The sequence below is a fragment of the Caretta caretta genome, chromosome 13 (assembly GCF_965140235.1).
Source record: "Caretta caretta isolate rCarCar2 chromosome 13, rCarCar1.hap1, whole genome shotgun sequence".
Lineage (NCBI taxonomy): Eukaryota > Metazoa > Chordata > Testudines > Cheloniidae > Caretta > Caretta caretta.
In genome coordinates this window covers 7,672,953-7,727,201 of record NC_134218.1, presented here as the reverse complement: position 1 = coordinate 7,727,201, position 54,249 = coordinate 7,672,953, and the positions used below count along the sequence as shown (strand labels likewise).

The window sequence follows — 54,249 nt, the reverse complement described above, 5'->3', positions numbered from 1 at the left end:
CCAGATTTACACTGGTGAACTTGACAGTTCCTCAGTTTCAACATAAATAAGTCAATCAAGGTTCATGCTAAACCTTTAGCAAATCAAAGTGGAAACCAAAGACATTCCCATGGGGAAAAAGAGATTTCTGTCCATGAAACGACTGAGCATATGATCAGAAAAGGGAACTCAGAGAAAGTCACTTTATTTTTTTATAGCCACTTTCGATAAAATTGTATTCTAAAAAAAAGAAGGGCGGATAGAGAGAAAAGAACAAGCCTAGAAGCAAACCCACCCCAGTATTGTAGAACTAAAACTAACCCCCGGTACTGAATCAAAATGATTTTTAAAGGGCAGGATCACCCTAGCCTATTTCGCCAGACAATATACAGCTGTTCGTCTCTGCAGCTTGGGACTATGTAAGTAGGCCTGCAACTGCAAAATGGCTTTACAATGAAGCTTAATGCCATCAGAACAAAGTGTAATAAGAGCTCACTCTTTACTACAGCTTTCCCACAATAACAACCCCCTGGGAGAGGAAAGAGGAAGAAAAGAGAATATTAAAACAAACTAACAGAAGGTCCATGCTCATAGTTGGGAGAGACAGGATGAAAGATAATTGTGTTTAAACTGCAGGCTTTACATGTCTGGGGAAGGGGCTCAGATATCCCCACAGTGGTCACAGATTAGCTAGATGCATTTGGGAAGTTGGGATTGCCATTGCAAAAACACACCCTGAGGTTTTCAAAATTGACAAGCCATTTTAGCAGTCTCCATTTTGAGGGGACCAACTTGAGCTGCCTTCAGGGGATCTGATTTTCACAGGGTGTGTGCTCAGCACTTGCCAAAAATCAGGGCTCCCTAAGGGGTCTTGATTTGGGCATGCAAAAGCAGAGGGGCCCAAAATCACCAGGCACTTTGAATACCTTGGCCCATTTTGTTTTCAGTTACAAAGTAGAACCATTATTTTAGCCTTCAAGCATGAAGCGAGTGGCTAAGTATCACATCAGCATGGGTGCAGAGGGACTTCAGGAGACCACAGTGGCACTCACAGAGGATCCCTGTATGAGAAGGGGCAGGCTGCGCAGTGAGACCTCACACCCCTGTGTGTTTGCAAAGCACAGCTCTGCCATGAGCTATGCAGCAGACCCAAGGAGCTGTGTGGCCAGCAGATCTTATGACCTCAGATCTGCTAGCCAAAACCTCTGGAGAAATGTAAAAGAGCAAGCAATGGTTACCCTCTTCACAGATTCTTTGTACACAGCCCATGAACTCAGACTGTTTGCAGGAAGCAAGATTTGCCTTGCATTGCGGGGGAGTTTGACTGGGCAATTCGCAGACTCCTTTCATACTGTTGTTCGGCCCATCCATACGCTGAAAATTAGCATCATGGTTCACAATTTATAAATCCTTATGCAGTATGTGTCACATGTGTTACCATCTGCATTCTAGCATGCACAAATCTGGGAACACAAATCTACACAGTGATGCCAGGCAGCCAACGTCCAGCAATGTAGTGGAGAGGGGAAATCCTACGCCAGAGTAATACGCAGACCTGAACTCCTCTTCTGCTCCTTTAGACACAATCTAGGAAAAAAAGAAATCCAGTGCAAAAGCTTTGTTAAAAAAAAAAATCCCCCTGCTATGCCCATCTGTATAGTCATTTAATTAAAACCAGCCACATTATGACTTGGATGAGCTTTTCCTTATCAATAGCCCATCAGAGATCTGATGCTGTGAGCATAGATTTCTGATGTGCTATTTGACACGGCAGAGTCGGGTAATGCAGTTCTCTGGGGGCAGCTTCCGAGTGACTAACTGACCGTCAAGCTGATTTACTGGGCTTGTTTTGCCAAGACATGTAACAGTTAGGGCTCTATCAAACCAAAATTCACATGTAATGGGCTCTTGGTAGCATAGTTTAAATTATAAGCCTGTTTACCCCTGTTTTTTTGCACTCAGAATGGTTCAGAAAAAAATTGCTTTTCTGATTATACTTTCCCTGTTTGGTCTCTCTCCAAAGGTCACTCCTTTTATTTTTTTACATTTTTAGCCAAATCCCTTTGGCCCTTTTTGAGTTAGACGAGGTTGAAAATCAAATGGATGATTTTCCTTCCAGAAATTCATACTGACCTTCTCTTTGTGGTCTAATGATTGAACAATTCTTCTTGGCACAATCAGAATATGCGTAACAGGCACATGAGAAGGAATGCAGAACAATAAATGTACCTCTTGCACCTACTCTGGCTGCTTTGCAACCATGGAGGGCATCAAATCGAAGTCTTGGTTTTACTCCAGCATCAGGATCAGCTGCAGACAAACCATAATCCTGATCCACCTTTTTTGCATTTGCCCCTGAAAGATTATCTCCATTTGCTTAGACACTACACTGCAGCTGAAATTATTAACCCCTCCCTGCCCTGTATAACCTGATAGTAGATGGGAAATGGAGGGACATTATTTCAAACTCTAATCTGCTCTCCCGCAAGAAGAGACTGCATCTGTATTACCATCAACATTCCCTACAGCTTAGCAGACTTATCCCTTATAACAGGACTGTGATATAACCAACACCATACTCCAGCTGGAGATACACGGGCTTTGGTTTTCCAAAGTACCCTTTACTGAACAGTCGATTGTTAAAGCTCAATATTTATATACAGAGTCTGACCAGCCATCAACCTGTGAAAGGTGGGTTTCAGAATGAAGCCTCAGACACATAACATATATGTGTCACTTCTCCCTTCCCACCCCATAAATCCAATTACATGGCCCAGGCTGGAATCTGCTCCCTCTAGACTAAAGTATGAACATTACACGGGAATTGTATTAACAACTCATCAACATAATGGGAGATTTGGCTGAAATGGAATGAAAACTTGGATTACAGCGATGACTGGGAGCACTCGGCAAACCTTTTAATTACCGCAGTACGCTGGAGCGCCTGAACCATTTTGGGGGCAACAGTTAAATGTATTAAGTGTGTTGGGTACATGTGTGTTCTCAGATGCACCTAACAAGCAAGCTGTTCTACAGTGCTTGTTTCCCTGTTGTTTTACACCCAAGCAACCTGACAACTAGCAACTGCTCAAGCCTCGCTCGTTTGGAGTGGGTTGTATTAATACAGACGTAAAAAGAATGCTGAACAGGGATGTAATATTAAGTTCAGATGAAATGCTATGGCTGGAACACTCGTTTTCCTTCCACAAAGCCGAGGCACCCTCATGGTTTTGCATACACACAGCGACACTAAATCAAGAATCGAAAAAAGATGCAATGTTCCTCTGAATCAGCCGCTTGCTCCTGGAGGCCTGGCTGGCATTGTTGTCGCATGTGAATAAACCCTGCTTCCATCCCTGTGCCTGCACCCTCAGGATTTCAGGCACTCGCTTCCGTTTACTTGTAGCTATTGGTCCCCATCTCCCCTCCTGAAGTTATCATCTCTGACAGCATCGTTTGGGTGGTGAGGAGAATTGGTTGAAAGGTTGAAATTTCAGTGAAAAAAATTCATGCTGATCTTGAATTTCAATGAAAGAAAATAATAAGAAAACAACTGGGACACAATTTTCTTCAAACTGGTTTTCATTTTTTTTTTAAACCCAGCTCTGGTTACAAATTACGCATATTGTTAGCACAAGCTACTGGGTGCGGCTGAAATCCTCCTTTCCAGGCTGTTCACCGGGGCTTCAGCCACAAACAAGAAGATGAATGTGCTTTCTGGCCACAGAACATTTGGCAATTGCTATTTCGACCTCCTCAAAGCAAAACAAACACTGTGTTTTTCCTGCTTTAAGTGGGTTGGCTGTGAGGCTTTGGCTACGGAAGGCAGCATGGCTTAACGGACAGCACATTGGCTAGCTACTCAGGAGATGTGGGGTCTATCCCTGGCTCTGCTGCTGGGTGACCTTTGGCTAGTTATGCCTCCGCTCTATGCCTCAGTTTGCCCTCTGTTAAATGGGTACTTATCTGCTTGTAAAGCACTTTGAGATCTGCTAATGAAAAGCACTATATATAGGTGCTATTAATAACCTGTCAATAAGCCGATGCGCCATGTGTGAAAAATAGCTTGTCAGATGGATACAGAAGAAAGTGGCAAAGACAGAGTGAGGGGCCACTGAGGTGTGTATAAAGAAAGATATACTTGTTTTTAAAAATGAGTAACAAACCCTAAGGAACCATTTCATGTTTTCTCTTCTATCAGGTTCCAAGTCTGGCGTCACAGACTGGTTACATTTGCAGCACCCGATCAGGCTCTGCATCAGATTCACCTATTGACATCCAGGGGAATAATTAGAGAAATTGCAGTCTAGTATTTCTCAGGGACTATCCATGGTGAAGAATGTGCCTAAGTGAAGTGTGATCTAGTGTCAGGCAGATAGAGGACTCCCAATTCCTTTGGAATTATTTATGAGTGAAACTAGATAATATGGTGATAAGGGGCACATAAGTTCCTAGCTAGAGAGAATCAGGATGTGCTAGTCTCAAGCAAATTTCCCAGCTGGTGTTTCTTGCCTTCATCCTGGTCAGGCCCATTTGACATTTAGGGGGAAATTGTCAATAGGATGTCTGGCCAGTTTCTAGATGTGTGCCTGGAATCGTATGCACACACAATGAATCACTTATATTTGCAAAATTCCTGATTTGAGCACACACGGGCACCTTGTATCCACCACAAGTGAGATTTTGCAGCTCCCGTAAAATTGTCTGTGCAAAGTTAGTTTTCAAAATATAGACTTTAAAATCCTTTTCTGGCCACCGAGGTGCAGCTCCTCTGAGCACATATCTGTAGCGTGCTTTCTAGCTTGCTTTTCCTTGCTAGCCCAAACTCTTCCCCTCCAACATTAATTCCATTCAGAATGGGACAGCCAGAAGAACAGGAAGGAAAAGTTTCCGCTCATTAGATGGTCCTAGTGTTATTGCCTGCCTGCCTGGTGTCTCCAAACATACTGGTCTCCCAGGCTTCCTCTCCTGGGTGAATCAAATTCAGCCATGGAAGAAGAAGATGATGGCAGAAGACACAAGTTGGAAGGATGGGTGATTTCAGGAGGCTGACGAGTTAAACAGCTGTTTGCAATTCTGTTCTCCACAAATACTCCTGTGGGCTTTGTCAACAAATAAGCAGACAAATGAATGCCTTGGAACTGCACTTCTTCTACGCTAGGGATAACAATGGCAAAGTGGCTTGTGATGTTATTTAAACACAAGCCAATTTCCCAAGCTAATCAGGACAAACAATGCTCCTGCTCCCTGGATTCACTGAGTGGAAAATATTTTAATGCAGTAACTGGGATGTGTTTTTATAATGGCTAGTTACTGACTGTGCAATCAGACTTGTTTAGATTGCAGGTTGGAACCAGAGCTGTTTGTTGCTATCTGGCAGAAGCGATGAGCCCACGCTCCATAACACAGCCCTACGTGCCCCTTCTGGAGGTCTGGGTTCAGCCAACAGATGCCCCAACAGGGAGTGCCCCTCCAAAAGGGGATTCCCTGCTGCCATTGCAGCTGGGTCATTGCAACCTCATTATGCCACTGAGGGACTGTAACCCGCCTTGTGTATCTGGCCCCTAGTGGCAAGCTGCAATGACTGACTCTCATTAACACTCAGGAGTGTTTGAATGTGGAACTAGTTTCTTACCCCCTGGGTGTGACAGTGTGGGCCAGCCTTTCAAGGGAGTGGGAGTTCAGCCCCACCTGTGCCTAGTTAGCTGCCTCTCAGGTGATGGGGCTAGGAGGCCTGGCTCACATGATTCAGCAGGTAACTGGCACAACGCCTCTCTGGGGGAGTTATAAGGAGCAACCTGCACTTGGTATGAGAGAGGAGCTGGAAGGGGCCTGTAGGGAGCAGGAACAGAAATCGTGGCTGTGAAAGGGGTGGGAGACACACTAGGCAGCGAGTCTGGCTCTGAGAGGGCCATCAGGGACTGCTGAGTTGGGACAAAGGGCCAGAAGATCTACCGTGACTTGAGTTGACCTGCTCTGTGTTGCACAATTGAGAGAATCCTGAAGAAAAAGCCTGAAAACTTACTGCTTCACGGAGCTTGATATGACATGCTGGCTACTGAGTTCAAACACGGGCTCATTCTCCTTTCGGACCAGCTCCGATGGGGCAATGGGTGCAAGTGAGAGGGGAGTTAAGCTCTGTGTTGCTAACAAGACAGGGGCCATTTGGTCCGCCTGCTGTAGATGAATAACTGTATCTGAAATGTCCCAGGGAAGAATAACGGCCTTGCTTTGTTAGGCTGTAGGCATAGTGGGCCAGATCCTGCTCCCATCCAGGTCCATTACAGAGCTCTCCTTGCTATCTGTAATGTAAGATCAAGCTCATATTTTAGAGATTGTCCAGATGACACACAAGACATCTGGTTCTCATCTCACATGGTTCCTCATGGTCTAACTCAAGGGGCTTTAGTGGAATTACTCCCAACTTACATTGTATAAATGAGGTCAGGCTCACTCTCAAAGTCACTGAAACCTTCTTTCAACTCTGTCCGTAAAAATAAACTTGTTTTTAAAGTGTAGACAAATTTCTCTCCTTAAATGTATCCAGATTGAATGGCCAACAAGGGGACTTACTTCTGGAAGAAATGGCCTGGAAAAATCATGCCCAGGACACATGATCATTTGACTACGAGACTGGTTTTCAGTGCACCCCTAGCACAAGCCCCTCCTGTTTGTGCTTGCAAATATAAACCGTGTTCTATGAAAAATTGCAAATGTGCATGCCAAATTAAATGCACAAACCTTAGGGCAGCAGAGCTCTGGCTGTAGCCTGTCCACATTAGAGCATAAGACTTGCAAATTGCTGATAAAGGAACGGTAACAGGAGCATGAGACAGTAATAAGTTGTACCAGGAGAGAGATAAGCAAGTCTTTACGTCGCCATGAGCAGTGAAAGAGATAGAGCAAACGGGACAATACAAAAAAGGTTTTGCGAATGTTTTTATGAATAAACAGGGCTGTATTAAGGCAATCTGGCACCCAAGGCACCCCATATGTGGCGGGGACAGATGGACATGGCCACTACTCAACTGAGCATGGACAGATTGGGGTGGGCTTCTCCCTCCTCCGCAGTGGTGGAGGTGACAACTGGGCCCCAAAGCAATAGCAGTATCCCTGACCCATATGTGTGTGTGGGGGGAGGGGGGGGCGAAGGGGTCTGATTTGCTCTGCTGGCAAGTGTGGCCCAGGCACTTTCCTCCCTAGGTCTGTGGCTGGTGCTTCTCCCTCTGCTGGAGGCTGTCTGCAGACTCAGGCAGATGACATCACTGTACTGCTTACACGCTGATCATGTGTCTAAAAATTTCTTCACATCCTGGAGGGTTAGACTATAGTATTTGAAAATGAAAACTGAGATTCTGATTTCATCATGGGGCCCTATGCATGGGCATTAACCTAGTCCTGCAAAGGGGATATGCTTTCCTGTTACCCAAGTAGACCATGTTCCAGGAGTATTCAGGCCTAAGATCCATCGTTTACCCATTGCTTTACCCATTCCGGCATTGACCATGGTTTCTCTGAGTTCCCATATGGAATATAATTTATGGAAATCTTCACTATTTCTCCTCTACAAACCAATGTCTGGAGAGAAGCACAGCGGCGTTTCTGAGGGACGGGCAACTAGAATTCCATGGACCACGAGCCATTTGGAGCTGGCCTCTGCTCTCAAGAATGAAAAAAGCATTTTTCTGAGAACGTGTGAATCTTAAGAGAATGAGAACCAGAGAAATATTTGATGCTACATTCGGTATTTAGCAATCAGCTAGGTTCAGTCAGAACATCAGCAGACACAGAAAAAATTAAGGGAGCAAGAATTCTCAGTGACAAAATCTTTTCCGTTAGATAAGGGGAAAGGCAGGAACAGAGGCAGGAGATAGGGCACATACAGGGGGAGTAGTGTGAGAGATGCACATGACCATTGATACCACATTCTGCACTCAGGATCTGGCAGACTGGGGATATGGCTATGAACAGGGTTTTCATAACTGGGCTTCTTACAAATAGGAAAAGTGGTTAACACATACCCATTCCTATATGTGAATACTTGGAGGTCTTTCCTATGTTCTAGTCTGGCTGTCCCATCCAAGCAGGCTTCCTAGAGATTTTTGTACTGACATAAACCTCTTATATATGGTGGGGAGGTGGCAACTTATCTTTCTACACGTCCCTGTGTCGTGTTCACTGGGATGTGATGGGGTGGGCCAAAGCCCCCTGGTGCCCAGTCCCCTTAGTCACAACCACACCCTCTCTTCTCCTCCTGTAACATGAGAGCTTCAGATGGAGGATGTCAACTTTGTTTCAGCCACAAGAGCTATTCACCATATTATAACCTCATTTCACTTTCCAGCTTTGGATTTCCCAAAGCTGAACAAACAGGCAAGCTGAGGCAGCAGATGACTGTGCAATTAGCTTGGAAGGAGAAGGCTTGAGCACCAATCAGTTTTGACCGCAAAGCTGTTTTGTAGCCCAAGCATAGGACTGGGATGGGGAGCCCAAGCTGGATGCTTGTGCTTCTCAGGTCCTATTTTTCTCTCACTCATAAAGGTGGAAATAACTCAGCAGAATTCAACTGAGTTATTGGGTGTAAAAACTGATGTGAGAGAAGAAGTCAGCTGTCAGAAAACAAACCTGTAGATTTCAGCAAGAAACTCTTGGTTTCCGGTGTAGAACGCAGCTGTCATTTTCCTGAGATTCTACCAAATATTTCTTTGGGGCACAGAAACAATAATGTGGGGCCAGAACAAGTGCCTATGGAGTTCAATAGAAAACCTCCCATAGAACTGAGCAGGCTTTGGCTTCAGTAACAAACTTTGGATTGGGTTTAGAATGAGATATTTACGAATCACTCTTCTTTTTGGCTTGCTTTAAAACCAAGTGGAGCTAGAGAATTACAGCAGGCTAAAGCAGGTAATTTGGGTGGGTTATTTGGCCCAGACAAATTTCGCAAACCGATTGTTGAACAGCGATTGTTGTGTTGTTGACGTGAATTGTATTATACTTAAAGGGAATTGTACAACAAGATGCAAAAAAGCAGAACACCCTAACTTTTCCTTTGGCCAGAGGCATTGTACTTGGAACAGAATAAATGCCATTATAATGACCTCATCTTCCCTGCAGCTTCAGTATTGTTTTGCAAATGCCAATGCCAGAGGCTGAAAGCGGTGGACATTAGGGTTTCTTGTTCAGCGTGTGTATGTTAAAACGCTACATGGAACTGAAATGGGCGAGAATTTCAATTCTCTTCAGCAGCCAAAAAGATGCCAGTCTTCACCAGCTGAGCATTCCCGGGGCCAGAGGTGACTTAAACCATTTTGCCACCCTCCTCTCAACTGTGCTGGGGGTGAGCTTGCCATAGCTGAAGACTAGGCCCAATGCCCTGGTTTTACCATGCACGATTTACACTTCAGAAGTTATGTTCAAGCAGAAAAGTTAGGGGAACAAAATAATATGTTAGCGCAACAAAGTTACTGATCTCCCAGGGTTTTGTTTTTATGGGTAGAGAATGTCACCCTGACAGCAGAGACAGGTTTATCCCTTGAAGTTACTGGTGCAGTGTACTAGGGTCTGCTTAAGACAAGCACACTTCCATACCGAACCAGCTGACTTACCTGCCTCGATGTAGTAGCCAATGCACAGGGCGATGTCTATTTGCCCTTGGCATAAGATCAATGGTGGCAGAGGAGGCATGCCCCTGAGGTGGGAACACTAGACGCAGTTTGCTGGAAATGTGTAGATGACCATGCCTGACTCACAGTTCAAGCATGAGTTGTATGTAATATTATCAAGTGACGTGACACAATAACCATGTACAGTGTGGCTAGTAGATGGTGCTGAGAAATCATAGAATCAAAGAAGATTAGGGTTGGAAGAGACCTCAGGAGGTCATCTAGTCCAACCCCCTGCTCAAAGCAGGACCAACGCCAACTAAATCGTCTTCTAACGGTTTATGCACTGGGGTTGAGATTAGCAGAAGATGCTAATCAGGAGGCTAACAGTTTCTTGGTGGAGAACATTTTAGATGCTCTGTTATAAAATACATATTGGATAGCAAGAGCAGTCAGTGCAATAAAAATGTACTGCATAGAATGACAACAACTGCAGCTCTCATAAACTGTCAGACATGGTAATCTGTCCTGCTTATAACTAATATGATAGACCAAATGTTCTGACTGTTTTAGCGAGTTAGAAAATCTTATGGGATAGGTCTCAGGATATTAAGGCTCCTAAATTCCACAGAAATCAATAGAAGTGAGGTGCTTAATCACCCTTGAGTATCTTGGCCCATGTATATAGCAGGAAGTGTATGACAGTCGAAATAAATGAAGTTTTCAGAAACCCAATCTAAATTCTATCAGCTCACTCCACTTATTTGATTTTATCTTGTGGAAATCTGATGAATTGAAGAATAGCTTCCCAAAGTCTTATCAGACATTTTTTAGTTTAAACACACATGGTTTTTTTAGGTTGATCAGAATCAGTTAGATGTCGTCCGACTAACTCTTTTGTTTTTTAAATGGACCTGCAGTTAATGCTGAATAGCTGCTCAGCTGGAACAGTGACAGGCATTAACGGTTAATTCGGTGTATAGACAAAGAACCAACTTCTATGAAAAAAGCACAAATCAGTAGAAGAACCAGATTCTCACTCCTGGGGTGGAAAATCTGCTTTTTAATGCATGATTAGTGTTTATTTAGCAACAGGTTAAAACATTCTATTCCCCTTCATTGCATAACACCCATTTCCTATCAAGCAAGCCTTGTAAGTTATTCCTGCATTTTGTACACCTGCATTAAAATTGTTTCACTTACATAACTACTTCTTTAGGATGGGATGGATTTCTCTTTTTTTGCTTCCTAAAATATGTCAATGTCCCTTACCCAGAGTCACATAAATAAGAGCTGTGATGTTGTTCAGTTGAAGGAAGCTACCAGACAACATGTCAGGTTTAAGTATCTGGCCCTTCTGGTGAGGGAGCACTTGCTGGCCCACTGGTTAGGATTAATATCTAGATTCATGATTGCTTCTGGAGTGCCATTCGGGCACCTGTTTTCATCTGATCTTGGTGGTGCAGTATACACCTTTTCTCTTGGATGCAGGTCTTGTGCTGTTTAGTCAGACCTTCGTTGTCACTACGTTGGAGATCTCGATGGCTTGTCTTGGCAGCTGCCTCTGCAGTGGGCATGAGAGTGGTCCAGTGGGTTTCATGCACAACGTGAATCCACTGAGCGACAATTCCCTGTGGGGGAAATCCGCCACGCAACCCCAGGACCCATTTGAATGGCCACCACCTGACTATGCAGATAGTTTGGACACTTGGAGCTGAGGACTCGCTCTCTTAGCCTCACAAACATTTTAACGTGGAGTGAAGCCTCTGTACATCAGCTTTGCTCCATTGCTAGGAATCAGTCCTAAGATGGGTTACAGCTCTGCCTATCTCCCCACTTACTCACCTGCCCACATGGCCTTATTGCTGTCGTAGCTGGGAGTCCAGAGGTCAATAAACACGGCCTCCTTGGACCACCACAGGGAGCACGGTCTGCAGCTGGGCAGTCACCCCCTGGCAGTGTCCCTCTGGTGGTCACCAAAAGTGCACAACAAGGGACTGTCAATAAACAAGCCTCAGCTGATCCCAGCCAGCCTGTCGGCACATAGGGAGAGGAGCCATCCCTGAGGAGCATCCCAAAGCCATATGGGTGCTGTCCTTTGGGATGCACATGCTGTGTAACTTCAAGAAAGTGAAGGGGCTCCACTCCTATTTTATTAATCTAATTAGACAAACAAATGTTGTCAGTGTTCCGCATGTCTAATTCATTAAGCTTATCATTAAACAGAATGCTGCTCACTTTAAGAATGTCTCTTCTCTGCTAGTGCCTCGTTTTCCTTCCGCTGGAAATAGGTCAGCTAACTGGAAGGTTTATATATAAATATGCAAAAATTTATGCCATTATAAAACATTTGGGAGTTTTATTTGCATAGTTTTAGTGACTTGGGAAAAGAGAGCTGAGAATAATTGCCTTGCACTTAGCATTTAGCAACCAAGCATTTGTTTTCTTAATGTTACTGATTAAGAGAGAGATTCTCCCACTGTTACCCATCATTAGTAGCTCTTTACTATAGGAGCAGTGTAAAGATATGTCTTCACTGCAGAGTTACCCTGAGCTCTTACTTGGGTGTTGCCCCTAACACCTCTCCCATCCACACACACAACCCTCTCAGAGTTAAGTGGTGCTTTCGACCTGCGCAAGTTGGCGTGGCCAGGCGTGCAAGACAGAGCCCAAGTTCCGCTTTTGCTCAGGCTGGTAACCTGCCCACTTTGCAGTGAGGACACAGGCTAAACTACTTGAGTGCTGGTAATCCTCCAGTGCCTTCCCACAATTCCCTCATGTACCCAGGAGGGCAGACAAGTTGTCACAATTCATTGGGAAAGAATCATAGAGCAGCACAGCTTACTGCAGAACAAAGACCCATGGGATATGCATGTAGAATCCTAGCAGCATACGTGGGGCCTAGGGCTTTGCAGTGGGAGTGATCACACCTTGGGCTAGGCTAACCCGGGTGCTCATGGCTAACAATCACCCAGGCTAACTCTTCAGTGAGGACGTACGCTAAATATCTTGCACAGAGTGAGCTGAATAAATGGATTCACTGAGATCCAAATCCTGTTCTATGTCAACAAGAGTTTTGCATGACTAAGGCAAGCAGGATTTGACCATGGTTTTCAGCCTAAATTCAACTTCCCTCTTTGCAGGAGCAAAGATTTGTGGGCCCGGTTTGCTACTGCAATTATTTGTGAGCATGATTTAAGTTATTAGTTATAAGTTATATAAGTTAATCAGTACCTGATTTGTGGGTGCAATCAAGTACTTAGACATGAACTGTGCATGCAGTTAACTACCCACATGAATTTGCAGGCACAGAAAGGAAGGACAGTTTAAAAAATTATCTGGCCTATAATATGTAACACTGATTAGTTTGATATTGTCAGGCTGTCCAGAGTGGCTCAAGGGCTTGATACCAACCTCAGGAGAGATGGTTAAGAAGCAGGGCACACACCCCAAATTGGTTGTGAGCTCTATACATAGATTTCACCAACAAAGTATCAAATGTGAACTGCTCAGACACTACAACAACCTTAACATGGAGTCACAGACGGCCCCCTGGAGTCACAGACAGTCCGATCTATCTTGTCTCCCAGGGAAGAGTGCCTTTGTGTTAGGTGATCTCTTACACCAAAAATCACATCATTCAGGTTACTCCCAGTTCCAAAAGATCAGTCACTTACCCCAGGTCAACTGCACTTTAGATCTTACACCAAAGACAATGCTTGTAGTCAATCCTATAATAACTACCTGAAGATGTATTAATTAAGGAAAAATAAATGAGAGTTATTTACAAGGCTAAAGCAGATAAATATACATAAATGAGTTATAGTCTTAGGTTCCAAAAGATGGTAGAAATAATAAGCAAGCTCTATATATGAGGGCTAAGCCAGGGCAAGCACTTGGGATCTTTTGCTTATGCTTAGTAATCCTGGACCCTCAGACTCCAAGCAGCATAAAGATACAGTTTCGTCCAGTTTATTCCCTTCCCCCAGAGTTTAAGCTGATGGTACAAGTCCACATGCAGGTCTCCTCTTCATGGTTGTAGGGGAAGCAATTCGCAAATTCATTGTTCTCTGATGTTTCACAATGGCTCCAATCAGTTTCTATGGGCCTTTTTGGTGGGCAGCACCTAACAGATAAATGCTTCTTTCCTCTTTGATGAGTTACAGAAGCTTACAATGCAAACACACAATATAACCTTACAGCATGGGGTACAAATGTTATAAGTGAGATTAATACATGCAGCACCTTGCAAGCATTTCATAAAGTCTAAACACTACATGCATTTTTATAAATCTAATACCTACCACACAGGTAAGGCAGACTGGTGTCCGGATATGCCTTTGTCAGTGTTCTATTGAGGCCTTGGCATGAGCTGCCACTTGGTTTGCCAGAATCACAGATATGTTCAAAGAAAGGAATGGTCTTATGATAAGAAGCACAAGTCTGAGAGTCAGGAGACGATGGGTCTGTTCCATGGTGCTGTCATCCTGGGTAATTTTGGGCAAATCACTGAACCTCTGTCTGACTTACTCTTCCCACTGTCATGGATGAGGTAATATGTATCTACCCTGCAAAAGGTGTTGTGAGGCGACATTCATTAATGTCTGTAAAGGGCATTGGGATCTTCAGATGGAAGGTGTCATACAAGCGAAACAATTCTAGTTGTTTAATGTTTGTGCCTGGAAACCACAATAGTGGAACTTATAGGGCCTTGTATTAACTTCAGAGGAGTTTTGCTTCAGCACAGACGGTAGGATTTGGTCTTTGATGGTGGAGATAAGGAATAGCACTTCTATGTGAAGGTGGGAACCCTTGGAGGCAATATAAATCTCATACAAAAGAGAATAGGGACATAGAGAAATATGGTAATGATGTCTATTCTATTCAACATTTTACAACTAAAACTCTGACATAATGTTTTTCATTGTGCAACATTCGGAATAGTCATTCAGAGCTCTACTGATCAATCTGAATTGATTAACATTGTTGTGACCTTCTCACCAGACACATATGTTGTAACCCATGTACCATATCAAAAACATGGGGATTGTTTTTTCTGCCTGTTTGGTTGGTTTTTGTTTGGGTTTTTTATTAACATTTATTTAATCCCCAGAAGAAATAAAGTAAAATGTACTTATTCCACAAAGGCTGTGTTTCTTCCTCCTGAAGAGGAAGAAAGTTGAGTTCTGTGAGATCTCTTTCCCATTGGTTTCAACAGTAACAGCGGTCAATGGGCACAACATTTAGATAAGTTAAAGAACTGCAATGTGAATATGAGTTTACTTAGAGATGCGTCCAAGGAACAACATAAGACTCTAGATTGGGAAACTTGGATCTGCAATTTTGGTTGTGCTCAGTCATGATCCAGATTCACATTCCAAACACCAGACAACCCAGATTCAGGACTGTTTGGCTCTGGGAGGATCTATAAACAGTTAAATATGAGTCCAATGTTCATTGATCAGTCCACAACTACAGTACAGGAAATACAAAATGATGTACGTTTCCTTATCATTTATCTCACTGGGGAGAATGAAGAGTACATGGCATTATATCCTCTCTGTAGCCTTCCCTGAATCAGGTGATACACACTGTGCCCACGAAGAAGGTTCCAGTTTAACCCATAATATAAATTTATTGAAGCACCTGGATTTATATTACACTCACACACCAAATGCACATTATTGCAAATGCACATTATTGATACATCTATAAAAATCAAGACAGACACAAATCACTAAGGAAGTATTACAGGGAGCTTAAAGTCTTATAGCTGGGAACAAAGGTCAAAATGTAAAGAGAAGGAAAGGTGGATATATCAGAGCATTGGCATTTTAACCAGTGTCTTCACACTCTGCAGTGTATTTAAGCACTTTGAGATCTGTGGCAGAAAAACACCATAAAAGCTGGGTATATGTGGAAATCCATGGAGAAAAGAGCTATATGAGACCCAAGCATATACTTATTATTATTTATTGTTATTACTACTATTAAAAAGAGAATGTAACAGTTCACATCACTTGTAAGGAGCTTTGAGAGCTGCACTTACACCAAGGATTAATTTGGCTCAACAAATTTATTCCACACCAGCTACCTTCTCAGTTCAGTAGGGATATCCTTTGATTCTTTGCATCTCAGTGTAGAACAGATCTTGTATATGCATTAGGCCAGATGGAAGACAATTTGCCACTGCTGGTTCTGTGCTGATTGCTTGTCCATGTAGATCAGACAGGCTGTGAAGGATACCACCTGGGGTCATTGAATTACAGAATTCAGAGTTTCTCCATATGACTAGGTTTGGGTAATGGTGAAGGCAGCAGCTGGAGCCCAAAGCCGTGGTGTTCACGCCCGTGGTATTGCACCCAGCCACTCGGAGTTCCATTCAGCAGGGAAAGAGGTACTACATTTTACAGCTGGTTCACCAGGACTGAGTCTGTGCATCATTGCATTGTGATGCTGGGGTGACTAAAACCACCATCATGTCATGGTGTAGTGGGAAGTACTAGCCCAGGAGGAAGCCTCTGCGCTCGAAAAGCCCCTTCCCAGAAAACCTGTAAGAAGGGAGAACCTTGGTACTTCCTCATAGTCAGACCAGAAAAGACTCACTCTCTGGGATCCCATCCCAGAAACCAGGATGAAGGAGAGGGATGCTCCCATCCATGCATGTGAATAAGAGAAAAGCTTGTGCTATCAGATCCCATCTCTGTGGATGATCTACAGGTGTCTGTGCTCTGAGAATCCATCCCCTAAGCAGAGAACAGCTGCTTCCTTGTGCATGATCCCGAAAAGGCCCTGCATGACAGCAGCTTGTTCTTAGTGGAGGGGTGGGATTGGAGTGGGGACAAGAAGAGGGCTGACTGCTTCTCTTTGGCCACTGGGAACAGCATGCAGTCTGGGAAGGCACTGCCAGGACATAGGGAAGAAGAGGTCAGGGTTTGACCTCCAAGCTCACTGAAGGCTTGATCCTGCACTGTTAAAGTCAACAAGAGTTTGTCATTGACTTCAAGGACCACAGGATCAAGTCTGGAGCTATGTGGCCCACAGGAGCAGACACAGAACTCAAACCTCTCCATGTTCCCCCTGCTTGGGGCGCTGTAGGCTGCCGCCTACCCTCATCAAACACACCTGACTATAGCATTTCTTCTTCTCTGCAATTTAACCACCCATTCCTTTGCATGGCCTTGCTAACATTTTTCAATCTCCTGGCCAATTTGTCCGTGGGAAAGGTCATTAACTCCACTGCAGTTCCACCGGGGATAAATTTGGCCCTAGTTTTTTCTGTCTCTATTGTGAGGTGGGTTTGAAGTTGCACTGGTTTCCCATTAGTGACCATGATTGTTTGTCTTACTATTCTCTTCTGAAGCGGTGTCTGTTTCAGCTGCAGGAAGTATTAATGACATCAACTGTTCCTGCTTCATCATGTATCCTGTTTATTACAACTGACCCTTGATGTTCTAAGGTTGGGGAAAGTTTTTATTAGACAGGGCCTTAATTAGCCTTTTCTCTTCCACCTTCACCTCTTCATTGTGATTCTACAGGTTACAGGTAACAGAGGAATAGCTCTTCAGTTTGCATAAGGTTTACCAAATTTTATGCACCTGGCACCATCATAGCTGTCTCTAACTACTAAATCCCTGGTCTATTTTACCCAGTGAACCTTTTTCCTTACCCCAGATATACAGTTCCGGTATCTGTCAGTTGGCCGAATTTTAGTACAGACCTTCCAGCAAGCTCTTCCAGCCCTCAACAGCTCCTGTTATGTATGAATATTAAAGAGGGAAACATCAGATTCTAGCAGGTTAGAACATCAAATTATTCCTGCTCCAGGTGCCAACATGCAAATTCTGGCTGCTTCTTCCCTCAGCTCTCTACCGCTTGCGGGATGAGGAAGGTTGTTGCAAAAACCGTGCTCAAATTGTTCAAGCTCCATATGTTGGTTTTTTTTTTTTTTTTTCAGTAGAACGATCTTTCAAGGGAGACCTAAAGCCAAAGTCTGGACTGTTCATAGTCATTCATTAATGAACCCCTGGCATGTCTTTCAAGACTAGCAGGGGTTTCCAAAAGGTCGGTTAATCAATATCCAAATTCTAGTGGGGCAAATTATATGTCGCCTGTCCAAATCCCCTGTGGTTTAATTGGATAAGAAGTTCACTTCCTGTCCTAAAAGGGCTATTTATAATGGCTGCCACATCCAACCCTAGAGGTGACTTTGTTTTGGTGATGGGTGAAGTGAACAGATCCCTAAAGCTGTTTAGTTTGTAATTCTCAAAGGTGCTATATGAGCGGAGCATCCAGAGTTAGGTTAATACCAATATCTGATAAACCCCCCACCCTCTGAAACAAATGTGACAAGTACAAAACATGCACCAAAAGCTCTGAAATTCACCATTTTATTCCAGTGTTGCACATTGTGTCTGCATGGAATCATGAGTCTCAAGGATCACCCACCCCCTTGGAAGCCTGACTGCCAGGACTGCAGGGCTTCAGAAAGGGGGAGGATACTTTCGCTGATATACACTAATACAGGGAAAACAATTTTGGGGCCCAATTTTCAGACAGTTTGTATCCTATTGCACACACAGCACCCCATTTGCACACACACTCCCAAAAGTAAACTGGGAGGAGTGGTAGATACGCTGGAGGGGAGGGATAGGATACAGAAGGACCTAGACAAATTGGAGGATTGGGCCAAAAGAAATCTGATGAGGTTCAATAAGGATAAGTGCAGGGTCCTGCACTTAGGACGGAAGAACCCAATGCACAGCTACAGACTAGGGACCGAATGGCTAGGCAGCAGTTCTGCAGAAAAGGACCTCGGGGTGACAGTGGACGAGAAGCTGGATATGAGTCAGCAGTGTGCCCTTGTTGCCAAGAAGGCCAATGGCATTTTGGGATGTATAAGTAGGGGCATAGCGAGCAGATCGAGGAACGTGATCGTTCCCCTCTATTCGACATTGGTGAGGCCTCATCTGGAGTACTGTGTCCAGTTTTGGGCCCCACACTTCAAGAAGGATGTGGATAAATTGGAGAGAGTCCAGCGAAGGGCAACAAAAATGATTAGGGGTCTGGAACACATGAGTTATGAGGAGAGGCTGAGGGAGCTGGGATTGTTTAGCCTGCAGAAGAGAAGAATGAGGGGGGATTTGATAGCTGCTTTCAACTACCTGAAAGGGGGTTCCAAAGAGGATGGCTCTAGACTGTTCTCAATGGTAGCAGATGACAGAACGAGGAGTAATGGTCTCAAGTTGCAGTGGGGGAGGTTTAGATTGGATATTAGGAAAAACTTTTTCACTAAGAGGGTGGTGAAACACTGGAATGCGTTACCTAGGGAGGTGGTAGAATCTCCTTCCTTAGAGGTTTTTAAGGTCAGGCTTGACAAAGCCCTGGCTGGGATGATTTAACTGGGAATTGGTCTTGCTTCGAGCAGGGGGTTGGACTAGATGACCTTCTGGGGTCCCTTCCAACCCTGATATTCTATGATTCTATGATTCTAAGTGCCTGCTAATCAGGTCAACTTGCACATCGTCCAGGCTGTGCCAGATGTGGAGATGCTCAATGGTGAAGATGGGTTTGTTCCCCCAAAGTGTGTTTTACGTATAGGATTTCAGCAAGTGGTGGATTCCACATCCACATGGATGCATTCCCTGGTACAGCAAGTTTATAATAACAACTTCATACCATTTACCAGAATCTATAAGCTGTACAGACTGATTCCTCAAATTGTCCCACCACACAGAGACATTAGTTTAGATAGCCGGCTGGTCAACTGGGAGACCCAGTCTCAGGCAGCAGGAAGACTGCACATCTAGAGCCCATAACAAAGGCAATTGAGCAATATGGAACTCAAGCTCAAAAAGGGATGGTTGGCCTTTAAGAAAGGGGGAAGAGAGACTGGGGGAGACACTCTCTGGTAGCAAAACTGAGACCAGGCTGGTCTAGTCAAACCTGCACGGTAATGAGTGGTTGGCACAGATGGGATATTGTACTCAGAGCCCAGTCTACGAGTGGGAGAATTGCAGCATTCCACCCAAGACAGGTAAGGGCCCAAGGCCTAATCTCTGAGAGGGTGCACTCAGAGAGTACGTCCACATGGTGTTTTGGAGCCAGCCCCCCAGTCCAGGTCGACATACTTGGGCTAACAGGGCTCGTGCTACTGCTCTAAAAATAGCCGTATCGACCGTGTTTAGAGGTGGCAGCTCAGGCTGGAGCTCAGACTTTGAAGCCCCGTCTCCCACCACCTTAGGCTTCAGAGCCTGAGTCACAACTTCAAAACCACTGTCTCTATCCAGCTGTTTTTAAAGCGCAAGCACCAGGCAGCCTAGCCCAGGATTCTCAGCCCAGGCTGGGAGGTGCGCTGCGTAGACCTACCCAAGGAGACCAGAAAGGGGACAGAGGGGCAAACTGCTCCACAACCCCGAGACAGACTAGGTCTACACTTCTGTCCATGTGTAGAGTACAGGCACGGCACGTGTACCAACGTCCTGCTGCAGCGAAAGGCTACCCGAAGGAGGAGGGGGTGGGGAAAGGCTCGGGCAGCAGAACACTACACTGATAACAATAGCAGTGTGGACACAGGAAGAACTGCTTGGCCATGTAGAGAGCTCGTGTAAGGTATGCGCCCTGGGGGGTCAGGCACAGAGAGCACCTGCTCTACTCAGCCCTGTCTCATCACCCACACTGCTATTTATACCCACACTAGCTTGGAGTGCAATGTCTGTATTCCACACCCCTCTGAAAGCATGGATGTAGCGACAAGCAGGCTGTGATCAATGCACCCAAAGCGATTATAATCACTGGGGCGTGAACTAGGAACCTCCAGAGCTGAGAGCAAGCATGTCTAGAGTTGAGCGAGAGGACTAGCTTCCCCAGCTGGCAACTGTAGCAGATTCTATGTGGGGTCTGGCGAAGGCTGGGCTACGCAACACACACTGACCGGTGAGTTATGCACAGTGTGCTTCTTGGATGCACCCTTTAACAATTCCTCTGGCCAGCAATCAGTCACTTCAAAGATTAATCAGCTATTTTATTTTCAAGAATGAGCCATAATGTGTTCAAAAATAAACACTGCAAAGCAGAACAGATAATAGCAGGGGACTTAATGTACAAATTAAAAAATATCGCCAGATTTGTTTCCTCTTTCTTTGAAGTAGAGCCACTTCCCAAAGCATTTTTGTGATAAATGAGGTGGGGTGAGAGGGAGTTCCCTTTTATGGACACCCAACCAGCCAGCTAGCTGTAAAATCCCTCTTGGTAGCTGTTCTCTGCTTGCTTTACCTGTAAAGGGTTAAAAGTCCCCCAGGTAAAGAAAAGGAAGTGGGCACCTGACCAAAAGAGCCAATGGGAAGGTAGAACTTTTTAAAATGGGGAAAGAATCTTTCCCTTTGTCTGTTGTTCTCTCTGGGCTGCAGGGACACGAAGCAGCAATGCTGTAAACAGCTTTAAGCCAGGTATGATTATAGATTATCAATTCATACCTCAAACCTACTTATCTGAAGCCTCCGATATGTAAGTAAATTAGAGAATGTCTAGAAAGAAGCAATCAGGGTTATTTCTTTCATTTCTTATTGGCTTGTGGACTCCTCTGTGCTAACCCCAGATACTTTTATTTGCTTGTAACCTTTAAGCTGAACCCCCAAGAAAGCTAGTTTGGGTGCTTGATTTTTGGAAATTGCTCTTTTAAAATCTAGCAAAAGCTTCTGTTCCAGATGTATTTTCTTCCTTTTCGTTTTTAATAAAATTTTCCTTTTTTAAAGAACAGGATTGGGTTTTCGGTGTCCTAAGAGGTTTGTGCGTATGCTGTTTAATTAACTGGTGGCAACAGCTAATTTCCTTTGTTTTCTTTCTCAGCTCTTCCCTGGGGGAGGCGGGGGGCGTGAAAGGGCTTGAGGGTACCCCCCAGGGAGGAATTCCCAAGTGCTCCTTCCTGGATTCAAAGGGTTTTTTTGTATTTGGGTGGTGGCAGCATTTACCAAGCCAAGGTCAGAGAAAACCTGTAACCTTCGGAGTGTAATACAAGCCTGGAGTGGCAAGTATTAAATTTTTAAAATCCTTGCGGGCCCCCAGCTTCTGCACTTGAAGTGCCAGAGTGGGAATTCAGCCTTGGCAACTTCCAATTACACTTTCAAACAATCCCATTTGTAGAGCTTCAGAGGGGTAGCCGTGTTAGTCTGGATCTGTAAAAGCAGCAAAGAGTCCTGTGGCACCTTATAGCCTGACAGACGTATTGGAGCATGAGCTATTGTGGGTGAATACCCACTTCATCAGATGCACGTCATTTGCCGAGTTATTGTTGCATTCAGTGACTGTGATGCACTATCAGAAGCCAAGGAAAAGATTCCAGGGTTTGGAGCATTATGATTTGAATCTCGCATCAATTGTTCAATGAATCAGTTTCCTAGGCTGCTATTTTTGTTCTCACGTTTATTTGTTCTTTCTTTTCCCCTGGCTTCTCTTTTAACTCTTGACTTTCCTAGCACTGTATTTGGTTTTAATTTACGTTGCAGGAAGAAAATAACAGCCCAGTCAGTGGGTTTGAGATACATTGTGTTGCAAATGAGTCCTAGCATCGCTGTGCAGCTCCCTTTGGTCTGTCATCTGTTCTTCTTATGGCTTCATAGCCCAAAGTTAATGGGAGCTCAGGGCATCTGAAAATCAGACCTCTTATTTAGCTTAAAAAAGGAGCTGGGGACTAAATCCCCAGGTACCAAAGCAATGCCCTGTGCCTCCAAAGTGGGAAGGTACAGGTGTCTTCACAATACCTACCACTGATCCTAGGGTCTGAATGAACCTCTGGATCAAGTTACAGCAGCATCCCAAGGAGCTGCTCTATCAGTCAAGGTCTCTGAAGCACATCATGCTCTGTCCCTACCCCCTGACAAGTCCCCAGTCCCCGCATGCTAGGAAGAAACTATCTATGCCACAGGAGGCAAGTCTTGGCTAGCTATAATTATGCCTCTGGCAGAAGAATCCTCAGTGCTGCCTTAAAGCAGATTTAAGTCCCCTTTGTGCCTCTGTTGATGAGCAAAAGGACCTTGGGAGGGGCTGAGGGCCCTGTTCTTTTGGTGAAGTTAGTGTAAACAGACACTGTTTCTGATCTGGGACTTTGCCTGCATCTTGTAATAAAATCTTCTCCGTTCACCTTTAAGGTTCTTTATAATCACATGCAGGTTCACAACAAATCTCTGAGAGATTTACTAGCCTTCACAGAATTCTTATAAAAATCCCAGTGGTAGATTAAAAATAAGTATGAGCTGCTTATAGCCTGTACGCGGATATTTCAGAGCTCCTGGATCCCCACGTAAAGGTCATGCACTTCATAGTCTGAGGCAGATGGGAGACCTCCTCAAATCCTTTGCCACTCGCTTTGCTTAAGCATCTGTCTATCGCCATGGGTAACATCAGAAACAATGGTTTCATCAGTTGGCCTTTACCTTTCTTCAACCCCTTAAAGAAAAAAATATCTCAGGGAGGCTGGAAATTTTTAGTCTCTAAACTTCCTGTTATTCACTCTACGTGGGAAGCAATCAACATGACAACGTGTTTTTTGCATTGCATGCCAGTGCTTAAGCACATGACATTGACATATTTGTTTCTTATCGAATGAAAAAGTTTTACCTATTGGCTGCGAGCTAGCTGGGCAAACTGCTCTGGCATTGACCTGAATTGCTGAATGTGAGGTTGACAGAGCCACTCCCATGCTGGTGAAATAGAATATCAGGGTTGGAAGGGACCTCAGGAGGTCATCTAGTCCAACCCCCTGCTCAAAGCAGGACCAATCCTCAATTTTTGCCCCAGGTCCCTAAAGGGCCCCCTCAAGGATTGAGCTCACAAGCCTGGGTTTAGCAGGCCAATGCTCAAACCACTGAGCTATTCCTCCCCCCAGCAGGCTAATGCTCAAACCACTGAGCTATCCCTCCCCCACTTCACTGAGGGTTGCAAGTTGAATGTGGAATTCATTGCTGGAAGTTCTCTTAATCTATTTTAACCAGCAAGAAGTTTAATTCCCTTCTGTCTTTGTGGTTCAGTAGCCTCCTCTCTTTGTTTCCCGGTTTTATTTTGCCTTGCCCAAGCGTACACAGACACACTCTCACACACAAAATATAGTTTTTGAAATTGTGAGCTCCCACCCAAAGTCTTACTCCAAGATTTGAAAATCAGTCCGAGTTCCTCAAAGGGAAAGCAGGGACTTCGGGGAATTTGCACATGGAAAACGGCTGGAAATCCAGATCTGAGTGTTGTGACCTGATCCCATGCCTGTATATTAGCTAATCAAGGTTTCCACAGCAAGTGACATGTTCCTAAAGTCCTTAGATTCCCTTTGAACAACTCTGTTTTATTCTGAAATCATGACTCAAGACTTACCAGACACACATCGCAATATAAAGAGAGGGAAAACTCTAGGCCTGTATCACAATGGAATGTTCCAAAACAAAATAAAATCACTTCCTCACCAATCACCTTTTCCCCAGCACTTTGAGAGTTGCACAAAAAGATACCTCTTGCTTAGCAGCATTGGAGAAAACCTAGATTTTTTTTATTGACTGGTGCTGAGATAATTGGGTCTTCATAACTGAGCCTATAATATGATCAGAAATGTTCCTCATTTCCTAAAGAACGAGCCAGAAAATTGACCTCCAAAGCTGTTACAAAGAAACCTGGGTGTGATTTTTTTTTTTTCCTGCATCAGCGAATGAAAGATTCACAGACTGAGAGGGGAAAGCCTTGCCAGAGTCCTTCAAGGTGATGACATTATCCCGCAGAGGTTTCATGGTGCAAATTGTCTTCATTTTTCTTTCACTCTCAAAAAACCCAGTCAGAACGCTGTTGATACTAGACCCAGAATTAGAACTTCCCATAGCACTGTGCAGCAAAGGCAAATACAAGCACAAAAATGGGAAAGGAAGAAATTGCTTGTAATGAAAGATCAAGTTATGAATTAAAGATAATGGAAATGTAATTACTGCAGAAGCCAGCTGAGAGCATCCAAATGCTAAAATAGATTAACCATGAAACACTCATTAAAGTAAGTGTTATCACATTTGCTTCTCTAACATCCTGTTTATAGAGATAAATCTAAACACAAATTGTGTTTTTTAAAGGGGGAGAAAAATAATCCCCCCCCCAAGTGTTTTGATTTGGGATTCTTTTTATATGGTGTACATAATTAAAACTCCAGAATAGCTGTTTGCAAGGAGTGAAAATACATCACTTCCAATCTGCAGCAGCTCAGATGTTATAACTGAAAGCCGGCAGTTAATAAGACACTGGAGAGAGATCACTGATGCTACCCTTTCTTCTTTGCAGTGGAATAGCAATATTAGCATGAGTGTGGCTTTCTTTAACTTCCACTGCTTTACAGAGCTAGCTGCTGCCTAAAGCATTACTCCTCTCTAATTCCCAATGCACAAAAATTAAATAATCCACCCACTACCAACTCACTGAGTAAACAGACTTTGTGCAGGGCATTTTCATTGCGGTTAAGAGACCCCCATTTTAGCATTTCCAGTCAAAATGAAAAGAAACTAGAGCTAGGTTTGCAATGAAACATCTGACTCGTTTTGCTAAGAACTGGTACCTGAAAAACTCTAGGCCCAGGAGTCAGTATTAGGTGTGGGCAAAAACTGGAACTCGCTTGAACTTTGTGGAAGTGCAAATCTGGATCAAGATCTGAACTGTAATGGCTCAGATCCATCTCTATAACATGAATTCAAAACTGAACATCAGATCCAACCCCCCCTTGAACTTTGTTAAGTTTGGATTCAGATCTGAACTTAGACCTCATCCAGCAAAATATTTAAGTGTTTTCTTACTGTTAAGCACATGAACAGACCCATGGCTGAATCTGAACTTTTCCATAGTTCAAGGGGATTTAGAATGTTATGTTCCATTGTTACTATAATGAGACCAAACACATGCTTAAAGTTAAGCACAGACTTAATTACATTACTGGCTCCGATCCATTTTTAGTCAACCTCTAAACTTTAATGCCTACAAAAATCAGAGTGGGAGCTGGACAGTTTGGCTTACCTTTCAGTACACTAGCACAAGATATGTGTAATTAACTTAATTCCTCTCAGGACAAAAGTAATCACCTGGTGCGATTCATTATGAAAACTCATCTCCTTTTAAGCACTGACCAAAAATAACATCTGGAAGACTGAAGAACAAGTAGGCTGGCCATGTCGTGAAGAACGGACGCAGGAAGTCAATGTGACTAGTGATGCTGTCATTGCATTGTGTTGTCACTATGGACCAGAATTTCAGATCTTCTTAGTGCCGTCAGTGGAGACTGGCTTTTTCAAAGGTGCTCTGCTCCTAAATCCACTGGACAGATTTTCAAATGGGCTTAGCACCAGCAGCTCCTGTTGATCAATTCAGTGAGAAGATGAGCCCTTTTGAAAATGTGACCCCTTGCCTTCCTCTGGCATATAAACCACAGGAATCCTCAAGAAACAAATGGCCAGCTGTTCAAAAGATCTCAGAGCTCAGCAGCACCCAGGGATCTTCTGAAAAAACTGGTAATGTCATTTTGGTACCTAGATGGGTGTTAAGCTCTTTTGAAAATCTGATCCAAAGATCTTACTGTCACGCAAATGTCCGGCAGGAAAGAGCATCTCGCTCAGAAATGTTCCCAAGTCTGCCATTGACAAGTTACGCTTCAAGAGTTAATAGCATAGGGTAGGATTTTCGAAAGGGCCTAGAAGCACAAGTCCTATTGAAATCAATGGGACTTGTGTTCCCAAGCCACTTAGGTACTAGGAATAGGATTTTCAAAAGCACCCATTGGGACAAGGACTGATCCTGATCTCTGTACTCAGGCAAAACTTCCACTGTATTCAATGGGCCTTTTGTCTGTGCAAATTTTAGTACAGTGCTATTTAGTCATTATGCAGTAAGCACCTAAGAAAATCTTCACATGTAGAGCCAGATTTTCAGAAGTTTATGGGTGCATTAACACGCCTATTTAGCATGCCCACATACTGCAATCATGTGCACGGGTCATGTAATTGTGCCCACAAATGACAAATCATATTGGTCATTTGCAAATTGAATTACCCTAATTGTGTGTGTACACATGGTAATTGTGTGTCTACATTATGAGTGTTTCTGCAGCCCAATGGATCCTATAACTATGGATAAGACACATGAGCTTCCGAACGTCTCATGCAAGTTACATGCACCACTGCAACCGTAGCCATTAACACAACTTTCATTTATGTCACTTAGCTATCATCTCAAGCTTTTTGCGAAGATTTTCCTGTGAATTTGCATAAGATACTGTAAATCACATCCCATTCTGTTTGCTCATTTTGATAATGACCACCAAAAAAATTAAAAGGGATAAAGGAAAAGAACACCAGTTGGTGCGAAGAGTAGATAATTAGGTATGATTACATTTTCTCACTGCTTTTTTTTTTATCCGATCTGTGATGATAAAAATAAACAAATAAATACCCAAACCTTGCTTTCTATAGTAAAGTCTCTGGAGACGGCATATGACAAACAGCCTCATCATTCAGTGCCTTAAAACCACTTGATATTTTTCATTGTCAATATCAAGATTGGTTACTTTGCATTATAAATCCCCGAGGATATTTTAGATCCGGTTATCTTTGTTCAACACATTTCACAGGGTGATATGTCCCAGAGGTAAGACTGACACAAACATATTATATATAAAAAATACACACACACACACAAATAGCTCCCTCCCCTCCCCCCCCACACAAATCTCTTGAATAAACAAGGCAGGATTTCTTTGTGTGCAACTCTAGCTCTTGTTTAGGAAGCCTGTTTGGAATACGAGGACTGATATTTGAACAGCTCTTCAGACAAATCATCAACATGAATCACGGGTCAGTAGGAAAAACACTTCTTTTCTTGCCACCTGGAAAAGTGACACTTTGCTTTAAGCCTGGATCATCAGATCTCAACTTACGCAAAAGCTGCCTGTATTTATTGGGATTTTAGGTCAAGGTTTGCAAAGCGACTTATGGGAATTCCACATCCTATTCATATTAAACTGAACAGGCTTTGAAAATCCCACTCTTTTTGCGTGACTCAAGAAATGCTTAGCCTAGTCAACCAGAGACAGGCAGACATCCTTGTATCTTTTCTGTGCAGCATTTCTGCCTCAAGGAGCCAGGAAGGCCTGGTCTGGCATGTTTACAGGTTGCATACAGGACATGCCATGCCAAATGACACCACACAAGACTGCCATGGTGGGACACCTTTTATTAGCCCTACTATGGTGGCTTTATTTATTTATGCCTCCTGCTCTCCATTGTACTATGAGAGTGGTGCTGGTTACCTGTAATATTTAACACAGCAGCTAACTCATTGGCTCTTAAAATGCAAGGATGAAAGAATTAAAACACTACAGCATCCACTGCTGTTGATACAGTATTTTTCTCAAATCAGTGACAATTATTACTTGGTAATTACATTTAAGCAGACCAATAGTTGTATATATTTCTGGTTAAACTCATTAGAGCTGGGCAGGAGCAAATAGTACAATGGCATACCATAAATAACATTCCTGGGGAAGTTCTGGCATTTGTACCTTTAATGCCAATCTCAGGTACGTGCTGTTTCATATGTATAACCAGGAACCACTCTTGTTCTGCTAGAGTGGTCCACGAGTCCTGTCCTTCATGGTGACTCAGGTTACACTTGGTCAGATTTACACTATCTCTAATATAAACCATCTCTCCAAACAATAGTGAATGACTAACTGACTGGCCTTTCTTCTGTATTTTAAGGGAGCTATGAAAGGGTGAAACTGATGGGCTGAAGAGATGATTAGCTGGTATAGCTCCACTGAAGTTAGCAGAGCTATGGCCAGTCACACCAGCTGAGGAGCTGGCTTTTTGACTCTGTGGGTACCTAGTATCCCCTTTCTGACTGGAAGTTTGGAACTCGCTAGGCAGCATCTTTGCTCTGATTCCATCCTACACTTGCCTCAGCCCTGCAAGTCTGTGCTAGTCTACACTGCATTCTCTGCCCAGTCTCTCCTAAGTAGCCCCTTCAGGCTGTATTTTGCTGCCCTTATGTACATGAGACCCTGGGAAGGAGATTCCCTTCTTCTGCAGTATGGGGCCTGGGTCACTTGCTGGTTTGAACTAGAATAAACAGCAGGTTCTTTGTAACTTGAAGTCTTGATTTAAAGACTTCAGCAACTCAGCCAGAGGTTAGTGGGCTATTACAGGAGTGGGTGGGAGAGGTTCTGGGTCTGTGATGTACAGGAGGTCAGACTAGATGATCATGATCTATGAGTAACCCATACTCAGACAAGCAGTCCTGCTGATAGCAATGGGTCTTATCCTGGTCTCATATACACTGGTTTTACACCAGTGTAATGCCATTGACGGCAATGGAGTGATGATTTATAGCAGTGTGACATCAGAATCAGGCCCACTAGAGTGTTTCCAGATTACAAGCAGGCCTACTGGGACTCTAGTCCCCAGAGGTCCCAGTCAGTGATCGGGGCCCCATAATGCCAGGTGCCATTCATATATAACGAAAAGATGGTCCCTCCCTCAAAGAGTTTACAGTCTAATCTTCAAAAGCCACCTGAACAGAATCAGTCAGGGACATTGATAGCACTAACATGGGGCCCAAGCCTGGAAGGAGATGTGCGCTGTACTCTCTTCAGGTGCTAGGAGCTTCGGAGAGGGGCTTCGGAGAGCAGGACTCTTGGTCTGGAGTCATTGGTGTAAGTACATGTATGTAAAATGGAAAGAAGAACGGAGAATAGCCCTCTCCACTTGTGAGGCTGGTGCGCACCCCAATTAATGGTATTGCGAAAGTCCTAGCAATAGAGAGGATATTCTTAATTAGAAGACCCTCTCACAACTAATTAATTATTACTTGACTCAGTATGAAGCAGCAAAATGTAACGAGTTGTAATTGTGAAATAGCAATGGAAAAAAAAACCTAACAGCACCTGATGAAGAATGCCCTTGCAACAAATTACCAGAGGCTTTGTGAAGTGCATCTTGATTTACTCCCTGTGATTTTAAGAAGATTTTATTAATAATTTGCCACACTTCTTTGCACTTTCATTCTGCCTGTTTTTTTTTCCAAGCTAGTCAGACACAACAGGTGCTGCTGTCCTTTGTGTCCTCAGACTGCCATTTTCAAATGTTCTTTGATCATTGGATGGTCCCAGACTTCCCTACCCAGGATTACAAGCTGAGTAAAATGTGGGACCTTAATGAACATCCAGTTCTGAGGCTGAAGAACTTATTGAACACATCAGGTCATGCTCCAATATCAAACCAGCTCACTTGGTGTTTACAGATTTTCCGCCAATATTAAGTGTATATTTATCTGAAACTATGGCGGCTGCAAACATTGTTACACAGAGTGGCATGGAAGAAGAACATTTCATCCCCCTTCTCTCATGGATCCTGCTGCTAGCAGAAAAATTGTGACATGAACATATGTGTTTCAAAGTGGATGGCAGTTGGAGAGACTGGATGGCTCAGGGAGTGTGAACGCAATGCTAAGCCTTTCACCTCCAGGTCACTGGTTCAAATCTACCTCTGGTGACTAGCAATCAAGAGTGGCTACCATCTCATGTTTGTTGAATGCTGAATCCATTTCATATTCTCAGTACAGTTCATACATTACAATTGTTAGCTGTGTTGACAGCCTCAGCAAAGAGGACAAACACTAAGGCCTCCTCAACGCTTGAAAAGATTTGCCAGTAAAGCTATAGTACTGTAGATGCAGCTGATACCAGTTCTCTAAACAAAATAAGCTCTCCCCACAGAAGCACTTCTTTGCCAGTGCAATGACATCTACTTCTAGGGCTTTTGCCAGTCTAAAAAGGTTAAAAATCACATCCCTAACCAACATTACTATGCCAGCAAATGTCTGAAGTACGCTCCTGGAGTCTCTTTCTTCACAGGGTTTGGGGGAAGCTAGCTCTGCCCATGCCTGCTCTATGGATAAAAAGAGGGATCTCTGTTTCTAGGCTGACACTCCAGCATCTTTCATTAGCACAATCATCTTTATTTAGATTTATTTAGATTTGAAATAATTTTAAAAGATGCCTTTTCAAGACTCCGGGCACGCAAACATTGTTAATACAATAAAATCCCAGCAGCATTAAAGCAGAAATTCAGCTAGTCCTTCATCTCCTACAGAAACTTCTTTCTACCACTTAATTGCTCTGGGAAGCACAGCCTCAGCCCCCTCCAAAAATCTGTTGAACAGGTATTTTTTCCAACATCCCTGGACAGTCATCAAATCTGGGCTACGTCACGCCAAGGGGGGGAGCAAGATCCAGAGTCTTGGGGCTGTCACAGAACATCCTGCCAGTGCCCTCGCTCTTTTCTAATGAGAAGGCCCCATCTTAGGCATGCTGCTGGCCATAGCTGTGGCAATATGACCTGGGGACAGAGCTGATCCCACAGATAGGCAGTCCGAGGCTATTTAGGGCTTGATAGGCCATAACGAACACCTTTAACTCCACCAGTGGGTAGCCAGTGCAGGTCCCAGAGAACTGGTGTCATATGCGCCCAGCAAGCTGCCCTATTCAGGAAGCAAGCTATGGCATTCTGCACCAGTTACAATATCTGAATGATTTTAAGCTATAGACCCCTGAAGAGTGCAGTGAAATAGTCTCATCTTGAGATAACAGTGGCAAGGTCCACATCCAACAGCGAGGGTCACAATCTCAGCTAATCCTGTATTTTATTTTATTTTAAAGAGATCTCTGGGAATTCATTGCATGAGAATTACATATTCATGAAGGTCTGGATTTTCCATCTTTCTCCTTATAGCGTTTTGCTTTTCTGCGTTGTCTGCTCAAGTTTTCAGCCTCTTAACCATGTGGTTTCCTTGCCTGGGCAATATTATTATTGTGCTTAAGATTCAGCCCTTTGATTTCCCTGAATTTTTCTTTCAACCCATAGCAGCTGAGCCTGGGTGAATGCAAAGCGTGTTTTAAAATGAAATGATGATTTCTTATCATAGCTCAGATGCTGAATTCCCCAGTCTAAAGTTCATGGATAATTTGTTCTGTGAGCATAGTAAAGTGGAGCATAGGGCTCTGCATGCTTGTCATTTGGTTGTGTCCTTTTTAATTCAAAATTAGAGGTAAATCTCAAGACACCAAAAGAGGATCTTGCAGCCAGGAGCTACAGAGGGAAGGGACCACATTAAAGTGTGGATGGAGAGGGTGCTCACTGCAGACCTATAGAGAGAATTTGCACAGGATTGGCAGAAAGGGGATCTTGACAAGGTTGATTGCACAGAGAGTAAAGTGATAAAGAATTTTGTGGGATCTCACAGAACCTACAGAGACCAGGGCCAGAAACTGAGTAGTTTACAACTGCCACAAAAATGAGACATCCTGAGTTAGCCTGAGCATCTTTTCATCTCCCATTGAATGCACAGCAGGTATTCAGAACCTTTGATGTCTTCAAATGGAGCTAACCTGAGTAAAAGACTGAGTCCTAAAAATGTCTTCTAACATCCTGTACAGTTAATGTGGATCAAAGCAGTAGCCTATTTCACTGGGAATGTCTGAGTCATCAGTGAATCGCAAGAGAAGCGTATATTGGTGAATGCATTTATTAGCTTGTGCCTGTTTATTAACCTCATAGATGCCATATGCTACAGTTTTCGTGATTCTTTAACTGAGTCTTCCATTCAGTTAAAACTGGAGATTTTCTCTTTTAATTTGACTGATCTCCTGGGCAGACAGTAAAGCCAAATGCATTTTAATAACTCCTGATAATCTCTACCATTTGTGCTTCTCATACCAGAAGCCCCAGAAATGAGTCTATTTCTTTTGTATCGTTTAAACGAGTCAATACACTAATTACGCTTTGAATTCAGGGCTGGATAGCACTGGTTGGAGCAAGGTGTAGGGTGTAATGTGCATGCTGCTATCCCCACCCAGCCAGCTTTCCAAAGCACCTTTCCAAAGTTTTACATTGAAACCCTGCCTCCGTGCACTCTTTAAACGGAGCGTCAATTCTGAACACAGCCTATCAGCTCCGTGAGATCATCTGGTAGTTTTGTGATAGAGAATAGCATGACAGCAAACTGCTTCCACTCGTGTGGCTTAAACCAGGGTATGAGGTATGAAATGTTAATGCATTAACCTACTAGTGCCCCCAACCCCAGTAATAAGTATATAATTCCATATTCTGTTGGAATTGTGAGAGATTGGTCTCAGACTGAGAGCAGAAAGCATTCACACAAGGCCATAGGAACCACTTAAGCTGCTAATGTAGGGCACCAACTTTGCATAAGTCTTTGCATGGGAATGAATTTCACACACTCAGAACAGAGCCATGCTCCTTAATGGGTAATGAATAAAAGTTAGTAACTAAATCACCATTCTGCAGACAGTAGACCTTGGCAAGCCATAAAATATACAGGCTGAGCCAAACCAAGAGGGTCTTATTTGTCTCCATGAACCAAGACCCAAGTTGCCTATATAACTCGCATTGGCAGAATTTGGGGTGCGGAGGAGGAGGGTAAATAATTCTGACGGATAATATCTGTTTATTTCTATTTATTTATTTATATCAGTTTAAATTTTCACAGGTGTGGGAAATTATGGGAGGGTCAGACTATAATTATTTAATGGCAGTAGATGTTGAGATCCAAACAGCCAGCACTTTATAGCCCGTAAAGCACATTGTCAACACCATGTTTCAAAATATACAAAGTACATAGCCTTAATGTTCACTGACACTGACTGATAAAAATCTTGCCCTTCGATGCCCATATCAGCCATACACAGAGGAATGTTCGAGGTCTCTGTGACGGTCTGGAAGTGGTGCCAGAATATTCTCACTGACTTGGCTCATCTTCATTCATCAACACAGAGCTCTTTGTAGGAGCCCATCTTGTGACTTCATTAGCTTGGCTATCTTCAACAGAAAGCCCCATTGTACTGGTGATCATCCACAGACAGCCTTCTGCTCAATTTTCTGCTAATTAACTGATAACACTTCTTTGCCAAGCACCCAGTGTCTTTAAGAAAAAGGAAATAAACCCCAAAGTCTTGAACTCTACCACTTGGGATGGAATGTGACCGGCAACTTTTCCATGCATAGACCTGCCCATGGATAAATGCAGAAATTTGGAGACCCTGGGCTGAATGCAACTTAGTTTGGCATTCTGACATAGGGGAACCATTAGGTACCCAACTCCTAAGCTCATGATGACCTCTCTGCTCAGAAATAATTTGGCCAGGTCCTCAGGTGCTTACTCAAGGAAACTCCCATTGTGCCATGATCTTTATGAAGTTCATAAACTCTCTTTCCTAAAGTCTTTAGATGGGGGTGATGCCTGCCCAAGGACTTTCATCATTGCCTCAAATATTCTCACTTGTTTTACCAGCCATTAATAAGACAGAAGATGTCCTAAATCTAGGAGCTGATATGAACCGGGGCTGCGCATCTGCAGGCTCTAGCATCTTGGCAGGATTTGGGACTCTACACTTAGTCCCTGATCCAGCAAAGCACTCAAGCACTTGCTTATATTTAAGCATGTGCATAGTCCAATAGCCTTCAGTGAAATGAATGATGTGCTTACAGTTAAACATGTACTATCCTGGGCTAGGGGCTTAGAATGTCCACACCCTACTGAGCAATCTGTGGCAATCTGTTATTGAATGAAAAAGTGATGAATGTCCATAACACACGGAACAGAATGGAGAAATGTCACCATGTCTAATTTAATCATTTCATCCAGTTAATGCAAACTGGGTACACCACCACAACTCAATTAGAGGGCAGATTTTATGAATATTTGATCAAATCCTAGCTGATGTCAAACAAGAGAGATAATGAAGCTTAAAAATGTACTATGATGTGCTAGAGGCTATAAAAATGTGTTTTAAAAATTTGCTGGAAGACAGATTAACACGTAGTGCAGAAAGGAGAGAAGGAATTCTGAACAACAAATTGAGCCATCTGGCATGTTTCTCTGGTGGCATGTATCAGAAGACAAAGAAGAATCACCATATGGATCTAGCTACCAGACTCAATGAAAGATTATGGTTGACCGTGATTTCACTCCCCCCAGGTTTACACTGGTGTAACTTCACTGACTTCATTTGGCTTAATCCTGATTTACACTGGAGAATATGAGATCACAGTCAGGTCTACTATATTCTGCATCCTGGAATGACAGAAAGTTGAACCCAAGACCCAAGTAGAACAATGGGATTGAGAAAATGTATACACACTGGAGAAATATCATAAAGATGAAACAGTTTTCCCATGGTTCCATTGTTTTTATACCACAACCCAAAGCCATGACAATATTATCAATATTATTCATCTTGTGTTCTTTGAAGATTACCTGCTTTTTCTGGAACACTGCATGATCAACAATGGAGCCCACCAATTCCTTATGGGCCACAAGAACTTTATAATATTATGTGTAAAAGTAATCTTGCTACTTAACGCCCAATAAAACAATTCTTCTCCAATAAAGCGATTTATTCAGTGTCTAAAATGGTATTTTGTGAGTCTGTGCCAAATATTGAAGGTCATGAATCGGGAAGAATAAACCATAAAATAAGCACTTTCTTTTCCTCCATGAAAATGTTGATTATGAATTTGACTACACATAAACCACAGACAGTCCTTTACATAAAGAATTTATATGAAATCCTCTGACTTTGCTTTTGGATGGCCAAAGAAGAGATGATTTGCCACAAACTAGACTCTTTCCCCACCCTCTTCTTTTCCTTTTTGTCCAGCCTTTTGCAGTCAGTTGGATTTTATCGTGTTTATAAATATAGTTTTCAATATAATGTTCTTCCTCAGTGGCATCAACACTGAGCCTAAAATATACTTTGTCTGATTAGTTCTTGACCCCAGATGAGTCCTGTCTGTTTTCTGTGCTTCTAAATACACATTTGCCATATGCTGCATCATATGTCACTTTCCTTTTCTAATGCCCCTTGGGACTACGTTTTATGAGGCTTTTATAATAATCTCACGGCCGTTAGAGTCAAATCTGGGAAACAAAGTTTCATCAAACTGGGAAAATCTTTTGCGAAACCCAAAATTTAACAACATCAAAAATGTCAGTGTTGTCATGAAACCCAAACCACCATCATGTCCTCCTGCCCCTGGAACTTGTGGGTCAAGTTCCAGTCCAGGCAGTAATGCATTCCCATTGAAGTCAGTAGGATATGATCTGATTTATATCAAAGCTGAATTTGGCCCTCGCTTCTAATAAAAATCATAATATATGTTTGTCACAACGATGTAGCTCTACAACAGTGCAGCTCACCCTGCATGGGATCTTCTCAGGTTAGAGATCAGTCAGGGAGACACAGTGCAGAAAACAAAGGCCAGGGGTGACTGGGCTTTAAGGCACCCTTTTATTCTTCCGGAGTTAGTTTTCGCACAGAGCCTTCCATGTGGCCAGAACTTTGGGTAGTGGTGTCTAATGTTTCAGCTATCTTGCTCCATAGAGGAGTTTCATTACTTATTATTTAGCCAGAACGAAGGATGGCTAGCACACCAATTAGTTTCAACAGGGGCTGTGAGTGCCCATCAATCAAGTCACGCTTACTAGTAGCTACCAGCACCCTTCAGTATAACAATAACAATATTACAGCACTGTATGCAGTCACAGCAGCCATACCAACCCAGCACTGGATCTCTCTTGAATTTCAGTAATATCCATGCTGGTTGCTGCATGGAAAAGTTTCAAATTGCAACTATTACTCAATTAACAACTTCCATTTGAACCCTCTAATTCTCCAGTGGCTCACTGTCTCAGTTCAGTGACAAAGTGGCTTTTTAAGCTGGGAATGGTGGAGCGCTCCTTTTACTACTTTATCACACCCTCATCAGGGTATTGTTTCTTCCACATGCACCCATGTAATTCTCATTAACTACCAGAGGAGTAATTATTTGCATCATGAGTAGAATATTTTCTTCCTTCCACTTCCGGCTGAGGAGGAATTGCTGCTGCAGTAGCTAAGAGTGGGGGACAGGGAAAAGGATTTATGATGAAACTGAAAAGCTATAAAAGCCAGAATGGAGGGAGAAGTGTGTCCAAAAGAAGCTGCATTCGCTTGGTTCTCACTTTCAGAGCTGATTATCCAAGCTTCCTATATATTTCAAATAAGCATCAATCTTCAGACACAGCAGCGCAGCATGGAGATTTTGTGAGCCCAGGAGTACTTTTTATTTGTAAACCCAGCTCAGCGTTTGCCAGCTCCAGCACCAGACTGAGCTTCTAGGGGGTCCTTCCAAAAGGACTACAACTATGATGGCTGCCAGAGTCCTCTGACTCCATTTCCCAGCATGCTTTGAGTCACGGGTGGGGATAGAAGGATCTAGAAACTGTTCTGGAGCCAATAGGAAGGCTTCTGCCTGGGACGAGCAGTTCATGGACCAATGACAAGACAGGGCTGCACCACCCTCAGTGAGGGGACTGGCTGACTTTAAAAGGTAAGGGTCCCTGGGCTGTAGTAGTAACTATAGCTCCTGTAAGGCTTTTGGATCCATGTAGTTCATAGACCTACGGCTATTCATGTGCCCCTCCTTCCCGCACCCATGTACCCCACCCAAATCCCTCCTTTGGCTCTGCAGGGAGAGTCAATGGGAGCTGTGCATGGGCTAACCACCCGCTATGCAAGCTAGTTGAATCCAGCGAGCGCAGGGAACCATAGCATTGAAGACCCTGCCGTATGGGTGACAGTGTGACTAGTACAAAGTGGGCATGGCTTCTGGGTAAGTACTTGGCTCACTAGCCCATGCTGCACTGTGACCACGGCTATTTTTACACGTGCTAGCTGGGTTCAGGCTTGCCCAGGAAAGTTAGCCTGTGCATAGCTTTTGTTGTGTGGACATACCCTAAGAATTCTTGAGTCCTGTACAGTCTCTGCAGTCTGGTTTCCTTGTGCTGTCTCTCCTGTGTTCAAGCCTTCAGCCCCGGGGGGTGGAAGATGGCCCCTCAAGGAAAACAACTTCCCATGCCTCCCACCTCCTCTCTAATATACATCAGATCAGTGGAGGAGGTTGTAATCTGTCTCCTTGCTTTCCAAATCACTTTTAAAAATCCTCATGGAAGCTGATAAGCCCTAGTCAACATAGGATTGTGTAGATTCCTTTCTTTTTTATTGCTGAGTTATTGGATTTTTTTTTAAAGGAACAAACCATGTGCCAATAATATGTCTGGTATCATATTTTGGTATTATTAGGAACTCATGTTTTCAGACATTAAGCCTCATTTGTATGCTGAGCCTGGGATAGAAACATATTCATCACTTATTCATTAATTATTATTTTCTGTATTGCTTTAATGTCTCGAGGGCCCATTCACATTGTGCTAGGCACTGTACAAACATAGAACAAGAAGACAATTTAACACCTCCCTCTTTACTGGTCTGAGTAGATGGCTGGCTGCCTTGCAGGGAGTTAGCTTGCTCCAATTTTATGATGCTGGAACTATTGGGTGAGGTTCCATGGCCTGTTATGTGGGTCAGATTAGATGACTGTGATAGTCTCCTCTGGCCTTGAGAAGCTGTGAAACTAGGCCCATCTCCCTGCAGGTATTAGGTACCTAACTCCCATTGATTCTGATAGGAGATAGGTTCCTAAATATCTTCAAGGCTCAGGGCTTTACTCCCTACCTCAGAGCGAGAGAGAACAGGGGGAGACATTGTGATTCTTGCACAATCCACTCCCTGCTCGTGGGTCATGGCAGCTACACGCTGCCCCTTACTCAGGGAAGACTGTAGAATTGCAGTCTAGACCGAAGGTTTTAGATCCTTTTTCTGCAGAATGGATATTTCAATTGGCACAAATGGAGAGGGGAAAAAGAGGGTTATCTTCTGATGGGACTCAAATTCCAACATGCCTGCCTCCGTATATTGTGCATGCCTTGTCTTCTATTCGCTCAGACAAGTCTCTGCTAAAATACCAGAAGTCTCCACTATACACTTTTTAAATAACAAAATAATATGCACGCAGCAAGTTCTGTGTTTGGTTTGGAGTCGGACGTAATTAGGAAGGTTGTAACTGAAGAATAGGACCAGAGACAGTTAATTATATTCTTTACTGCACTGATAAAGCTGAGCCTGACTCTAATCACAATGGCCTTGAACAGTAATAATAGGTTACATACATTTCTGTTACAAACTTGCGCTGTTAGTTCATTCCCTTGCTGTGTGCCTCACAAGTGTAGTGATCTGCATTTGCATTCCTAAAACTTACTTCAGTTACCTTTCTTGGTAAGGCAACTAAATCCAAGCAGATATTACTGCCTGTTTCATGGCAAAGTCTGTTTAAAAACATTAAGGCCCTCTTATCTATATATTTTATCTTTATCTGTGTGCCACTCAATTCTATGTAACTTCTAAAAGGTGTAGAAGGCAGGTCATGGTAAGTGAGGTGAACTTTAGGGTTGCTTGCTAAATATGTAAAACTTCAAACCCAAAACAATACTGGGTTAGTATTAGCTGTTATTTTCTATGCCGATGAATGCACAGAATGAAACATGGGAATGGTACATGGGTAATTAACTTTATGGACAACGTAGTCTGGAGCTCTCAAGTCTGCCTGCATTTTGGGATTTTAGTTTGGCCATTGCTCCACTAATTTTGATGTACAGAGTGTCACTGGAAAAGCAGAAAAAAATACAAGCTTGTATTTGTTTATTAACCCAACAGTTTAGCTGATTACTTAGAGAGGGAATGCCCCCACAGCAACAATACTGTTATCTGTAGGGAAAATATCACAAACCCCGTATCTGGTGACCTTTAAAACATAGGTGTCAATGATCAGGCAGGCAGTGTGGGTCCTGGTTCTAGTCCTAGCTCTGCCCCTGACCTGTTGCATAACCTAGGACAAGTCACTTAACCTTTTTGTGTTTCAGTTTCCCTATCTACAAAATGGAGCCAGTGATATTTACTGTCCCTTGTAAAGCCCTTTGAAATCTACAGCTGAAAAGTGCTAGATAGGGGGCTAGAGGAGTTCTGCTCTGCCTGCCGCAGCCCTGGAGCTGGAGGAATTCGTTCTCCCCACCACAGCCCAGGGGAGAGGAGTGCTCTCCCTCTCCCTGCCGCAGCCCAGGGGCAGGAGGAGTTCTGCGCCCCTTGCCCTCCCAGCTACAGCCCCAGGGTGGGAGGAGTTCTGGGCCCCCCCGCCTGGGTCTGGACGAGCTCTCTGCCCCCCCCCCCCTTTTTCTTCAGTGGTATTTCGTCCTAACATGCAGTGCACAAACTCAGTGAGGTCATACACATATTCCCATAATGTGAGGTTACGGATGCACGTGAGCCTACTTGGTTTGCACGTGTGTCCCCCCCCCCCCCCCCCCCCATAAAGTTAAGAAACTTTCAAGGTGGTTCAAAGGTATAGTTCATTGAAATGGTGAATATAATGCTGTTTATTTCTTTGCATCTGATGTATGTGCGTGTGTTGATATGGTTTAATGTGTATATAATATGTGTGTGTTTAATGTGCCTTCCTCCTCAAAAGCAATAAAATTTAAATTCCTGCAAACACCCCTAATTCTAGCTATTAAATAATGATGACTGACAAGTGGCTGTTTGGGCACGTGTGAGGGGTCGGGGAGACTTTGAGTTTGCAGGATTTCATTTTTCCAGATGGCTTCATACAGAAGCATAAAGCCTGGCTTTGGGCTTTCTGTGTCTGTACCTCGCTGATGGGAGATCTCTCTCCTGCATTCATTAGCCTCATCTTCATAGGGCTTATCCTCTTTGCCTATTCATTTCCAGAGCAAAGCTTCCACTCTGGGCTGATCAGCTTTGTCTGTCTCTCCCTGGAAGTGGAACATCTGCTCAGCATTCATCCATTCGGGGTTTACGACTGCAGATGCAAATGCTCCCTTTGCAATTGCAGGCCCTGCTCCGATATGGAGCACCTTAGCTTCTAGGTGTCTTCTTCCACCTGTGTCATTTCTCAGCAAAGACCTTATTTTAGAGGGAATCCCATAAGAGGGTGGGGGGTGGAATGGCCAGGGTGCAATACAGTACACAACCCACACACTGTAATACTCCAGGGACCCCCTGCCTGACTCTTCCATGGGAGGCTCAGGCAGGTGGATCAATGCAGTCACACATCTACTACCTACAAATCACCCTCCGGGTTGTCAAGAAGTGAGGATCACGAGGGGAGGGGAGTTCTCCTGGGCAGCCTGCTTGTGGGCTGTCATCCTCCACCCATTGGAACGGAGGCAATTCTGCAACACTTGACCTTCCATGAATGTGCGAGGCAGGCAAAGAAACAGCATATCACCTTTGCAAAGCCAAATGTTCCATGTTAGCAAGGTCTCTTCTTTATATCCTCATCCTCATAGCCTTCTTGTACCATTCTATTGTTTTGTGAAACGCATTACAAGAAAAGCATAACTCCTATTCTCTCTGCCCTTAGCACTGCTAAGAATAATTCTTACCACTCCTACAGAACTTTGTAAATGGCATATGAATATAAATCTCTTCTCCCACCAATGAAACGCAGCCACGGGTGGAATTAACATCACAGAATGGTACAACACAATAGACTAGTATAGAAAGTGGACAAAAATAATGCTTTATCCAATTGAAACTACAGGAGGCGTTCAGGTAGGTGGAATGTACACTTAACCAAATTAGACTTCAACCAAGACAGCCTGGCCAAGATGTGCGCTTGTGAAAAGCATCGTGGGATATGTACTGCCCACAGAACCATCACTGAATGATTTTAATGGATGATGTCTCACCTGAAAGTTCTGGGAAGTAAGCCCCAGACCCTCAAGGTATTTAGGAAATCAATGGAGGTTAGAAGCCTAAAGACCTTTGAGGATCTGGGGATGGGTGTTTAGAAATTATAGGAAGCTTTTCTGTTTGAAATTTGTCATTTCTTCAGCTTGTCAGCTTTTCCTCTCATCCGTGCCCCACCAGATGCATTGCTGTCTGGTGGCTGAGCTGAAAGAGAGTGAGGAAAATACAATACGGAGGATAATATCTGTTGTACTGCTGTATACAGCGGTGCTAATATGAGGGACGGAGACTTTACCACGGTCATCTCTCATGGCTGGGGGGAAATGGAACAAAGCAATCTCAGACCCTCCTATGATTGTTCTTTAGCACCAGCTACCAGATCAGAGGAATAAAGTATTGCAGCTCCACATCCTAAGGGGAATTATCAAATTAGAGCGTTACAGCTGAGACTGGTGGGAGGATGTGCAGCAGCTTGTCAAGGGAAAGTGATTCAACAGATAATTGTTTCACAGGAGAACTATCGGAACTAATAATCCATCTAATGGCGGAGAAGAGTTAAGTAAAGAGTGAAGGAATTTGCTTCTTGCTTTTTCCGGCTTGGATCAGTAATACCAGATGCCATGTAGCAGTTCATCCAAATTGAGTTTATAGAAAATCTTTCCCTCCCTGCATTCTATTTAAGTTTTACTTCTCGTTAAATGAGTGCAACCCTTGAATATGTGAGCAATGCAGTGCTCCATCTCCTCCAGTCAGGAGCGCTACTTAGCCCTAAATCCCCTCTGAATACCCGAGAAGCGACAGAGTAAAGCAGGGTCCAGGGTAGCGCACAGACTTATTGCTTGGGCTCCCAGAATGGAACTACCGTCTGTTTTCTTTTCCTTTTCTTAATAATCTTTGAGGTTGTACGAAGCCAAAATGAAGCAGTGGGGATGCTCACTGGCGTGTACGTAGCAGAGCTCTGTGTTGTTGCTTTTCTAAATTGAGACAAGCAACGTGTAGGCGTTGGACGAGAGAAAGGAATAACTGCAGTAGCATAAACGGAAGTGTTTGTGCCTTGGCTTTTGTCTAATGATTAAGGAATTAGTGGGATTTGGGCCCCTAACTCCCCTAGGTGCTTTTTAAAATTTCACCATTGAGAATTCGGGCCAAATTAAATCTGATTTTCCTTGGTATGTGTCAAACTCATTCCTGGCAGAACTCCATTTAAATCATAAATGTGGCCCCAAATGTTTCTTTTTATTCCACTCAGCGAACAATATGGGATCTCTCATGTAGAATATTCGCTACCTGCAAATTCCTTTGTATACCAGTAAAAGGACTTCTATTTAGTTCCCGTTTGGGTAGTCCTTTTGCAAAAATCTTCTCAAATCTCTTGTATATGGCAAATTATCCATTGCTTCTTACATTTCTGTAAGATTCTAGGATCATAGTCAACAACAGCCCCATACGAGATTTTTATAGGTTCCCTTAAGGGACTCGTAAGAAAGCAAAGAGCTCCATTAAGTTACAGATACAAAGAGGGAAAAGTATATACTTTCAAAATGAATGAAAAAAGTCCCCATGGAGTCATTTTTATGAGCTTTTATGAGTTTAATCTACTATTATGCCAGTTATACTCAACTTTCTAAGGAACCAAAATGAATACAAAATGCACAGTTCATAAAGGCCAAGTCATTGAATCATGATTTGGAAGAATATTAAGCTGATAAATAAGAGCAGATAATTGCCATTTTGTGACTTGTTCTTAGTGCTTGTCTTGTATGTTCCAGCAAACCAAAGGTACAGGCAGACATTTCAAAAGTTTATGATTTATCCATCTATTTAGCCGTCCAGCTCATGCTCATTGCCAGGGTTTCTGAGTGCCATACTGATGCATGAAACCAGTTACATTTAGCTTTAAAGGTAAAGGGCCTGATTTGAGAAAAATTGCACCTGAAAATTACAATGCTTTACTTTACAGACACAATTAACTATGGGCACAATTCATAGTTCTTTAGCATTTAACTACCCAATTGCACTTACCACCCAGGTAGTCTATGGGCAGTGAACTGCGTTCATAATTCATTGCAGGCACAATTATTTGCAGCTGCAAAATTGCACCCCAAAATTGGAGGATGGGGTAATGCTCATGGACAAAGTATTACATGCAGTGACGTCAAGGTCGTAAAGCAACAAGTACGGGCCAAATCAGCCTTTCAGCGTGTGCATTGCTCCTGTTGATTTCAGAGATTGGGAGCTGCCTATTCAGAATTTGCTCTAAGCATTTAGATTGCTATTGATTTTCCTTGTGATTGGCTCTTTCATTCTGGCATCATTTTATCCAGAGTAGGTCAGCACACAGGCAGCATCCATTCTCTATTCCTTCCTTTGATCCAGTTGACTTACAAATTCACAACAAGCTCATGTGACTTACCCAGAGGTCACACAAAGAGTTTCCTCCAACCACCACTATCTATGCCCTTCACTCTAACCACCATAATAAGGCCTCCTAGAGTTTCACTGCTTCTTCCTGGAGATACCTGTTTGTTTCTTGCTGTCAGTCTTTTCTGGGACTTCAGATTACAGCATCTGTATGTGGAGATCGGAATCCTGTTTGTGATATTGTAGTCATTCCCATAGCAACAGATGCTGATGTCACAGGGCACTGTATTGTGCCTTCCTCACTGGGATGCAAAGGACAAAGCTCTCATTTGTATTCAAACCATCTTCAATAATAACGCATTACTGAGATTTACTATCCAGTATAAGGCAACAGAAATCTGACTGATGCTTAAATAAATAACTACCCTTTAGCTACTCTGATTGTGATACTCTATCAAAGTGCCTCAAGTTCCTACTGCCTATCACTCCATCAAGACACTGTGCACTTTAGTCATGAATGAGACACCACCTGATAAACACTTGTTAGGCACAAGATAAAGCACTCATAAAATTATATATAAGTAACTGTTCCTAAGCGGTGACAATTTAAGATCACAAAAGTCAAATACAAGGCAATGTGAACACTGGAGAAGCAATTCTGACTCCAGGGATAATTTTAAAAATTAGACCACTTTGATGAAAAAGAGGTGGTGTGTATGTACGTGCCTGGGCACCCGTGCATGTGTTTACATGCACTTAAAGTAATAATCCTGTACAAGCTAATCTGGGAGCACATTCTGCCGCTTAGCCTCACGTTGAGTTTTCTTTGTCTGAATTCCTGTTGTGTTTGTTCCTTGATGGCTCAGTTACATTCTGTCATACTCAGACAGACTTAAATGTCTGTAACAGCAGGAAAAACGATGACCATAACTTTCACGAGATACTTCTGAACTACCCATCTTACCCAACACACTGTGCCTAGCAGACTGAGATCTGCAAAAGTTGCTAGACAATTGCCTGAAAAAATCAAAGCAGATGCCCAGAGAATCAAAGATTTCAAAGAAATCTTTTAGTTAATTGCATTCCATTTTGCCCTGTGCCAGTTGACTCAGAGTTGTCTTCTTAGTATATGCACAGCGTGATTCAGGTGGCATGTGACCAGGATTCATCACCAAATTTGGTCCATTGGCTGGATCATTAGCTTCCCTGGCCCAAGCGGGTACTGGTGGGGAGCATGACATGAACGGCGGATCCATGCCCTCCCCCCGGCCCCAGCGACACCTTTGTGCCATTTATCTTCACTAATTCTTTTATATTTATCAGGCAGTAAAACATGTCTTTCTTGCTCTGTTGATATCATTTTGAAAGGGGGGTTGTATCTAGTTTTTCTAGCCTACTTTTCATCCCCTGTCGTTAGTCAACTTTAGTTGACATTCAGCAATTATTTATATGAATGCATCCATCTAACCAAATCAGTTTCTAGACATTTTCCTCCAACGTTCAAGCTTGGGTGGTAGGCAGCATTTTCTATTCTGAGCACTTCAGTAACGTCATTTACTTCACTAAAGGAAAAGGATTTTGCTTTCCACACCAGTACATGAGCTTTGTAAGCACACACCTCTATTTGCACATGGCCTCATATGAGCTAACTGGTTTGCATGTGCTCGGATATATACATGCAGTTGTGTGTGCCCATCTTTAAAAATCTATCATATTATTTACAGCACTTGGGGTACCCCTTCCTTTTCTCTTTCCCTGGAGATGTCTTGATGCACGCTCCCATCACAGTAATTGTTTTCAGCACAGTTATGGCTGGCTTGTTAAATATTTGAACACTGATTGTGGTATTTGATAGTTTATGAGACGAATACTCTTTAGAAGTGCCCAGCATGGAGGTCACTTAGCAATAGCCCAAGAATCATGTCTTAACAAAGAGACTGAAAATCATATAGAAGGATATAACATGGGCACCATTTGATTTAACAGGCCGGGTAAAGGAAAGAAATCATGCTTCAGGCAACCATAAACCCAGAAATTAGTGCATTTGCTCAGTACAACTGTATTTTTTTTGCCATATAGACAGCTAAATGAAGGGAGGATTGGATAACCCTCTAAGAGCTTTCAAGTGCCCAACAAGAAACCATATAGATTTGGCATGAGGGGAGGCTTCAGTTTTTATAAATGCATTTTCTACCCTAAAATTGCACATCCAAATTTTCATACTGTTCTACCACTCTCCCTTCTGGTCACTTCTGTTACTAAACTAGTGAGTGATGAACCTTCAAAGGGTTGGAGTGTGGGTGTAGTTCAGATGAACATCTAGACGTTTGGATGCTTCTCTGAAGCTTATATGAACTATTGGAGCTTGCAAAACTAGGCAGGAAATTTCACATGTAGAAATCTTCCTTTTGAGGTTTCCGTTATTATCTGTATTGTGGTAGCACCCAGAATCTCCAGGCATGAACCAGAACCCCACTGTGCAGGATGGTGTACAGACACAGAAGAAAAAGACTGTCCCTGCATCAAAGAGTTTCCAGGACTTCTACTTTGGATTGTGGCTGGAAATACCATAATGACAACCTTTTATACAGCAGTTCTGGTTCGAGCCAGAATCTTGAAATGAAAAAAACTGTGTCCAAATGTTTCCAAAACCTCAAAATAGCATCCAATTCAAGCACTGAAATAAAGACGAGTGGAGGTCTCTCCTCTGTTGTAAACATGAAAAATTGGAGTAATATGACCTAGTGATTCAAGTAAGGGACCTGCCATCAGGACAATTGAATTCTCAATTCTGCCACATGTTTGTGTGAATTTAGAAACGTCACTTGTGATCTGTGCCTGCTTCCACCGGAGTCAATGACAAAGCTGAATTTGGTGGAAGATGGATTGGGTATTTAACTGCTTTCAGCGTTAGTTTCTCCGTTTATAAACTGGAATACTAATACTTATGTACCTCAGGGGTGTGGCGAGGCTAAAGGCAGTTTTGCCAACCCCAGGCTTTCAAGAATCACGAGCCACCCCCCTCCCCACAAAAATCATGACATTGGTTTAAATTTTGAGAATTGGGGGGAAAAAAAAAGCAGTGTTCTTTTCATCGCTTGATTGTTGGAGACTTTGGGGTTCATGTTTTCCAGCTCTTCTCTGAAACCACGAAGCCTAGAAACTCTTTTTAAAAAACAGAAGCTGAGATTCTCAAATAATAACATGATTCCACCAGTTGGGAGCTTTAAGAAAATAACCTTTATCACAAGCTTGTGATGAAATCACCAGAGTCAGCGGCACAGTTCATGTATTGTGCTGAAATCCCCCCCTGTGCAGAGGGCCAGCACAAGGGTCTGTACACCATGTAAGTCCCACTTAACCCCTATTTGGAGGGATGTAAATGGTGTATGGGTCATACACTGGCTCTCTGAATGGGGGGGTGAATTCCTTCCATCTTGGCTGAAAAGTGCGGTAAGCTTCTCAGGTGGCAGGTGCTACAGAAGCGCAGATTAGCGCTATTGTGCTTTGATCCTCCGTATCCTTATTTTGAAAGCAGCTCCCGAGTCCTGAGGTAGCTCTGTCAGCAGAAGTCCCACATTTGCATTTTACTGGTCACTTGTGTCACAGTGACTCATCGTCACTGTGTCAAGTAAGAATAGTTTGTTAAACCACTTGGGATGCACCTCTCCCTCCTCATCCCCACTCCCAGAAAGAAGCCTCTATTATGAGTTAAATGTAACCCATTGGCACCTGTGCGAGACATTACAATAACAGGAAAATCTTATAGATTCATAGATACTAAGGTCAGAAGGGACCATTATGATCATCTAGTCTTACATCCTGCACAACGCAGGCCACAGAATCTCACCCACCCACTCCTGCGAAAAACCTCTCGCCTCTGTCTGAGCTATTGAAGTCCTCAAATCGTGGTTTAAAGACTTCAAGGAGCAGAGAATCCTCCAGCAAGTGACCCGTGCCCCATGCTACAGAGGAAGGCGAAAAACCTCCAGGGCCTCTTCCAATCTGCCCTGGAGGAAAATTCCTTCCCGACCCCAAATATGGCGATCAGCTAAACCCTGAGCATATGGGCAAGATTCACCAGCCAGATACTACAGAAAATTCTTTCCTGGGTAACTCAGATCCCACCCCATCTAACATCCCATCACAGACCATTAGGCCTATTTACCATGAATATTTAATTACAAAACCATGTTATCCCATCATACCATCTCCTCCATAAACTTATTGAGTTTAATCTTAAAGCCAGATAGATCTTTTGCCCCCACTGCTTCCCTTGGAAGGCTATTCCAAAACTTCACTCCTCTTAGAAACCTTCATCTAATTTCAAGTCTAAACTTCCTGGTGGCCAGTTTATATCCATTTGTTCTTATGTCCACACTGGTACTGAACTTAAATAATTCATAGATTCATAGATAGATATTTAGGTCAGAAGGGACCATTATGATCATCTAGTCTGACCTCCTGCACAACGCAGGCCACAGAATTTCACCCACCGCTCCTGCAAAACACCTCACACCTATATCTGTGCTATTGAAGTCCTCAAATCATAGTTTAAAGACTTCAAGGAGCAGAGAATCCTCCAGCAAGTGACCCGTGCCCCATGCCCTCTGATATATTTATAGAGAGCAATCATATCTCCCCTCAACCTTCTTTTTGTTAGGCTAAACAAGCCAAGCTCCTTGAGTCTCCTTTCATAAGACAAGTTTTCCATTCCTTGGATCATCCTAGTAGCCCTTCTCTGTACCTGTTCCAGTTTGAATTCATCCTTCTTAAACATGGGAGACCAGAACTGCACGCAGTATTCCAGGTGAGGTCTCACCAGTGCCTTGTATAACGTGGTACTAAAACCTCTTTATCCCTACTGGAAATACCTCTCCTGATGCATCCCAAGACCGCATTAGCTTTTTTCAAGGCTATATCACATTGGCAGCTCATAGTCCTCCTATGATCAACCAATACTCCAAGGTCCTTCTCCTCCTCCGTTACTTCTAATTGATGTGTCCCCAGCTTATAACTAAAATTCTTGTTATTAATCCCTAAATGCATGACCTTACACTTCTCATTATTTATTAAATTTCATCCTATTACTATTACTCCAGTTTACAAGGTCATCCAGATCCTCCTGTATGATATCTCTGTCCTTCTCTAAATTGGCAATACCCCCCAGCTTTGTATCATCCGCAAACTTTATTAGCACACTCCCACTTTTTGTGCCGAGGTCAGTAATAAAAAGATTAAATAAGATTGGTCCCAAAACCGATCCTTGAGGAACTGCACTGGTAACCTCCCTCCAGCCTGACAGTTCACCCTTCAGTAGGACCCATTGTAGTCTCCCCTTTAACCAATTCCTTATCCACCTTTCAATTTTCATATTGATCCCCCATCTTTTCCAATTTAACTAATAATTCCCCATGTGGCACATTATCAAACGCCTTACTGAAATCTAGGTAAATTAGATCCACTGTGTTTCCTTTGTCTAAAAAATCTGTTACTTTCTCAAAGAAGGAGATCATGTTGGTTTGGCACGATCTACCTTTTGTAAAACCATGTTGTACTTTGTCCCATTTACCGTTGACTTCAATGTCCTTAACTACTTTCTCCTTCAACATTTTTTCCAAGACCTTGCATACTACAGATGTCAAACTAACAGGCCTTAATAAACTATTTCAGCTTTCCAATGGATACAGAATCAGACAAGGATGTTTTTATAGACTTTACATTTTAAAGCCTGCAAACATTTCGACCTGGAAACCAATTGTTATTTTAAATATTTTCTTAACCAGTAAAAGAATGTGACTTTAACAAGCAAGGTAGATTTATGTTCCATCCCTCACCCGCCCCCAAACTCTCTTCAAAATAAAGTGAGAAAACCAAGAATAGAAAAATGTTAGAGAGAGAAAATTATTTGGGGGCCTAAAATATAATTTGCAGGGCACTGGAAAAGCTAAAACATTGCATTTCCCGTGAGCCACCATTTTCTTTTGTATTCTGTGCCAATATATGTTGGTTTCATTTGGCAGAGACATAGCATTCCTTCTTCTCACAGTAAGTTCCTTGTCTACCTTGGGAATCAATAAGAAATTAAAATTTCTACCAACAGCATCATAGAAGAAGCCATTGCTTTTGTGTTTAAATCTGCCAGGATGTTTACAATTTCATATAAAACTAGAGGCAGAAAAGAAACCCTCCTCTGAAAACAAATGGAAGAATGTATTAAAAGAAAAGACACTCTTTTCTACAGCACAAGAACAGATGTAAGATATCATTTTCTTTGCAATGGAACAGATGGAATTATTTGTCCTTCATAGTCAGGATAGCACCCTGGGTTTATTGTTGTTTTTTCGCTTGAAAAAGTTTAAAAGGGAGAGACTGTTCTCTGAGATTCCCATCCTTAGTAAACAAGATCTTTCTACCAAATTAACCAAAGATTTGTTTAAGAGCCTGATTTTCCGAGTTATTCAGCACCCCTGCAGCTCCAAACCAGCTCAGCAGTCTGCACTAGATTTTTCAAAAGCATTCAGCACATTGGAGGCACGTTGGGTGCTCAGCTCTTTTGGGAACTCGGACACAATTCTGGGTGCTCAGCGATTGGAACTCGAGCCTTGAGCCCATTTGTAAATCAGGTCCCACTTGTCTAAAGTCCTGGCCCATAGCATTTAGATGTCACAGTATGAAAGGAGATTTGACCAGATCTCTCTCTGATTCAGGCAGACATGAGTGTTATCATTTACCTTTTTGCAAATAAATAAATAAATTAAATTAGGAAACTAAAATGGAATACATATAAACCAGTCTGCACATTCCTCACCTATTTCTCTGAAATACCGGACCAGAGCCTGAGCTGCACCAAAACTCTGCTCAGCACAGCTGAGCAGGTGTATGTAGGGGAAGGAAAGAGTCATCTATTTGCTCTCCCAATCCCTGGCCCTTCCGCCCTACCCCAGTATACTTTAGAGCAGCGTCAGGGCTGCTCTAAATTATAATTACCCGCATTGGCTCTCAAGAGGCCTTTCTGCAGCTGGGAACCACGGGAGTGTAGGAGCACTCCTGCAATGTCCCTTTCCCCTTGGTATGCCCCCAACATCCCCACTATGCTGTGACCTGAAGGATGGCGGCGTCCACCTTGGATTCCCCTAACCCTGGGAATTCCCATCTACTTAAGATGATTTGGGGCTATTTTACACCACTGGAGCAACACAAAGCAGCTTGTCTGGGGCCAAGATTTGGCCCAGTAGTTTCACAGAGTTGATTTTGCACTCAGATTATATTTGAATCTTCTGCTTGGAAGGTTTGTAACACTGAATTGGAGTCTGCTCATGCTATTTCTCTGGAGATAAATTTTTTCTCCAACAATGGAATCTGTAGAACTGGCTTCATTAGACAGAGGTAGCTGCACTTCGTGGTATCAAGTGGTAGGATTATCATTTTGATAGTGCTCACTAGATTGTCCCCTATGCTAGAGAAAGCTGCACAGGGGATAGGAAACTCTGATAGAACTCACTAGTGGAGTTTCTTCTGTATGGTTCCACTAGCCCTCCCTCACACCTGCCCTGGTAACTCAACGTATGTTGCTGCCATGGACTGAATGTTGGTAGCTCACCTCAAGTATGGGGGTTCTTAAAGGAAGTTGGGCAACCCATGTATGGCCATACTTTGTTATCCCCATGAGTTTCCAAGGGATGATAGATACCATGGAGAGCAGCTTTGCTTCTCCCATTTCCTTTTGGGCTCACAATTATGTAGACAGAAGGCTCTTGCGTAGGTGTTATCTGACCAAATTTGCCTCTCCCAGAGCAGAGGGGAGCAATGTGGCCTTTACTCTGGGTCCTTTCAGGATGTGCAGCACTGTAGCAAGCTAAGGAATTATTAAAAGGAACAATAACAATACAATGCATGCCTTTTTCCTTGGTGATTGTAGCTAGCTAACCACCAGCCTGCTTTGGTGTGTCTTCTGTGTATCTGACTAATACAATCATTAACAAAAAGAAAAGGAGGACTTGTGGCACCTTAGAGACTAACCAATTTATTTGAGCATAAGCTTTCGTGAGCTACAGAAGTTTTGGTTAGTCTCTAAGGTGCCACAAGTCCTCCTTTTCTTTTTGCGAAGACAGACTAACATGGCTGTTACTCTGAAACAATCATTAACGGAAGTCATTTCAAGAACAGAACAATAAAAAGCCTCTAGGAGCCAACAGAGGCTGCCCCTTTATAATGTATCTTAATCCCGCTTCTCATCAGCCCCCCTCCTTCCTCCAGAGACCGATCCGAGTGGTGCTACAACGCACTGACGTTTTCTGTGTCAGTCCCCTGCGCCGGAGACTCACTGTGAACGTGGATTCCCTGTGGTCTCCCAAAAGGCTTGTCTTCACGGCGCAGCAATGTGCACCAGAAGTGTGGGATCTAAAGCTCACTAACTGGCCTGTGTAGCCCCTGCCGGGCTGCATTACAAGTTTCCAAGGGTGTGTTAACGCAGTGCTATTTCAAACAGTAGTGCGCATTGCCAGGTTGTGTAGACAAGCCATTTCTTAATTGAATAGATTGGATCCAGTCTGACACAGTTTAGCTTCTTGAGTGCACTGCCGTGCTTTACCGTGGAAGGTTCCTCCCAACCCCCCAGTGTGAAACTCCTTCACATTTATATCCGTTGTTTGTGGTTGTTTTCCAGTTTTTCTGTCTCTAATGGTGATGGCTGTACAGTGGAATGATTGTTGGCAATGACTACACTTGGCTTCTGAACACCACCTTCCATCAAAGTCTAACTCTTTTCCTCTTTGAATTCTGTTTAGTTTCCTTCTTAGCATTTTTTTTGCTACAACAGAATGTTGGCTTTTGTCTGTGTATGTATGAAACAGAAACAATGACAAAAAGTCGACTTCTCTCTGTCCCTTCCTGCTATAGCAACGAAAACCTGGCTTATCTTTAAAAGTTCTTTTGCAAGACTATATATGACAGGCGTTCCACTCGTTATTGATCAGATCCTCTATTAAACTATTGATTGTATTTGCTGCTTCAAGACACCATTTGGAACCAAATTTAACAAACTTTCAATGCTTTCCATAGGAAAGTTACGTCATAATTACCCCAGTGTCTTCAACATATTGAGCACATGCTTTCTCCATGCCAACAGCAACATCAGCTTTACCTCTCTGTCAAGTCAATGGAATTTGTGCTCCTAAGTCACTAAGATGCTTTTGAAAATCCCACTCCATGTCCATATTGGAAGGATGAAGGGATATATAGACTGGGTTGAGATTTAGAGTGGGATTTTCAAAGCTGCCTAGTGACCAAAACCCATAAAGCATCTTTGGAAATCCCATCCACTTACCTTTTGGCCAATAGAACCACCACTTGTTCTCCCACCTGGATTTTCTGGATTTCAGAGGCTCACGGGCTGGCACCGTTCTGTAATTTATCCACATTAGAACTTGGATTGCACAGGTTGGAGGAAGACGAGATTTTTTTTTTAAATCACTCTCTGGGAATTTTACAGAAATAATAAAAATTAACTTAAAACAAAAGGGTAGGAAAAATAATGCATTTTCATAATGAGTGAAGTGACCCTGATACAACCCTTACAGGGATGTACTGTGAACTGTGGGACCAGACTGTGAACCCTTTAATCACAGTGGTGAGCATTTACTAATCCAAGAGACTCACTGAAATGAATGTGTTACTCCTGGGAGTAAGTGCTCTTGAATAGGACTAAAATGTTGCACAATGTAGCCCATTAAATTCTGAGTTTCTAATAATTAACCTGCCTAAGGATGTCTAAATAAACACATACTCTGCGTAAACACTACAGGCCAGATTGTCAAAAAGAACTCAGCTCCACTCCATTAGTCACCCAATGGGAGACAACAAGAGCTGCTGGGAGCAGATCCCTTTGGAAAATCTGGCTCTACAAGTGTGAGGGTTTTCTTTGGTGACTGCTGTTGAGTGGAACTGGAACTCAGGCAAATTCAAGGTGACTGTGAGGTGACAAGTGGGAGGATGTAGGCTCTTAAGTGAAAGAATACCATGAATGAGCTGAGACGTATGCTATAAATAAGGCTAGTTTACGGCTGTTCAGACTGTGCTGTGAAAGACCAAATTCTCCATTCTGCAAACTTCACTCTAGCATTAGCAGCACAAAGTGAATTGAAGCCGAATGGCAATTCCCTCAAATCCCTTCTGCATCGGGGGCGGGGGGGGGGGATGTCCACCCAATGTTAAGTTGGCAGAGTCAGCAAGCATAGCCACCAGCTTCCCCACCCCCGGGCATAACTGGGAGGGAGCATGTTGCGGGCAGGAGGAGGTCTTGTGGAGCTGAGCTGCACTATACCTGATCTCCAGGTCCCCTATACTCTAACTTCCCCTGGAGCTGAGTGGCTGAGGGTCCGAGGATCATAGCTGTCTCATTGGCACAGTCACTGCACGCTATGTCTGAACACAGCTTGGACGTAGTGGAGAACTGGGGGCAGGTTTCTGCAGGATTAGTGTCTAGGATTAGGACACTGAACACCATGTGGTACCATTAGGGTGAGGCACATGGGGAAAAAAGCTTTATTAGCCCATGATCTTTTCAGCACAGGATGTAAATTC

The 54,249-nt window shown here is 43.2% G+C and overlaps 1 long non-coding RNA gene across 1 annotated transcript; it reads right to left on the bottom strand.

Moving 5' to 3' along the window:
* Positions 1-15,540: 15,540 nt before the first annotated feature.
* LOC125622277 (uncharacterized) lies at positions 15,541-53,130 on the bottom strand. The gene is made up of 3 exons (XR_007352694.2): positions 52,994-53,130; positions 17,251-17,334; positions 15,541-16,132 (listed from the first exon to the last, which is right to left on the bottom strand). It is a non-coding gene; the product is annotated as an uncharacterized LOC125622277 (long non-coding RNA).
* Positions 53,131-54,249: the final 1,119 nt, after the last annotated feature.